At 52.5% G+C, this 67664-nt stretch overlaps 5 protein-coding genes across 5 annotated transcripts; all 5 read left to right on the plus strand.

Moving 5' to 3' along the window:
- The first annotated feature begins 3799 nt into the window (after positions 1-3799).
- LOC104338537 (keratin, type II cytoskeletal 4) lies at positions 3800-8246 on the plus strand. The gene is made up of 9 exons (XM_009944587.2): positions 3800-4321; positions 4938-5155; positions 6167-6227; positions 6440-6535; positions 6642-6806; positions 7034-7159; positions 7375-7595; positions 7821-7855; positions 7957-8246. The coding sequence occupies exons 1-9, from the start codon at positions 3800-3802 to the stop codon at positions 8244-8246; spliced, it is 1734 nt and encodes a 577-aa protein (XP_009942889.2).
- A 5604-nt stretch (positions 8247-13850) lies between these two features.
- LOC104338538 (keratin, type II cytoskeletal cochleal-like) lies at positions 13851-17353 on the plus strand. Its single transcript, XM_075445559.1, has 7 exons — positions 13851-14477; positions 15138-15352; positions 15569-15629; positions 15880-15975; positions 16151-16315; positions 16794-16925; positions 17135-17353. The coding sequence occupies exons 1-7, from the start codon at positions 13851-13853 to the stop codon at positions 17351-17353; spliced, it is 1515 nt and encodes a 504-aa protein (XP_075301674.1).
- A 5672-nt stretch (positions 17354-23025) lies between these two features.
- Positions 23026-26869, plus strand: LOC104338539 (keratin, type II cytoskeletal cochleal-like). The gene is made up of 9 exons (XM_075445558.1): positions 23026-23610; positions 24372-24586; positions 24762-24822; positions 24990-25085; positions 25220-25384; positions 25519-25644; positions 25854-26074; positions 26373-26407; positions 26508-26869. The coding sequence occupies exons 1-9, from the start codon at positions 23026-23028 to the stop codon at positions 26867-26869; spliced, it is 1866 nt and encodes a 621-aa protein (XP_075301673.1).
- Positions 26870-31490: 4621 nt separating this feature from the next.
- On the plus strand, positions 31491-35326 carry LOC104338540 (keratin, type II cytoskeletal 6C-like). The gene is made up of 9 exons (XM_075445562.1): positions 31491-32015; positions 32900-33114; positions 33290-33350; positions 33518-33613; positions 33749-33913; positions 34048-34173; positions 34403-34623; positions 34913-34947; positions 35055-35326. The coding sequence occupies exons 1-9, from the start codon at positions 31506-31508 to the stop codon at positions 35324-35326; spliced, it is 1701 nt and encodes a 566-aa protein (XP_075301677.1). The 5' UTR covers positions 31491-31505.
- Positions 35327-52463: 17137 nt separating this feature from the next.
- LOC104338542 (keratin, type II cytoskeletal 8) lies at positions 52464-57472 on the plus strand. Its single transcript, XM_009944591.2, has 7 exons — positions 52464-53207; positions 54563-54780; positions 55463-55523; positions 56131-56226; positions 56572-56736; positions 56825-56950; positions 57248-57472. The coding sequence occupies exons 1-7, from the start codon at positions 52464-52466 to the stop codon at positions 57470-57472; spliced, it is 1635 nt and encodes a 544-aa protein (XP_009942893.2).
- The last annotated feature ends 10192 nt before the right edge of the window (positions 57473-67664 follow it).

A 67664-nucleotide genomic window follows, 5' to 3' on the forward strand; every position in this document is an offset into this window, starting at 1 on the left:
ACGCGTGGCCGCCATGCTGCGCCCAGCGGGAGCGTCTGGCGTCTTTGCCGCGACGACGGGAGCTATGGCCGCCATCGCCGCCATCGCCAGCCGCGGTGGGCCGCGGGCGCCCGGGGAAGGGGCTGCCTGCGAGCGACGTGTCGGCCGCGGCGTCTGCTGCGCGGAGGCTGCGGAGCGAGCGCCCGGGGCCCGGCGCTGGCTGCGATCGCGGCTGCGATGGGCGTGGGGGTGCCGCCCGTCTTCTGCAACGCGCCGCTTTGATCTCCGCCGGGACCCGCCTCGGCGCTGCTGCTCCAACGCTTCCCCGCTCACGTCCCGGCCCCGTCCCTCGGCCGGGAGCCTCCTGCCCCGCCGCGGCGCGGAGAAGAGGGGCTTTCTCCGTTGAACGCGGCCCCGGTGCGGCTTTGGGGTGAAAGTGGGCGCGTTTGGGTGCTCTGGTTCGGTGCTGCTTCCCCAGGCTGTGGTGACGGGGCGGCGGCGGGGGGGCTGCCGGTGCCTGCACGGGATCACAGCAGGGTGGGGGTCGGAAGGGACCCCTGGGGATCCCCCACCCAACCGCCTGCCCAAGCAGGGTCACCCAGAGCAGGGGGCACAGCACCGCGTCCAGGCGGGGCTGGAATATCTCCAGAGAAGGAGACTCCACAGCCCCTCTGGGCAGCCTGGGCCAGGGCTCCGTCACCCTCAGAGGGAAGAAGTTCTTCCTCGGGTTCAGCTGGAGCTTCCTCTGCTCCAGTTTGTGCCCATTGCCCCTTGTCCTGTCGCTGGGCACCACTGAACAGAGTCTGGCCCCGTCCTCCTGACCCCCACCCTGCAGATATTTAGAGGCATTTATAAGGTCCCCTCGCAGCCTTCTCTTCTCCAGGCTGAACAAGCCCAGCTCCCTCAGCCTCTCCTCGCAGCAGAGATGCTCCAGTCCCCTCCTCATCCTCGCAGCCCTGCGCTGGACTCTCTCCAGTAGCTCCTCGTCTTTCTGGAACTGGGGAGCCCAGCACTGGACCCAGCACTGCAGATGGGGCCTCCCCAGGGCAGAGCAGAGGGAGAGGAGAACCTCCCTCGCCCTGCTGCCCACACTCCTCCTCATGCACCCCAGGATCCCATTGGCCTTCTGGGCACCCAGGGCACGCTGCTGGCGCCTGGAGCCCGCAGCAGCCGTCCCCTCTCCACGGGCGTGGGGATACCCATGGGTGCTGATATCCCGGGCACCCAGCCCTGGGCTCAGCACACGGGGATGTCCAGAGCCTTCCTCCCTGCCCCGAGGAGGACACAGCTCCTCTCCTCGCAAGCGGGGGGAAGCAAGCTTCGCCACCCGTCGATGGCTTTGGGGGGGTTCCCCAGCTCTGAGATGCTCCTGGCACGAGCCGGTGCCGCGGCCGAGGTTTAAACGAGAGATGCTGAGCGCTGCCAGCGGGATAACGCCCGGTCGCTGCCCGGCGCCGCATCCTGCCACGGCTCCCCTCCCGCCGCGGTGCCCACTCCCCACTGCCCCCGAGACCCCCCACGTCCCCGCACAGGGGTCCCGGCCCCATGGCTGCTGCCCCTCCGCCCATGGACGATGGGAGAGAAACCCCTCCAAGGGGGATGTGTGTGTAGGCATCGCTGGAGAGCAACGGGGACCGGCGGCCGCCAGCTCCTGGACGGGCGTCCAACCCCTCCGTGACGGAGCTTTACCCCCGGCAGAGACGCGGCGTCCGGATCGTATCCGGATTTCTGGAGTGGGGAAGGGCCCCGAGCTCTCCACCCACCCAGCGAGGTGCCGGCGATGAACGCGGGGCTGGGTCACCCCGTGGGCTCTGCCCCGCTCCCACCCCGCGGTGTCGGGATGCAGACCCCCTCCACGGCGCCCACCACCCCGGGATGCTCAGCCCAACACCCCGCTGTCCCGGTGCCGGGTGGGCGACGGCGGCCGACGCCGTGTCCCAGGAGCTTCGCTCCGGGCGCATCACCCAGCGCGGCCAGCACCGGAGCATCCGAGGTGCCTGGTGCTGGGCCACGGGGCGGTTCTGGGGGGACCCCCGCGGTTCTGGGGGGACCCCCACGGTCCCAGAGGGGTTTTCCCACCCCGGTGTGGTGGGTACGGCTCCGCGGGCGCAGCCAGGCAGCTCGACGCTCCCCGCCGGGCTCGGGCGGGTCTGTTGGGTTTCCCTGCTCGCCCCGGCCACGTCCTCACCGCCGGGGAGCTGGGCAGCCGGGGACACCCAGGGTGGGATGGGGGGGTCTGGGGGGGTCCAGGGGCTTGTTGCCAAAGGCGAGCGCGAGTGCAAATCCCTTTTTGGGCTGAAAATCCCATGGTCTGGCAGATGCCTGAGGTTCGGGAGGAGAAACCCTCCCTTCCCACGGCGACATGCCTGGACCCATATTTGTGTGTTCGCAGGGGAAAAAGCGAGGGGTGAGCAGGCTCGGAGCTGAACCTGGCTCCCCAAACCTCTCCCACGAGCGTCTCCGATAAAAGGGATAATTGCGGGGTTGGATGTTATTGTCGCGGCCTCGTCCGCAGCTTCTGGTTTGGGGGGAAGTTTTATGGCTTTTCTTTTTTTTTAATGGCGGGATGAGCAGAGCTTTGCACTTGGAAGGCAGCTTCAGACACCTCTGCTCGTTAAAATACAAATTAAAAGCGGTTAAGCAATTAGGTTGTGTTTCTTTCGCCCAGCACGAGCCCGCTAGCGGGAGCGGCTCTGTCGAGCGCCGGGTGCTGCGGGGGGTTCGCTGCTGGGACCCCGCGAGGAGGGTGAGGAAGGGTCCCAGCGTGGGGGTCTGGGGCGTGGGGCAGGGCTCCTGGGGTGGCAGCTTGGCCCCGCGAGGAGGATGAGGAAGGGTCCCAGCGCGGGGGTCTGGGGCGCGGGGCAGGGCTCCTGGGGCGGCAGCTCGGCCCCGCGAGGAGGATGAGGAAGGGTCCCAGCGCGGGGGTCTGGGGCGCGGGGCAGGGCTCCTGGGGCGGCAGCTCGGCCCCGCGAGGAGGATGAGGAAGGGTCCCAGCGTGGGGGTCTGGGGCGTGGGGCAGGGCTCCTGGGGTGGCAGCTCGGCCCCGCGAGGAGGATGAGGAAGGGTCCCAGCGCGGGGGTCTGGGGCGCGGGGCGTGCGGCAGGGAAGCACCGAGAGGTTTCGGCCTCGGCAGACCCCTCCGCGTCCCTCCGGGCTCAACGCGCCGGTTGGAGTGGCAGAAAACGGCTTCGAAACCTCCTCAAGAGCATTTCTAAATCCTCCTTATTGACACAAAGCTCCTCGTCCAACCCCGCCAAGGGCTGACGCTCGCTGGTTGTGAAACAGCCTCGGACAGGTCGAGTCCAACTTCCTCCGAGCCGAGGCTGAACCCGAGGGCGTGACGGGGAAGCCACGTTTTCGCTGGAGCTCGGCGAGCCCAGCGCCTGCCGTCAGGCTCGAGATGAGTGATCGATCCCCGCCGAGGGTCTCCCTCGAGGGCGCGATGCGTCAGGGAGCTCGCGGTGCTCCATCACCGCGGTGAGCGGCTCGGCCGTGACGGGTTGACGGGAGCAGCCGAGGGAGCCTGATCCGGAGCTCTGCCTCCAGCTCCAACAACGCCTTTGTTGTTCTTAGCTCTCGAGGGAGTGTTTCGAGGCAGGTCACGGTGGTGGCAAGGAGGGGAGGGCACCCTTTCAAACCCGAAAAGCACACAAAACAAAAAAGACAGACATCTCCACTCCCCTGACACCCGGCCAACTCCCTGAGCGCATAAAAAGGGGGACTCGGCCTCTGCGCCGGCAGGACTCGCCTCCTCTTGCCTCCGAAGCTCTGCGCCGCTTGCCTCGTCCCTCCTCGCGTTGACCGCTGCGGACCCGTCGCCATGTCTCGCCAGTCCTACGCTCTCGGCAAGGGGTTCAGCTCCAGCTCGGCTTGCCTGGGGAGCAGGGGCAAGGTCTCCTTCGGCTCTGTGTCCCACGGAGGGCACAGGGGACACGGTGGCTTCAGCAGCAGGAGCCTCTATAGCTTGGGTGGGGGCAGAAGTGCCTCTCAGGGAGGATTTGGCGGCGTCTGCAGAGGTTTTGGGGCTGGTGGCCACGCAGGCTTTGGCTACGGCTTCAATGCCGGGGCAGGATATGCCAGCGGCTATGGTGGTGGGGCCGGAGTCGGCTTCATTGGAGGCATCGGTGGTGGTTACGGTGGCTTCGGTGGAGGATTTGACAGCATGGTGGGAGGTCAAGGCTTCGCCTCTTGCCCGCTGGGTGGCATCAGGGAAGTGACTGTCAACCAGAACCTGCTGACCCCGCTCAAGCTGGAGATTGACCCCGAGATCCAGAAGGTGCGAACACAGGAGCGGGAGGAGATGAAGAAGCTCAACAACAAATTCGCCTCCTTCATCGACAAGGTGAGAGCGGCTTCGACCCGGGGCGGGGAGGCGGAGGTCGGAGCTCACCACAGCTTGTGCTGGTTGCAATTATTGTGAGGCGCCCATCTGGTAGAGCCCGGAGAGCCAGGGGTTGCCCACACCACCCCACAGAACCCCTGCAGACAGAGGGACGGTGGCTGGAGAAGTGACTCTCCCAAGCTTGTGGAGAAATCTGGGAAAAGGATCCTCGGTTCTTAAGACCGTGGAGCCGGTGCCAAGCTGTGGGACCATCTACCTGCGTGCAAGGTGTCCTCAGAGGGGTCTCTGCTGGTGGGCTCCGTCCATATCTGGGCTGAAGGACTCTGGGTGCTTCAACCTGTCTTTAAGGAGAAAATGATCAAGCTATGAGGTTCACTGTGTTTCTCCTGCTTTGAGATAGGGTGGGAAGCTGTTCCACCTTTGCCCACGCACCTTAGAGCTGTGGTCCCCTCCATCCAGTGAGACCCTGGGGTTCTCGCTCACTGGAGAGCACAGGCAGCAAGGTCGAACTCATTAAATGGGAAAAAGTTACGGAAAATGTGGGGAAAAAAATCAATAAAGAGATGCTCTTGGTAATAATCTGACTCCTTTTCTGCCCACCCCTGTGATCATTTAGGTTCGGTTCCTTGAGCAGCAGAATCAGGTCCTGGAGACCAAGTGGAAACTCCTCCAGGAGCAGGGTACCACAGGGACGTGGGGCAGAAGCCTCAACCCCCTCTTTGAAACCTACATTGCTGGACTGCGGAAGCAGCTGGACACCCTCTCCGGTGAGAAGCACCGTCTGGAGTCCGAGCTGAAAGGCTTCCAAGACATGCTGGAAGACTTCAAGACCAAGTACGTTGCTCTCGCTGTAGTCACGGCTGGGCTATCTGGTGATGAGAAGGTAGAGATAAAAACTTACTGTGAGCAGTCGGAAAGTTCAAGGAATCGTAAGGATTTCACTTGCTTCAGGGATTAGAAAGTGCAAAAGGTTTTGGGGAAGTTTTTGTCAGCGGACTTTTGGTAGGAGTTGGTGATTTTTCAAGGTGTTTCCCAACGTGTGTTGTTGCGTGAGTTGCACTTCTCACTGAGGCAGGATCCTCTGCTCTTTGCCTTCCTCACTTAAGAACCCCCGACATTATGATTTAATGAACTAATTAGATCAGTTGCTAAATCCTACTGTAATTTCCTGACGGATTTCCTCATGGGTTCCTTCCCATAATGTGCTTCATGGCTTGAAGCTTAGAGCTTTCTCTGGAAAGGTAGCGTGGGGCAAAAAAAAACGAAAAAAAAGAAAAAAGAGTGGATTCTTTTCCTGCTGCTATTTATCAGATTCATTTGTCCCGTCGGAAAAGCGAGAGCAAAGCCTGGAGAAACGATTCCACTGAAGGAGTTTCCAAAAATGGTGGGAAGGAAAGTCTGGGGCTCAGCAGGGTCCGCCAGACCCCTTGCTCTGCTGAGGCTGCAGGCTGCAGGCTGAAGGCTGGCTTGGTTTTGGAGGTCACCTCCACCACCTGCCGCTCTGCAGCCATTGCCTGCCCAAACGAGCAGTTGGAAACGGCCCTTGACAGGGACCAGAAGGTCCTCGCGTCTCGTAGGAGGAGCTGGAGTGGCCACAGCCCCCAGGACTCGGTTCAGGCAGAGCTAGGATTGCCCTTTGCAGGCTTCCTTCAGCGAGGCACTGGAGATGGCAGCAGCCTGGGCTCATCTAGACAGGCAAAGCGCTGCTGCTCGTCCATAAATCTCGCCCATGGCAGGTCTATTTCGGCTGCGCTCGTTAGTCTGAGGCCAACAACCTCTGGTTGCCAGCGGCAGCCAGAGCCAAAATAAGCAGCCAGACTCCATCTCCCTTGTTGCAATCAACAGGTACGAGGAGGAAATAAACAAACGGACATCCGTGGAGAATGATTTTGTGCTCCTGAAAAAGGTAAAGTCCTTTTATTTTTTTGAACATGGAGACACATCTTGGTTCGGAGGATCTCTTGCTCCCATCAGCACTGGTTCTTCATCACCGGACGTAAAATGGGAGCCCTAGATGGCTGTGCTGCAGGGAAAAGGAGCACCAGAGGGCTCGTGGTTGGATGCTGGGTGGGAAGCGGTGTGCCAGGCAGGAGGCTTCACTTCCTGTTTCTGCTGCAGGACGTGGATGGGGTCTACACCAACAAGGTGGAACTTCAGGCAAGACTCGATTCTCTGGCAGATGAGATTAACTTCCTGAAGTATCTTTACGAGGAGGTAAGTGGTCCAGCTGCTCTCTGGAGGGGGATGCTGCGTGGAGAAGGGTTGCGACATTGTGAGGAAGTGGTGGTGGGGCTAAAGCCAGATCTGGTGCGAATTGCAGGAGCTGTCTCAGATGCAGAAGACCGTTTCTGACACCTCTGTGGTCGTCACCATGGACAATAACCGAAACCTGGATCTGGACAGCATCATTGCGGAGGTCAAAGCCCAATACGAGGAGATCGCCAACCGGAGCCGAGTGGAGGCTGAGTCTTGGTACCAAAGCAAGGTGAGAGCTCCACATGCTGCCTGTGGTCTCTGGCGGTGGAGGAGGTGAACGAGTTCCTGGCGGTAGCTCAGAACATGCTGAGACCAGGCACGTTGCTGGCTCTGATCCGGCCAGACCGGAGCTAGCGTATGCAAGCTCGCGTTGGCTTGCACAGGGTGGTCTGGACAGCCAGTGAGGGGAGTCACTTGTGGTGGACCTGACGTGCTCCTCTCGCTTCTGCCCACCAGTATGAAGAGCTGCAGGTTACTGCAGGAAAACATGGCGACAGCCTGAAGGACACAAAGATGGAGATCTCCGAGCTCAATCACACAATCCAGAGGATACGTGCTGAGATGGAGAGCGTGAAGAAACAGGTAGGGGTTGCGTTTTTTGAGAAAGGGGTGTGAGCTCTCGGTGATGCCCTGCGGAACCTCCCTGAAAGCAAATAGTCTGGCAACAGGATTGTCAACGGGAGGGAACCTGCTGGGCTTGTGAACTTCTGAGCCCGAGCTATCTGCGATCGTGGCTTAGGAGCATCCCCAGCTGGCTGCCCCTGCCCCACTCATCGCACCCACGTCTTGCCCTCCAGTGTGAAACTCTGCGGACCTCCATCGCGGATGCTGAGGAACGCGGGGAGCTGGCCATCAAGGATGCCAGGACCAAACTGACTGACCTGGAGGCCGCCCTGCAGAAGGCGAAGCAAGAGATGGCCCGGCAGCTCCGCGAGTACCAGGAGCTCATGAACGTCAAGCTGGCCCTGGACATCGAGATTGCGACCTACAGGAAGCTGCTGGAGGGCGAGGAGTGCAGGTGGGTGGGGACAGAGCAAGAGCTTGGCTGCATTCTGCTAAATCGGTGATGGGAAGGACAGGGCACATCACATCTCCTCTATAAAAATATCGATGGTGTTGCCACTAGCTGTGGACTACGGCCCTATAGCTGCTGCTATCTGTGCCCGTGGTCTGGTGGACCAAGCCTGGCTTCATGGAGCAGATGCTCTGGCTGGAGCTGACACTCCACCTCTTCTCCTTGCAGGATGTCTGGAGAGTGCCAGAGCGCCGTCAGCATCTGTAAGTGGCGTTCCCACGGGCGCACGGCGGGCTGGGACCGATGCTCCCACACGTTACGGTGGCATCAGAGGTAACCTCGTGCCTTCTGTTCCTCTCTGCAGCTGTGGTGGGAGGCGGCAGCAGCTCTATGGGAGGTGGATACGGCAGCGGACTGCACCTCGGAGGAGGAGGAGGAATTGGATTCGGCGCTGGAAGCGGGAGAGGCAGCTGCAGTACGGGCGGTGCTGGCTTCAGCTACAACCTAGGAGGGGCTGGGTTTGGCTCTGGGGGAGGATTTGGTGCTGGGGTGGGGATCAGCGTCGGAGGGACAGGGTTCTCCCCTGTGGGCGGAGGGTCCAGCACCGTGGTGAAGAAGAGCAGCAGCTCCGTGACGGTCAGCCGGAAGGTCTAGGAAAGCGAGCTGTCCCACCCCTCCCCAGCACCCACAGGAGAAAGGAAGCCAACCTCGCGATGACCACCACCCCCCTCCACTGCCAAGGCGACAACCGCCGGTGTCATCTTAAACCATTTCAGAAACTGCATGTAAAAGCGAAACACCGCCATGTTCACCAGCTGCTGACCGAGGTTCTTGGCAGCACCTGGGGCTGGCTCGCTTCCCCAGCGCTCCCCTCGAGACCCTCCAAGCCACCGGTCCCTCGGGCGCTGGGGACTCCCTCGGAAGCGGGGTCTGCCCGTCGGACATGGCTGGGGTCAGGCCGCGAGGTCCGAGCGAGAGGCGTCCCACCAGCGACGGGCAGAGGGGACCGGTCCGTGTGCTGCTCTCGGGACGGCTGCGGGGACTCGTGGAGCCCAGCTTCTGCCAGGATCCTGTGCTGGATCCAGATGTGGTGCAATTTTAATCGCTGCTGCTCATCAGCCAGGGCTTGAACTCCAAAACAAGAATTTCGTCATGGTGACTGGTCCCAGCCGAGGACGCTCCTTGCCCTGCCGCGCTGTTTTTTTACCGGCAGTTTCACCTGTGTTCTTCAGAAGCTCTTGTAAAATGTTTGGTTTTGCTGAGGGTTTGCCTTTTCCTCGTGATCATGGGAACGTTCGCGTTTGTTTGCTTCAGCCTTTCTCCTCTGGCGTGTGGCATCCCCCAATAAACACCAGAGGCAGTACGCTTGTGTGGTTTTCTCTCTGACCAAAGAGTTTCATGTTGCGACAGGACTCCTCGTTTGCTGAGATCTGAAGGTGTTACCTGGCTTTCTCTTGCCCTTTGAAGTTCTGCATTTAAAGGAGCCAAAGCCAACATGCAGCCTGGTCTCCTGTCCTTCTCACCCCTCTCCCACCCCCAAACTCTTCGAAAATTTGGATCGTTTGTGAGCTTGGCAGGAGGGTGGAGGAGGTCTTGCCAGTGTGAGGTGGTTGGGTGGCAACAAGGCTGGGTCAGGCTCCGTGTGACCGTCTGATCCAGCCGGGGCTGTGAAACACACGGGCTTTTCTTGGACACCACCTGTGGGAACGAGCCCATTCCCAGCAGCGTGGCAGGAGAGAAAGAGGCACGTGGGTTGAACCTGGATGCCCTTCTCCTCTGTCCTACTGCTGGGGCTCCTGGGGTTACAGAAGCAGTCGGCCCCATTAGAGCGGAGCAGACTTTCGGGCTCAGCTGATGTTAGGAGACCATTCCCTTCCCCTTTCTCTTCCTAAGCCCTTTCCCTGCTCATGTTGGCCAGCCTGGGACATTCCCTAGCTAGTCCTCCGCTGACTGACTGCTGCTTCCAAGCACACCACTGCCCTCCACCCGTGCTTCCTGGTCCTCCGAGGTGGTCCCAATGCTGTGGTGTCCTCCAAGGTGGTCCCAGTGCTGTGGTGTCCTCCAAGGTGGTCCCAGTGCTGCGGTGTCCTCCAAGGTGGTCCCAGTGCTGTGGTGTCCTCTGAGGTTGTTCCAGTGCTGTGGTGTCTTCCAAGGTGGTCCCAGTGCTGTGGTGTCCTCCAAGGTGGTCCCAGTGCTGTGGTGCCCACAGCTGGTGCTGTCATGGCAGAGACATGCACAGCCCTAAGTGCTTTTGGAGCATCCTACAAGGGATGGCGTGGAAGAAGAAAGGGCGATCATCACCCCTCCAGCTAATTCAGAGCTAATTCCTCAGTATCCATGACGCTGGAGTCAGCCCTGCAGCCTTTACTGTTGTCTGGACTGGCCAGGGATCCACGGGTTGCTTTTAAGGTGTCTCCAAAAGCCAACTGAGACCATGGGAAGAGCAAGACCTCAACCCCTGTCAAGCCCTACCTCTCCACAAAAGCAGAGTATTTTTGATGACATGTAAATTTAGAGCCAAAAACTCCTGGTGTGGTTTGACCTCTTGCTCAGGAGACCTTGAATCACATCCCTGGTCAACCGCAGACTCGCTTTGCGATCCGGATGAGTCATTCCACTTCTCCCATGCTCCGTTCCCTGTTTGTAAATGCTGGAGACACAAATGCAGCAGCCGCTGAGGAATGTCACAGCGCTGCCAGCAAAGGCATGCAGCTGCCTGCACGGGGATATGGTTTGGGCAATGGTTAAATGTTCTAGCGAGCTGTGAAGGGACTTGAGATGGCGTTGAATGAAAAGACATCTACTTCCCTCAGAGTCACCCCAATCCAGCTGCCTCTGTGTAAACTTGCCTCCAGTGAGTGACTCCTGACACGAAGGCAGCGTGAGGAGGAGAAAAAGGCTGCTGGATGTCTGCAAACGCCATCGCTGAAACAAACAGACACCGAGAAGCCCTTGTCTTTTGTTCCTACGTTCACCCCAGCAATCAGGGGAAAATCCTCCTGGGCTGGACATAATTTCTGCCTTCTGCTGGAGGAGCAAAAACATTTTACGTGCCCTGAAATAAGTTTTGATTACTTTCATCATGATTCCCCCACCCCCTCCGTCTTAAAAGTCTCTTCTAAAGCGCAGTGAAAACACGGAGCTGAGAAGTGTTTGATGGAACGTATGGGAAGGAAATGCTTTGCTTTCCTGTGTCCCTGAAGTTCTCTCGTTCTGTGGCTGAAGACTTTTCCTAAGCTCAGCGCGTGTTGACTGACATTGCTGCCGAAATGAGCCTTTTCCTCACAGCATTCAAGGCTTCCCTGTATTCCTACCCACTTATTTTCACAGAATCATGGAAGGGTTTGGGTTGGAAGGGACAGTTAAAGGTCATTTTCCTTCATTAGGGCTTTGAGTACAACGATGTTGTTTGAGATCCCTGCAGTCCAAAGCTGCCTGTTGCGTTTGAGCCAGGTGACGATGTTGAGATCCAAATCCCGGTTTGATTTCCTAAACTTGGCTGGAGACACGTCTGTGACTCAACGAGCGCGTTATCTAAACACGGGTGCTCAGGACTTGAACGTTGTGCTGACTTCATGCATCTCCTCCCAGCGTGGCTGGGAACGTGAAAACACTCTGATCACGGCGTCCCGCCCACGGGGAAAAAAAACCAGACCAACAAAACCCCCCAGAGAAACGTAACCGTGTATTTGGTAACGCCGAGGGAGGCAAGGGAAGACGTTGTTCAATGTGTGCGCGTCTGTGCGTGCGCGTACACGCGATCGTATCTGTGGTAGCTGCAAACCCACGTCACCCTGCTGAGCCTTGCGCTGCAGCAGGCAGCGGGGGAACGTCTGTGACTGGTAAATCAGCAGCAGAGCGTGTTCGTAGCCCAGGTCTGCGGAGACGGTGCTGCCAGGTCTTCCTCGCCATTTGCCTCTGCTCTAGATGGGAAGGGCTGTTGGCAGATGGCTCTTGCCTTCCGGCCCAGAGAGGGGATCCGATGTCACCGAGACTTCTGGCCCGTGGTTGCAGGGATGTTTGAGGTGGTGCTTCAAAACCTCCCAGGCTGGGCAGGTGTTCATCCCCGTTGTGGCATTCAGGAGCCAAAGTCTTGACGAAGACCAACAAGCCGTAGGGGACCTCCTCAGCCCACATATTGTCTGTAAACCGTGCTCCACAACCACCAAACCCCCCGTCCTCCCCATCCCTCCAGTCTCATAGTGATTTGTTGCTATCATATACTTTTTTTAGCTGCATCTCTCTCCTGGTCTGCTTCCCCACGTGCTGATGGATCCAGGCTGGTGCTGGGGAGGGAGGTGGGGCGAGCGGGCTGTGGAGGGACAGCTGTGTTTTTCACTGGAAATGCCAGTTTAGCGGCATGTTGTGCCACAGCCCAGGTCCCTAGGCACTTTTGAAAATGGGTGTCTGGGCAATATTTTTAGAGGTATTTAAACATCTGAAGACGTCGAGAGTTGCTAGTGTGGATTTTCAAGAAGCACTTAATTGCCTGTGTCCTGTGGGAACTTCTGAGAACCTTGTTAGACAGCTACCAGCACAGTTAGACACCTTAATAGTCATAAAGGTTTTTGGATTTCAAAATTTCATAGAATCATGGAATGGTTTGAGTTGGAAGGGACCTTTGCAGGCCATCCAGTCCAACCCCCTGCAGTGAGCAGGGACATCTTCACCTGGATCATGTCGCTCAGAGCCCTGTCCAACCTGACCTGGAATGTTCACAGGGATGGGACATCAACCACCTCTCTGGACAACCCGTGCCAGGGTTTCACCACCCTCACCTTCTTAGGTGGCTTTAAAAATGCCACTCTGATTCTGCTGCTGTTGGGGATAATGGAAAACTAATAACAATAGAAAAAAATTCCCAGTAAAATTAAAAAAAAAAGCGACAGTAATTGTTATTTGATAAGCAAGCTTCCACCAGACAAAAACATGAATGCACGATGGGTCATAGACTGATTATTGCAGGTTTGACTCGTAAGCGAATGCTTTCGCAGTACGGCAGCAACACCAGGGTATTCCGATGAGCTTCTGCCTCTCTAAAATCTGGTGACTTCTTTCAAATCAGCTTCAGGACACCTGCCCCTGTCCGTGAAGGAGGCTCAACGCGGTGTGTCTGCCTCCAGAAATGTGTTTGCGTAGGAACACCGGAGTCAGCCAGGTAGCTGCAACACATGCCTTTCCCCAAGTGAAAGTCACTGTGCCCTCTGTCCTCCTCATCCCTCCGTGTCCCTACAAGCCAGCCGAGCTCGCTCGCATCCTCTGCCCAGCTAACTGCATTTAAACAGTTGCAGGGTTTATGATGTGGGCAGCAGGATTTTGCATGCCTCCTTCTCTCTGTCTGTTCTCAGAGTCATCCGTCCGTCTGTCCACACTGCCCACCTTAGCAACTGGGTTCCTGTTGTCTGCTCTGGCTCTTCTCATGGTCTTGAAGCCTTCAGAATCCTGAAAGGATTTCCCATGTGTGATCTTTGTGCCATTTCTCCACGGTTTCTGAGACTACTTCGGCACACAGACCCCAGAACTTGCTTTCAGCAAGTTTGGTCCAACAATAAACGAATTTCCAGTGCCAACCATTGCTCCGGTATCTCGATTCCTGTAAGGTTTTATTTATCGAAAAGACACAGAGCCTCATCAAAATGCAATTTGCTGAGTCCCGGCTCTAGATTGAGAAACAGCTTCTCAAAGCCAAGGGCAATTTTCCATGTAAAAAGGAGACTAAGGGTGTAACATAGGTGTGTTTTGGGAATTGTGAAAGCCGTGCTACAACTTGGCAGGAACCACAGCGCTTGCCTGCCATGGGGCTTTGGAGTGAAAGATGGAAATAAAGATAACCATAAGCAGGGAAACAACCACAATGGATGAAAGGTGAAAAAAAAGACAGGTATATCCTAGGGAGACTGTTACTGTACCACAAGAGCATAAGGCTCCTTAGTCACTGAGTGCTACCAGGTGGTAGACACGGTTGTATCTTTTTTAATTTTCTCCTGCGTTCTAGGGTGTGTTTCTGGGTAGGGTCAATGTTTGGCAAATTGAAGATGAAAATCTGTAAACCACACCACGCTGATGAAGACAGTAACTGTCTCCTCCTTCACGCCCATGCAAACCCAGCCCACCTCCAGGAACAGATAAAAGAGAGCAGGTGCTGCCCTCCAGCCAGAGGGACTCACTGCCCTTCTCTCTGCACTTGACTCCTTGCAGCCCAACTCCGTTCATCTTTCTTTTCTTCTCCAATTTTGACTCTGCTTGGAAGAAACAGCCATGTCTCGGCAGTCTGTCTGCAGGAGCTTTGGAGGCGGGAGTAGAAGGGGCTACAGCTCTTGCTCTGCCATCGGTGGTGGCTTTGGAGGAGGTGGCAGCAGAAGCAGGAGCAGCTACAGCTCGTTCTCTATGTCCAGGGGATTTGGAGGTGGTGGACGTTGTGGAGGCTTTAGCAGCAAGAGTCTCCATAACATAGGTAGTGGTGGCAGAATTTCCATGGGTGGATGCTATGGAGGTGGGGGATACGGAGGCAGAATGGGTGGTGGCTTTGTTGGAGGCTACGGAGGAGGGCTAGGCAGCTTTGGTGGAGGTATGGGTGGCTTTGGAGGAATGGGTGGTGGTGGAGGAATGGGTGGCTTTGGTGGAGGAATGGGTGGTTATGGTGGAGGAATGGGTGGTGGAGGAATGGGTGGTGGAGGAATGGGCGGCTTTGGTGGCCCAGGCTTTGGCATGCCAGGCTTTGGTGGCCCTGGTAGAGGTGGCCCTGGAATCCAGCCAGTGCAGGTTGACCCAACCCTCCTACAGCCAGTCCGTGTTGAGATTGATCCCCAGATCCAGCAAGTCAAAAACCAGGAGAAGGAACAGATCAAGACTCTGAACAATCAATTTGCCTCTTTCATTGACAAGGTGAGAATTTAGGACTATGTCTGATTAAGGATTAGATTTGGGAGGAACTTTCCAGTTCTGCAGAACTGTTGTCCTTCTTGAGCTGGATATCAGCAGGCTGAGAAACTCAAGCAGAGGCTTTTCATGAAGTACTGCTAGGGAAGGGATGAGAATCTCCCTTCCATACGAGATCAAAGCTCTGTCTTCAGGGCTTTAACCTAACCTGCTGCACCAGGCTCAACTAACAGGTTACTCTTGCAAGCGGGCTCAACGTCTCCAAACAGCTTCAGGTTTCAGGCACAAAATTTCCTTTCTGTGTCATTCTCTTTCCGTATGCCCTCTCCTTTGGGTATTCACTAATACGATTTTTTTCTCTTTGCTCTCAAAAATCCAGACTTTTCAGTCTAGACTAGAAATCTAAGATTTCGATACTACCTGCAATGGGAAGGTGCTTGGAGCTGTTGCTGCCTTTAAAGGCTCCTCTGACTTGAACACAACTTAGAAATTTCCTCCTCTTCCAAATCTCGCAGCCCAGCCAACAACAGAAATTGAAAAATAATGTTAACAGGTTCTCTCATCGTCATGCAAAGGAGCATCTGCTTCCATGATGGATGGGCACCTTGGCTGCTGCCGTTCATCCACACGTGAGTGTGGACGCTCACCCCGTGTGTCGGCTTTCAGGTCCGCTTCCTGGAGCAACAGAACAAGGTCCTCTCCACCAAGTGGGAGCTCCTCCAGCAGCAAGGGCCTTCGGGACCGAGGAAGAACCTTGATGTCATCTTTGAAAGTTACATCCAGAACCTGAGGAGGCAGCTGGACTCCATCCTGTCACAGAGGGGACAGCTGGAGTCAGAGCTGCAGAACATGCAGCAGTACGTTGAGGATTACAAAACCAAGTAAGTGCAGAGACAACCTGACCCAGAAAGCAATGCCAGCAGCTTGGGAGTTGTTTTTCTTCACACACACACACACTTTGTATGGCAACTGTGGAGACAGTATTTTCAGTCTAAATATTTTCTTCTGGTTTTTTTTTTTTTTTTCTTTTAGTTTGTTTGGTGTGGCCTTAGGCAGGAAAATTCAGGAAACTCAGCTTGTATTTTTACTCTCCATAGGTATGAGGAAGAGATCAACAGGCGCACAACTGCTGAGAACGAGTTTGTGGTGCTGAAGAAGGTGAGTTGCATGAGCTGCAAAATGATCGCTTGAATGTCAGGCTTTAGCTGTGCTTCGACAGGACTCCCTCTGGAGTGGGAATCTGGAGAGACTGTGGGATCTGTGGGCTGGCATTTGAAATCCTTTGTTTTTAATTTGCATAATTGCACAACCCCATTACCGCTGTTACCCTCAGCACAGACTGTAATTTCCATGGTCCTGAAGGGTTTCCAAGAGGAAATGAAAGTATTCTTTGTGATCTTTCCTTTAGGATGTGGACTTAGCCTACATGACTAAAGTAGAGTTGGAAGCCAAGGTGGGAGCTCTGACCGATGAAATCAACTTCCTGAGGAGCATCTACGAGGAGGTAAGAGCTCCCCCTTTCCCTGGACTGGCTGGAGTTGCAAGGACTCGTGGTGGCCAAAGACACGGAGGGTGGACGGGGTGGCCATCCGGTTTTGGGCTTGAGAGTCACTTGGGCTGCCTGAAGTTGCTGCTTTTTTCTCCTCAGATGGTCAGGCTAACTCATGTCTTGGTTGCAGGAGCTGTCTCAGATGCAGACAATCAGCCGGGACTTGTCTGTGGTGGTGTCCATGGACAACAACCGTCACCTGGATCTGGACAGCATCATTGAGGAGGTCAGGCGCCAGTACGAGCAGATTGCTCAGAGCAGCAGAGCGGAAGCTGAGGCCTGGTACCAGAGCCAGGTGAGTTGGGAAGCAATTAAGGAACCTGGGTGATGGCTAGAGATTGCAGATTATTTCTGACAAGGTGAGACATCTCTTTAAGCTAACGATGCTGGAGCCCGTGCAAGGAAGTCTCAAGAGGAATTGTGCTACTTTTGAGGAACCGGACTAATGGTTTTCAGGGTGTCTGGAATCTCACTTTGCTGCATGGTACAAGCCTCTCAGTAAAGATGGCCAAAAATGTACCTTAAGTAGAAACCTTAAATGTGCCTTAAGTAGCTTTTCAGAAGGGAAGGGATGCTTATTAGTGTCACGAAGGTCTATTTCAAAATTCAAAACCAGTAACTGAGCCTCGGCATCATCTTTTACATTGAGCTGGGCACTCGTGACCAACATGATAGGGGTTTGTAGCAATACATGCGTTATGAAACTGTTGATAGACCTTGTCGAGGCATCAGGAATGTTTCACTGAAGGTTTGCTTTCTCTTGGTGCTGTCAGTACGAACAGCTGCAGAGCACTGCTGGAAGGCATGGGGACAGCCTCCGCAACACCAAGATAGAGATCCAGGAGTTGACCAGGAACATCCAGAGGCTGCGGGCTGAGATTGAGAATGTGAAGAAGCAGGTACGGGTTGGCTAGTGTCTTATGGGATGCTGGAACCAGCTTGGATCAGGAACGACCATGCATGGGGCAGAAATGGTTTGATCAACCAATGCTTGTTCACTTTGTGTAAATGTTACCCTTTTTTTTCCCTTGAGTCCTCCATTGGGGCTTGAGGGCTGATCCTGAGTGACCAAATGAGATCTGAGAAAGTGCCTTTTTTTACCCCTCAGAACCAGCAGCTGCAGGCAGCTATTGCTGAGGCTGAGGAGCGGGGTGAGATGGCCCTGAAGGATGCCAGGATAAAGCTGGAAGAGCTGGAATGTGCCCTGAACAAAGACAAGGAGGAGCTGGCTCGCTTGCTGAAGGAGTACCAGGAGCTGCTGAACACCAAGATTGCCCTGGACGTGGAGATTGCCATGTACAGGAAGCTGCTGGAGGGAGAGGAGAACAGGTGAACACTTGAACTTTGGTTTGAGAGGGATGTCGTGATCTGGGCTGGACATGTGAACTTCTGACATTAACGGTCTAATCTCAAACCAGCTCTTTCGGTTAAAATGGGTTGAGATGGCCACTGGCACTCTGGGTGACATTTTGGGTGGTCAGGACTGGTAACCACCATACCCTGTTCACTACAGGTGGTGTAACTACCATTTCTTTTGTTTCGTGCAAATTATTCACTGAACCTGAACGCTAGAAGAATCTCATCATAAAGAAGAATTGTCAATGCCTTCCCTCCTTAAATGTTTTATTGATACAGAAATTGCGGATAGGGATGAAACAGGAGAGTGGTTTGATAATGCAAATGAAGTTCTCTGTTTTCAAGCTGTCTCTTTTGTTAGGTAATTAAAATGTACCAATTTCCCTCACAGGCTGTGCAATGATGGCATGTCCAACGTCAATGTCTGTAAGTATCAGTGTCCTTGTGAAGCGGTAGCAGACCACATCTTTTTGGAGCTACAGTCTGCCAGTGGACAACATGCACGTAACCTGTGCTTCTCTTCCAGCTGTGGTAGGCAGGACTACCATCACTGGAGGCAGAGGAGGCATGGGAGGAGGCTTCGGAGGCAGCAGCGGCATGGGAGGAGGCTTCGGAGGCGGCAGCGGCATGGGAGGAGGCTTCGGAGGCAGCAGCGGCATGGGAGGAGGAATGGGAGGAGGCGTATGTGGAGTAGGAGGAGGCTTCGGAGGTGGAAGCATGGGCGGCAGCTGTGGAATAGGAGGAGGAGTGTACGGCGGTGGCTTCTCTTCTGGAAGTGGGAGGATCTGCGGCTCTGGAGGTGGCGGCTACAGCTCTGGTGGGGGATCGTCCTCCATACGGAGATGTGTCACGACCACCTCCGTCAAATCTTCAGGAGTGAGGTTCTGAGCCCTGAAGCCAGGTTGGAAAAGGAAAGAAGCCTCTCCTCTCTTCTCCCAGCAGCAGCCCAGCCTCCTTGAATCCAGCTCCGGTGTCCTGCAATGAAACGAACTGTGTCCCTCACGGCCCACCACGTACCGGCTCCTCTGCCTGGCTCGGTCCTAGCAAGGCAGTCTCGTGGCAACGCCGCGTCCCGTTAGCAGCCTTGGCGAGCCGCTCGTTAGCCCCAAGCCCAGTGATGAAATAACCACCTGAACAAAGAAACGCCTCACCTGTGGAAGCCCAGCACGGAGAGCTGATTTACGGGAGGGAAACGCTCTGCCCTTCTTGCGTGTTGTACATTTCTGGCTGCCTCGTGGCAAACGTGTATAGAGCTCCTCTTTCCTCCTCTGTCCTCATGTCCCGTCCTCGATGGCCATATCCCTGGGGTGCTTCTGCATGCAGTACATCCTGCCGCTTCCATTCACTAGCCTTTGGGGTCAGGGTAGAGGTGGGGCAGGCGGGACTTGTCCCTTGGCAGAGCTGGGAGGGAGCATCTTCTCGGCTGGTGGCCAGAGGGATTCATTGCCCCGGGGTGCAGCACCTGGGCAGCTTTGCTCACCTGGTAGCCCCAGGTGTGCTGCAAGCAGGAGCTCTCTCTGGAGCACTGGCATCCACCTCCCCTTGTCCTTGCTCTCCATGATGCCTGGTAACACCTCAGGCACACGTGGATTTTGTCGAAGGAGAACAAAGCTTGCTCTTCAGCACCAGGTCCCCTGTGACATGGAACGAGATGTACTGTCCCCACCTCCCTTCCTCTTCTGTTTGTGGTATGTCCTCCTTCCTCGGGATGTTGCCATTCTCAATAAATTGCAGAGAACATTCATGACGTCTTTGTCTCGTTGCTTTGGAAGCCGCTTCCAGGCAAGGTGGTTTTAGCAGTTAGGGAAGCACCTTGGTGGGGAGGGGTGGGCTGGTCTCCTGCTCAGTGTGCCGTGACTGTGCTTTGAGGGAACTCAGTGGGTGTGTGGAGAGAGGCAGGCAAGCGTCCAAGCATGGGTGATGCCTCCTGACTCTTGTCAGCCATTGCAATGTCTGAAAGCACAAGCCCGTACCTAGCATGGGGTGGTTCTGGATGCTCCACTCAAGCAATGTGCAGCAATTTGGACGAGGCCGGAGCACCCTCGTAGCATTCGTGGCTTGGCCGTTGTACCAGCCAACGCAGCTGACAGCCCACTCACAACATTCCCTTCTGATCATCTCCAGGTGGAGCAGACTTTGATCTGTGTTAGGGGAAGAAGATGGCAGCGGTCTTGTGGACAGAGGTGCGAGGACAGCTTTACAGCTGCCTGTAAGCATGGATATGGACGCTGGCCAAGCACCTACCCACCGGTGTGCAGGCAGGCTGTGGCCAGGCAGGCTGCACAGCTCGGCACCCTACGAGCACCACGACTGCTTGAGGGCCACTGACTCCTCCTCCCCTTCACTGGCCAGCAGGAGGAACACAAAGGGCTGGGAAGGCAAGATTCACCCCAAAACCGTGGGCACACATCAGCTCCCTCAAAAGTTGATCAGTGGTCCCAGGGTCTCCTCTTCATTTTGAGAGCAAGAGGGAGAGGTTTGGTCCACCTCGAGGAGGGGGTATGGGAGAAGAATGCTCATGTGTTTGATCTGCACCATGCTTTGGTTCCTCCACCGCAAGCAGAGATCAAAGAGACAGAAACCGCTTTCAGTAGTGGTTTAGGAGTCCCACAACAACCTGCTGTGAGCCACCAGTGTCCCCGTAGCAGGTCAGGAAGCTGTGGACCTAGCAAAAGGCCCGGCAAGGCAGCAGGGAGTGGTTATGGAAGAGGGCCTTGCACTCCCTGTGAGGCTCAGCAGCAGTGTGCTAGAGCTGGGGAGCGCGGCTGGTTTTGGCCCAGAGAGAAGACGATGAGAAGGCAATGCCTCTGAGAAGCTGGGGCTGTGCCAAGAGCACTTTGGGCTTTGGCTTGGGGCAAGAGTCACCTGTTTTTGTTCACAGTTTTAAGACTCTGTTTCTTCTCAGCTTTAAAATCTGAAACGCGGCGTTGTAGGCATCGTTGTGAGGAGTCATTGCGACATCGTCCTCTAAGCTGCCAGAAGCTCTTTGCTGTCTGAGACCTGAAGCTGCAGCCTGGCTTGGTCTCCATCGACATTTTCTGCAGAGTTCACATTTTGCCCGGTGTTGATGATTTTGCTGTGCACAGCTCCTTGCGTAAGATATCTGAAGGAACGGCTGGAGCCCGGGCATGGTATTTAGTCTTACCTGGAGGAGGCTGCAGTGACTCCAGGTTTGGTATCATCTTCACATCTTGTCTGAAGACGTCAGAGTGACTCAATCTGGGCGTCTTATCTGCCTGTGCTGAATGTGGTCAGCATCCAGGCATTTGGCTGACTTGACAGATCTTCCCCCTCGTCATGGAGCCGCCGCGTGGGATGTTACAACCATTCCATGCTGCCTACCGAGAAAGGCAGCTACCGGGCGTTTGGCAATCTGGAAGGAGGCTGTGAGAGGAGACGACCTCTTTTCTTGGACGGGAAACCGAGCCACCCTCCACCTCCCTGCCACTGCTCATCCTGAGCGAGTGCACTGGACTGCAGAATGATCTGGAGAACTTAACTCTCTGCCCTGGGGATAACAACTGGGAAACAAGACCCTCTTCACTCAAGCTGCTTTTGAACGGGAAGGGGTCCCCTCCCTGCTGTAGGCATGGCTGCCCCCTCTCCAGCTGCTACTTGTTGCAGTGGGCAGGTCACCCACATCTGGGGAACTCATGGCCAACCATGACTTGATTCCCTCAAGAGTAGGATAGCCTTTGGCCAACTGTGTTCTTCAAGGATAGGACAGGCCTTGTCCAGCTTTGACTTGACTCCCTCAAGTGTAGGATAGCCCTTGGCCAACTGTGACTTGCGTCCTTCAAGGTTAAGATAGCCCTTGGCCAACTGTGACTTTTGTCCTTCAAGGGTAGGATAGCCCTTGAGCAACCGTGACTCAAGTCCCTCGAGGACAAAGTTCTCCACTCTCCTACACCCTGTTCTGTGAAGAGACTGTGGTGTCAAGCAGGCTCTGTCTCAGTGACAGTCACTGCTACTTCTGTTTCTGATTCCTCTGGGTTGGTTTTCAAACGCTTTGAATTATCTGTGTCTGCAGGGCACCTCGTCATACTTTCAAACTACATTTAGTTGCAGAAATCTTACAGGACATTCTGAAAATTCCTTATGAACATATGTGTTCATACCTCTATCTTTTGAACAGCCTTAAATTCATGTTCATTCTTATTTTAAATCTTGTGAAGGACTGTAATGTATATTTTCTCTGTCACTTTCTGATTACTTGTGCTGGCCATTATCTACAGAAAATGTAAAAAGTCATTCTATATTTCACTCATTAACTTAAATATGTATTTGATTGATAGCATCCAGACAGAGAATACTTTCAGAATGCCTTTTAAACAGCATTTACGGACCTCAGTTTCCTTTTATCCAGCTCCTATAATCTAGCTTCGTCAGAACACTGTACGTCAGCATCAGTGCATGTTTGCTATCATGGTCTGGAACCTTATGATTAGTTATTTAAAATTTTATTTACATGCCATCCAAAAATGTGCTTCTTTATTTCAGATACATCATACAAAAAACATTTCTAAAGTATGTTCCTTTCCCAACAGAATATTTGAAATTAGGAGGAGGATATACTGTGCCTTAGAAGTTGTAGTAGCTCCATCTCTGAACTTGTTTTTCCACTTCAGTTTTCTTCTCTTTTGAAAGAACCAGGCAAGCAAGAGGTCAGCAACATTCATCTGAGCAGTGGGACCCCCTCACCGCCTTGAATCGTTCATCTGTTCTTCTGCCTCTGTAGTGCTTGTCTACCTGTCCCCAGCCACCATCACCGACGCAGCTGCCCGACGTGTATCTCTGTTCCTCCACTGGTCGTCATTCCCCGTTGCCCTAAGCAGGGCAGGGAGCGTGATGGTTCAAGCTGTCTTGTTCTCTCCGCTCCAGCATCATCCAAGGTCCCAGTCAGTTGTGACAGATCTGGGCAGATACAGTTGGAGGGAATTTAACACACAGGGAGAAGACACTCCCATTCAAAGTGACACCGCATGCACTCCAAGGAGACGTAATTCCTTTCTAGCAGGAGAATATGCTGAGTCTCTTCAAACTTTGGTGTCATGAGCTCCCGTTCAAGATTGGGAAACTTCTTCTAAAACGCCAAAGGCAATTCTACATATAAAAAGGGGATTTAGGGTGTGTTTAAGGAATTGTGAAAGCTATATAATTGTTGGGTTTCATCAAAACTTCTGGTACAGTGGAGCTTTGATTGGAAAGATCTGTATCTGGAATTATTGGGAATAATTAACGAAGGCTGGAAATCCAATGCAGGGATGCACAAAAGTGCATTATCATGAAAGTTGACTTCCAAGATGTCGTAAAGATAGGAGAGTCCATTTAGTCATTGAGACCTGTTTCAATGTTCTTGTTCTTTTATTCATTTCTATATTGCAGGGTGTGTTTCCAGGCAGGCCCAAATATGGTAAAGCTCAACTGAGAATCTGTCAACAACACCATGCTGATGAAAATAATAAATTGGTTTCCACCTTCACACCCATGCTGTCCCAGCCCACCTCCAGAAGTGGATAAAAGGGAGTGCCTGAAGCTGTGGAGCCAGAGAAGACTGTGCAGACTTCTCTCTGCATTCATCCCTCAGCAGCACAGCTCCATTGGTCTTCCTGCTTTTCTTGACCTTGACTCTGCTTGGAAGAAACAGCCATGTCTCGGCAGTCTGCTTGCAGAAGCTTTGGAGGCGGGAGTAGGAAGGGCTACAGCTCTTGCTCTGCCATCGGTGGTGGCTTTGGAGGAGGTGGCAGCAGAAGCAGGATCAGTTACAGTTCGTACTCCTCATCCAGGGGAGGTGGAGGAGGTGGACATTGTGGAGGTTTTAGCAGCAGGAGCCTCCATAACCTGGGTGGCAGCAGAAGAATTACTATGGGTGGATGCTATGGAGGATATGGCGGCAGAATGGGTGGCTTTGGTGGAGGCTACGGAGGAGGAATGGGTGGCTTTGGCGGAGGAATGGGTGGTGGAGGAATGGGTGGCTTTGGTGGAGGAATGGGTGGTGGAGGAATGGGTGGTGGAGGAATGGGTGGCTTTGGTGGAGGAGCTGGTGGCTTTGGTGGAGGAGTGGTTGGCGCTGGTGGTCCTGGCTTCCCTGGAGGCATCCAACCGGTGCAGGTTGACCCAACCCTCCTGCGGCCGGTCCATGTTGAGATTGACCCCCAAATCCAGCAAGTCAAAAACCAGGAGAAGGAGCAGATTAAGACTCTTAACAATCAGTTTGCCTCTTTCATTGACAAGGTGAGAATTTAGGACTGTGTTTCTTTGGAGGTGGGCATTTTATGTGACTTTCCTGTGGTGTGGAAAGGGAATTCTTTTTTCTTAGCACTAAGTACTTGTTAAAGTTTGCAGGACTGATGCCTTAGTAGCAAGTTATTATTAAAGTCTCGTGAAGCAATACCGAAAAATAGACAAAGTTTTCATGCTAAGGGAAGATTAAAGAGAACATCTGCAGGACTTTCTGCAGATTCGCTTGCCGAGTGGTGTCTTCAGCCTAATTTGTAGTGATGCAGGGTGAAGTCAACATCTTATACTTGGCTGTCCTAAGAGTTCTCACTACTGTGCTTTTCTTTCTGATGAAACTTTCTGTTTAAGGGTGTTAAATATCTTTCCAATACATTTTCATTATTTTTATTTCAAATAGAAACCAAAGAAATGCGGAATCATTTGGAAGAAAATTTGTGTGCAGTTAGTAACATGCAAAAAAATTTCTTTTTCTTGACTTCACTGCTGCAAAGATTACAGCAACGTCCAAGACTGATGCTGTAGAAAATGGGGATGCTCTTTTCTATTGGAAACTTCTTTTTGTTCCAAAATAAGAAGCTCAGAATCACCCAGAGTATAATAATGTTTGTCATGCACTTTAGGAACTTGGGTGTCTGAACAAGCCATAGTTGGAGATTTGCGAAACGATTCCCTTGGCGTCCCAAATAAGCAGCAGGTTTGAGTAGTGTGATGTCTCCCCTGGTGAACATCTCACACACACCTCTGTGGGCTTTCAGGTCCGTTTCCTGGAGCAACAGAACAAGGTCCTCTCCACCAAGTGGGAGCTCCTCCAGCAGCAAGGGCCTTCAGGGCCGAGGAAGAACCTCGATGTCATCTTTGAAAATTACATCCAGAACCTGAGGAGGAAGCTGGAATCTCTCCTGTCACAGAGGGGACAGTTGGAGTCAGAGCTGCAGAACATGCGGCAGTACGTGGAGGAGTACAAAACCAAGTAAGTGCACCCTCAGCCAGGAGAGCTGAGCCAGCTGGGAGATGTCCACACTGTCTTCCCTGTGCTCTGGAGCCCGTTAGAAGTGGGACCGTGGTATCCACAGAGGCAAGGGGGGTTCCACCGCTTGGCTGAGGAACAGTCCAAGAGACTCGTCTCATCTTGTCCCCTTCAACAGGTACGAAGACGAAATCAACAGGCGCACCGCTGCTGAGAACGAGTTTGTGGTGCTCAAGAAGGTGAGTCACAGAGGCACCAGGAGAGAGGGGGTGGGGGGGGGACAGGCTGCAAAGACATAGGAAGAGGCAGCAGCAGGACAGGCAGCTTCCAACAGGAGGCATTGGCTGCCAACGGCTCTTGTGGGATGGGAGGAATCTGTTGTCCACCTGCGTGATCTTTCCTTTAGGATGTGGACTCTGCCTACATGACTAAAGTAGAGTTGGAAGCCAAGGTGGGAGCTCTGACCGACGAAATCAACTTCCTGAGGAACATCTACGAGGAGGTAAGAGCTCCCCCTTCCCCTGGGCTGGCTGGAGTTGCAAGGAGGTGTGTGGTGGCCAAAGACATGGAGGGTGGACGGGGTGGCCATCCGGGTTTGGGCTTGAGAATCACTTGGGCTGCCTGTCTTGGTTGTAGGAACTGTCTCAGATGCAGACAATCAGCCGGGACTTGTCCGTGGTGGTGTCTATGGACAACAACCGTCACCTGGATTTGGACAGCATCATCGAGGACGTCAGGCGCCAGTACGAGCAGATTGCGCAGAACAGCCGGGCTGAAGCTGAGGCCTGGTACCAGAGCCGGGTGAGTTGGGAAGCGGTCAGGGCTCCTGGGACAGTCTCTGCTGATGGCTGCCTTCCTTGCCGCAGAGCAGGGGAACCGCGCGAGTCCTGGGTCGGTTTTGTCGCTGACGGGTTGTCTTGTCTCCACGCTGTCAGTACGAAGAGCTGCAGAGCACTGCTGGAAGGCATGGGGACAGCCTCCGCAACACCAAGATAGAGATCCAGGAGTTGACCAGGAACATCCAGAGGCTGCGGGCTGAGATTGAGAATGTGAAGAAGCAGGTACGGGTTGGCTAATGTCTTATGGGATGCTGGAACCAGCTTGGATCAGGAACGACCATGCATGGGGCAGAAATGGTTTGATCAACCAATGCTTGTTCACTTCATGTAAATGTTACCCTTTTTTTCCCCTTGAGTCCTCCATTGGGGCTTGAGGGCTGATCCTGAGTGACCAAATGAGATCTGAGAAAGTGCCTTTTTTTACCCCTCAGAACCAGCAGCTGCAGGCAGCTATTGCTGAGGCTGAGGAGCGGGGTGAGATGGCCCTGAAGGATGCCAGGAGGAAACTGGAAGAGCTGGAATGTGCCCTGACCAAAGACAAGGAGGAGCTGGCTCGCTTGCTGAAGGAGTACCAGGAGCTGCTGAACACCAAGATTGCCCTGGACGTGGAGATCGCCATGTACAGGAAGCTGCTGGAGGGAGAGGAGAACAGGTACATTTCTTCGTATCTATTTGACTAAATTCTTCACAGATTTTACTACGTGTGGGCAAAATCTTTGCATGCACTCTAAAGATAAGTTTCATATCAACCACGCTGTAAATAATAGCCTCAAGTATTTTTTCCACATTTCTTATAAGAAAGTTAAGTTCAAGGTTGGTCATTTGTTTTAAAGAATAATTGGGAAATTCAGAAAGAATAGAGAATATATACCTTGTAAATGAAAGGGAAATTGTCAGGTGAAGAAATGTGCACTTCCCGTAGGATTAACTGGTCCTGTTTTCCCTCACAGGCTGTGCAATGATGGCATGTCCAACGTCAATGTCTGTAAGTATCAGTGTCCTTGTGAAGCGGTAGCAGACCACATCTTTTTGGAGCTACAGTCTGCCAGTGGACAACATGCACGTAACCTGTGCTTCTCTTCCAGCTGTGGTAGGCAGGACCACCATCACTGGAGGCAGAGGAGGCATGGGAGGAGGCTTCGGAGGCGGCAGCGGCATGGGAGGAGGCTTCGGAGGCGGCAGCGGCATGGGAGGAGGCTTCGGAGGCAGCAGCGGCATGGGAGGAGGAATGGGAGGAGGTGTATGTGGAGTAGGAGGAGGCTTCGGAGGTGGAAGCATGGGCGGCAGCTGTGGAATAGGAGGAGGAGTGCACGGCGGTGGCTTCTCTTCTGGAAGTGGGAGGATCTGCGGCTCTGGAGGTGGCGGCTACAGCTCTGGTGGGGGATCGTCCTCCGTACGGAGATGTGTCACGACCACCTCCGTCAAATCTTCAGGAGTGAGGTTCTGAGCCCTGAAGCCAGGTTGGAAAAGGAAAGAAGCCTCTCCTCTCTTCTCCCAGCAGCAGCCCAGCCTCCTTGAATCCAGCTCCGGTGTCCTGCAATGAAACGAACTGTGTCCCTCATGGCCCACCACGTACCGGCTCCTCTGCCTGGCTCGGTCCTAGCAAGGCAGTCTCGTGGCAACGCCGTGTCCCGTTAGCAGCCTTGGCGAGCCGCTCGTTAGCCCCAAGCCCAGTGATGAAATAACCACCTGAACAAAGAAACGCCTCACCTGTGGAAGCCCAGCACGGAGAGCTGATTTACGGGAGGGAAACGCTCTGCCCTTCTTGCGTGTTGTACATTTCTGGCTGCCTCGTGGCAAACGTGTATAGAGCTCCTCTTTCCTCCTCTGTCCTCGTGTCCCGTCCTCGATGGCCATATCCCTGGGGTGCTTCTGCATGCAGTACATCCTGCCGCTTCCATTCACTAGCCTTTGGGGTCAGGGTAGAGGTGGGGCAGGCGGGACTTGTCCCTTGGCAGAGCTGGGAGGGAGCATCTTCTCGGCTGGTGGCCAGAGGGATTCATTGCCCCGGGGTGCAGCACCTGGGCAGCTTTGCTCACCTGGTAGCCCCAGGTGTGCTGCAAGCAGGAGCTCTCTCTGGAGCACTGGCATCCACCTCCCCTTGTCCTTGCTCTCCATGATGCCTGGTAACACCTCAGGCACACGTGGATTTTGTCGAAGGAGAACAAAGCTTGCTCTTCAGCACCAGGTCCCCTGTGACATGGAACGAGATGTACTGTCCCCACCTCCCTTCCTCTTCTGTTTGTGGTATGTCCTCCTTCCTCGGGATGTTGCCATTCTCAATAAATTGCAGAGAACATTCATGATGTCTTTGTCTCGTTGCTTTGGAAGCCGCTTCCAGGCAAGGTGGTTTTAGCAGTTAGGGAAGCACCTTGGTGGGGAGGGGTGGGCTGGTCTCCTGCTCAGTGTGCCGTGACTGTGCTTTGAGGGAACTCAGTGGGTGTGTGGAGAGAGGCAGGCAAGCGTCCAAGCATGGGTGATGCCTCCTGACTCTTGTCAGCCATTGCAATGTCTGAAAGCACAAGCCCGTACCTAGCGTGGGGGGGTTCTGGATGCTCCACTCAAGCAATGTGCAGCAATTTGGACGAGGCCGGAGCACCCTCGTAGCATTCGTGGCTTGGCCGTTGTACCAGCCAACGCAGCTGACAGCCCACTCACAACATTCCCTTCTGATCATCTCCAGGTGGAGCAGACTTTGATCTGTGTTAGGGGAAGAAGATGGCAGCGGTCTTGTGGACAGAGGTGCGAGGACAGCTTTACAGCTGCCTGTAAGCATGGATATGGACGCTGGCCAAGCACCTACCCACCGGTGTGCAGGCAGGCTGTGGCCAGGCAGGCTGCACAGCTCGGCACCCTACGAGCACCACGACTGCTTGAGGGCCACTGACTCCTCCTCCCCTTCACTGGCCAGCAGGAGGAACACAAAGGGCTGGGAAGGCAAGATTCACCCCAAAACCGTGGGCACACATCAGCTCCCTCAAAAGTTGATCAGTGGTCCCAGGGTCTCCTCTTCATTTTGAGAGCAAGAGGGAGAGGTTTGGTCCACCTCGAGGAGGGGGTATGGGAGAAGAATGCTCATGTGTTTGATCTGCACCATGCTTTGGTTCCTCCACCGCAAGCAGAGATCAAAGAGACAGAAACCGCTTTCAGTAGTGGCTTAGGAGTCCCACAACAACCTGCTGTGAGCCACCAGTGTCCCCGTAGCAGGTCAGGAAGCTGTGGACCTAGCAAAAGGCCCGGCAAGGCAGCAGGGAGCGGTTATGGAAGAGGGCCTTGCACTCCCTGTGAGGCTCAGCAGCAGTGTGCTAGAGCTGGGGAGCGCGGCTGGGTTTGGCCCAGAGAGAAGACGATGAGAAGGCAATGCCTCTGAGAAGCTGGGGCTGTGCCAAGAGCACTTTGGGCTTTGGCTTGGGGCAAGAGTCACCTGTTTTTGTTCACAGTTTTAAGACTCTGTTTCTTCTCAGCTTTAAAATCTGAAACGCGGCGTTGTAGGCATCGTTGTGAGGAGTCATTGCAACATCGTCCTCTAAGCTGCCAGAAGCTCTTTGCTGTCTGAGACCTGAAGCTGCAGCCTGGCTTGGTCTCCATCGACGTTTTCTGCAGAGTTCACATTTTGCCCGGTGTTGATGATTTTGCTGTGCACAGCTCCTTGCGTAAGATATCTGAAGGAACGGCTGGAGCCCGGGCATGGTATTTAGTCTTACCTGGAGGAGGCTGCAGTGACTCCAGGTTTGGTATCATCTTCACATCTTGTCTGAAGACGTCAGAGTGACTCAATCTGGGCGTCTTATCTGCCTGTGCTGAATGTGGTCAGCATCCAGGCATTTGGCTGACTTGACAGATCTTCCCCCTCGTCATGGAGCCGCCGCGTGGGATGTTACAACCATTCCATGCTGCCTACCGAGAAAGGCAGCTACCGGGCGTTTGGCAATCTGGAAGGAGGCTGTGAGAGGAGACGACCTCTTTTCTTGGACGGGAAACCGAGCCACCCTCCACCTCCCTGCCACTGCTCATCCTGAGCGAGTGCACTGGACTGCAGAATGATCTGGAGAACTTAACTCTCTGCCCTGGGGATAACAACTGGAAACAAGACCCTCTTCACTCAAGCTGCTTTTGAACGGGAAGGGGTCCCCTCCCTGCTGTAGGCATGGCTGCCCCCTCTCCAGCTGCTGCTTGTTGCAGTGGACAGGTCACCCACATCTGGGGAACTCATGGCCAACCATGACTTGATTCCCTCAAGAGTAGGATAGCTTTTGGCCAACCGTGACTTGTCTCGCTCAAGGCTAGGATAGCCTTTGGCCAACTGTGACTTGTTTCCTTCAAGGGCAGTATAGCTCTTGGCCAACCATGACTTGAGTCCCTCAAGCACAATGTTCTCCACTCCTCTACACCCCGTTCCGTGAAGAGACTGTGGTGTCAAGCAGGCTCTGTCTCAGTGACAGGCACTGGCATTTATGTTTCTGACTCCTCTGGTGGCTTTTGAAAGTGATTCTCTGGGCTGGTTTTTCAAAAGCTTTGAATTGTCTGTGGCTGCAGGCCACATCGTCACACTTTCAAACTACATTTAGTTGCACAAGTCTTACGGATGATTGCAAAAATTCAAAGACCCATATATATTCCACTTCAGAAGCTTAAATATAGTTCAATATTGGTTTGCTCAAATGCTTAGAAGGCGTTAAAATAGATTTCTTTTGACATTCATTGATGATTTTCAGGCACTAAGTGCTAGGGAAATACTGGGTTTTTCTTAAATTTCACACAAGTAGGTAAAGCTTATATTTGATTAATGAGACCCAGACAACATCTGCAAGATGTCTTTCAGGTGAATTTCCTATTTCACAGCCAGATAACTTGTGCATGAAATTAAACATCATTGTTTTCTAGTGTGAAGCAGCAGCTGTTTTCTTAAAAATACATTTTTCTACAGTGAGTTTTGTCAGCACCCCTTCTCTGCCCCACCTCAGTTTTACTGTGGTCAAAGATGTGGCCGAAGATGTCCCACCTCTTACAGCACACTTCCTTTGCAGCAGTACTTTAAATGTTATTACTTAAGAAACCATCAGAGTTGCTTCTATCTTTTAGTTGCCACTTCAAAACAATTAAGTATGATGAACTCAACCCGATTATTTGCCTAGCAACTTCAGTAAAAAAGAAAACATTTTAGCAAGTCACTGCTATCGCTGCCTGCGTTTCTCTGCTATTTGTCTGTTTTCAGTCATCATTACCCCAGTCAGTGTCTGAGGCTCCGTTCAGCCCTCTGCAGGTCTGGCAGCCCCTGTGGCCATCTGAAAAGCACCAGGAAGGAGCTTGGCCATCCTTGTTCTCTTGCTCATTCTGCTCTGGTGCTCAGCGTCTCAGTACCTGGCTGTCTGAGACTCTGGGAGACACATTTTGCAGGAATGGCTGTCCCATCCCAACTGATGGTCCGAGGAGAGGAACCAGGCACCCACCTTTCTGGATTAAAAAAAAATACCAACTGCTGTTAAATGTTAACGCGTGGTATTCTTGCTCTACAATGGGAAACTGCCTCTTGGAAAGCCTTCAGTAATTTTCCACTTCAGAATGAGATTTGGGGTGTGCTTGGGGAACTGTGAAAGTCTCATTCTAGTTGGTTTTCACCAGAATGCTTGCCTGACGTTGAGCGTCAGTGCAAAAGATCCGGAACCAGACAAACTGCGGAATCATTAAGAAAGCACAGAAAGGTGGGAGGAGGGAAGAACATGACTACATCACTATAAAACATAGTTTTCCAGATGCCACAAAGATATGAGAGTCCACTTACTCATGGAGACCTGTTTCAATGCTCTTGCTCTTTTATTCTCTTCTGCATTGCAAAGCGTATTTCTGGGTGGAGTCAACAATTTGGCAAAAATCTGTTAACCGCACCAAGCTGATGAAGACAGTAAATTTGTTTCCTCTTCACGCCCTTGTAGACCCAGCCCACCTCCAGAAATAGATAAAAGAGAATGCCTGAAGCTGTGGAGCCAGAGAAGACTGTGCACACTTCTCTCTGCGTTCATCCCTCAGCAGCACAGCTCTGTTGGTCTTCCTGCTCTCCTCAACACCTCTTGGAAGAAACAGCCATGTCTCGGCAGTCGATCTGCAGAAGCTTTGGAGGCGGAAGCAAAAGGGGATACAGCTCTTGCTCTGCCATTGGTGGTGGCTTCGGAGGAAGCGGGGGCAGAAGCAGGATCAGCTATAGCTCGTTCTCCACGTCCAGGGGAATTGGAGGCGGTGGATATTGTGGAGGTTTTAGCAGCAGGAGCCTCCACAACCTGGGTGGCAGCGGAAGAATTTCCATGGGTGGCTCTTATGGCGGTGGATACGGATGTAGAATTGGTGGCTTTGGTGGAGGCTATGGAGGAGGATTTGGCAGCATTGGAGGAGGTATCATTGGTGGAGGAATAGGCAGCTTTGGTGGTCCTGTGAGAGGTGGTCCTGGGTTCCCTGCAGGCATCCAACCGGTGCAGGTTGACCCAACCCTCCTGCGGCCAGTCCATGTTGACATTGATCCTCAGATCCAACAAGTGAAGTGCCAGGAGAAGGAACAGATCAAGACCCTTAACAATCAGTTTGCCTCTTTCATTGACAAGGTGAGAGGCTGGAACTGTATTTTCTTGGGATGGGTACTCTGAGGAACTTTCCTGTGCTGTGGAGAGGGAAATTCTGTCCTTCTCAGCTCAGTGTTGGCAGGTCTGGAAGGCTGGCAGTGCTATCACTGAGTCTTCCTAAGAAAATGTAAAAATTTTACATCCACAGGGAAAAAAAAAGACTTTCTCTAGGTTTGGTTGGTCCAAATTCGTCTTAGCTTTTCTCTGTAGTGTTCTCTGTGCAGTCAGGCCAAAGTGATCATGATATACTTGGTTATAATAAGCAGTTCTATAAGTCTGCACTTTCTGAAGGATAGTTTCTTCTTGAGAAACTTAGAATGTAGGAATGAACTTTCAATTCATTCCTGACTGTTCCTTATCTAAGTTCAAGTACAGATGAGTATTCTTTAGACTGTCTGCACCGGCAGAACACTGATTATAAAAGTGCTTTGTCTTTTTTTAAATATTGGACATATATATAAATACTTACTGTATCTGATAAGAGGAACATTCTCTGCTACTGAAACATATGGGATTTCATTCATTGGAAGGTGAAAAATGAACTGATTCTTCTGCAGATTAATGTGGGTCAAAATTCCCAATTGGAAATGATAATAATCTGCAAACCTGGAATGTAATCAATCCAAAAGATAATCAAAAATGGAATCAGAAATGTAGGAGGAGAAAAGAGGACAAATGCAAGGATATATGAAAAACAACGACAAAGAATGGAGGAATCTTCCTCTTGGAAAACTGTCTTTGAACTAGCTATGGTCCTGTTGGGGATTCGGTAAATGATTCCCTTGCTGTCCCAAATAATTGGGAGGTATGACTAGTGTGATGTCTCCCCTGGTGAACATCTCACACGCACCTCTGTGGGCTTTCAGGTCCGTTTCCTGGAGCAACAGAACAAGGTCCTCTCCACCAAGTGGGAGCTCCTCCAGCAGCAAGGGCCTTCAGGGCCGAGGAAGAACCTCGATGTCATCTTTGAAAATTACATCCAGAACCTGAGGAGGAAGCTGGAATCTCTCCTGTCACAGAGGGGACAGTTGGAGTCAGAGCTGCAGAACATGCGGCAGTACGTGGAGGAGTACAAAACCAAGTAAGTGCACCCTCAGCCAGGAGAGCTGAGCCAGCTGGGAGATGTCCACACTGTCTTCCCTGTGCTCTGGAGCCCGTTAGAAGTGGGACCGTGGTATCCACAGAGGCAAGGGGGGTTCCACCGCTTGGCTGAGGAACAGTCCAAGAGACTCGTCTCATCTTGTCCCCTTCAACAGGTACGAAGACGAAATCAACAGGCGCACCGCTGCTGAGAACGAGTTTGTGGTGCTCAAGAAGGTGAGTCACAGAGGCACCAGGAGAGAGGGAGTGGGGGGGGGACAGGCTACAAAGACATAGGAAGAGGCAGCAGCAGGACAGGCAGCTTCCAACAGGAGGCATTGGCTGCCAACGGCTCTTGTGGGATGGGAGGAATCTGTTGTCCACCTGCGTGATCTTTCCTTTAGGATGTGGACTGTGCCTACATGACTAAAGTAGAGTTGGAAGCCAAGGTGGGAGCTCTGACCGACGAAATCAACTTCCTGAGGAACATCTACGAGGAGGTAAGAGCTCCCCCTTCCCCTGGGCTGGCTGGAGTTGCAAAGGAGGTGTGTGGTGGCCAAAGACATGGAGGGTGGACGGGGTGGCCATCCGGGTTTGGGCTTGAGAGTCACTTGGGCTGCCTGTCTTGGTTGTAGGAACTGTCTCAGATGCAGACAATCAGCCGGGACTTGTCCGTGGTGGTGTCTATGGACAACAACCGTCACCTGGATTTGGACAGCATCATCGAGGACGTCAGGCGCCAGTATGAGCAGATTGCGCAGAACAGCCGGGCTGAAGCTGAGGCCTGGTACCAGAGCCGGGTGAGTTGGGAAGCGGTCAGGGCTCCTGGGACAGTCTCTGCTGATGGCTGCCTTCCTTGCCGCAGAGCAGGGGAACCACGCGAGTCCTGGGTCTGTTGTGTCACTGACGGGTTGTCTTGTCTCCACGCTGTCAGTACGAAGAGCTGCAGAGCACTGCTGGAAGGCATGGGGACAGCCTCCGCAACACCAAGATAGAGATCCAGGAGTTGACCAGGAACATCCAGAGGCTGCGGGCTGAGATTGAGAACGTGAAGAAGCAGGTAGGGGTTCCTCAGCATCTCGCTGGGGAATGGCATGAGGCCGGGTCATGAAGGAGCTGGGTGGTGTGCTAAGGAGAGGGTGAGGGCAAGGCAGTCGCTGAAATTCAGGTCCTTTGCAGGAGATTGACAGTTCCTCCCTGTTTTGCGTCGAGTTCGTGCCCCGAGGGCTGCTCTGGCACAGGGTGTGCAGATGGGAACTGAGAAACTGCTTTTCTTTTTGCTTCCTCAGAACCAGCAGCTGCAGGCAGCTATTGCCGAGGCCGAGGAGCGGGGTGAGATGGCCCTGAAGGACGCCAGGAGGAAACTGGAAGAGCTGGAATGTGCCCTGAACAAAGACAAGGAGGAGCTGGCTCGCTTGCTGAAGGAGTACCAGGAGCTGCTGAACACCAAGATTGCCCTGGACGTGGAGATTGCCATGTACAGGAAGCTGCTGGAGGGAGAGGAGAACAGGTGAGACCCGCTGTCAGGTCGGCCTGGCATAGCTACTGTCTCTCCTTGGTACAGACTGAGGTTCAGTCACCTCTCAGAACCCAAGTAAAGCTGGAGTCTGATTTACCACCTTCTTTTCCCCAAGTGTTTAGACCTGAAACAGAAACAAGTTCCCCACAGGGAATATTTCTCTGTGTTCTTGATTGATTTAAATGGAACAGGAAATAAAAGGGGCACTTGGGAAATTGCACCGAGCTTAATTACTTTCTATTATAGTATAATTACAACTTGTGTTCGTTTCCCTACACAGGCTCTGTGGAGATAACCCATCCAATGTAAATGTCTGTAAGTATCTGTCCACCACCTTATCTGCAGAATGGCTTTTGCCCTGGGTTTCGTGAGGGTTCCCAGGCTGTCTCTTGATGCATGGTCAGCCTGTCCTTCTCTTGCAGCTGTGGTAGGCAGAACCACCATTGGTGGAGGCAGAGTTGGTGGCTTTGGAGCCGGCAGTGGCCTGGGAGGAGGAGTATGTGTGGTCGGAGGAGGAAACATCGTTGGAGGCAACTGCGGTGTGGGAGGAGGAATCCTCAGCGGTGGCTTCTCTTCTGGGAGTGGAAGAGTGTGCAGCTCCGGAGGTGGCAACTTCGTTGCAGGGGGTGGATCCTCTTCTGTGCGGAGATGTGTCACAACTACAACGGTCAAATCTTCAGGTGTAAAATACTGAGCCCTGACCTCAGTCCCTCCAAGGAAAGCAGCATCTCCCACCTCCAGCCAGCAGCACAGCCCCTTCCATCCAGCACCAGCATCCAGCAAGGAAATGAACTGTTTCCCACATCGCTCATAACTTCCCCCAATCACCCAGCCCAAGGGGAGATCTGCAGCGAAACACCGTCCTTTTCGCAGAGCCTGGCTCCTCTCTGAGTTCCACCAGTCTCCACAGGTGAAAGACCTCCCTTGTGGGCACCAGGGACTGCAGAGCTTTTCCAAGCATCTCATGCAGTGCTGCTCCGGCTGAGGAGGAGTGTGTATAAAGCTGCTCTCCTTTCACTTTTTAAGGTCTTTGTTTCAATGGCCGTGTTTTCCTCGCAACTTCTGTGTGTCCTGCATGTTGCCCACATGCTTGTTTCAGCTATATCGGGAATTCATGTAAGCAGAAGAAACGTGATAATGTCTCATAGTCAGATTTAGGAGTGAGAAATATCTCTCTAGAGATATCCACCTTCCCTTGGTGGAGTAATTTGGCAGCTTTAATATTTTGTAGGTTCCTTTCCCTCATCTCCTTCACACCTGATGTATGTAAGGCCTTATTGCAAACTTTCTGTTGCATGAACCCTACAGCATGGTTGCTTTCTACCAGCACCCCTTTCCTCTGAGTTCTTTCATTACCAATAAATTGCAGACAAATGAAAAGATGTCATTGTGTTGTCTTATCACTTCATGGCTCCCAAAGGAGGGAAAACATGCTTTGTTCTTCACTGCAAGGAACAGCAATGCCTGCGGTGCTCTGTCCTGCAGTGAAAATCATAGAGCGCCATGAACTGCCCAGCTGAGGTAAGGAGGAGGAAGATGGCCCTTCTCCCTCCTCTTAGGAGGTGCCATCTTGCTCCTCCACAGCAGACTCCCCATCTCTCTGTGGGGTGGGAGAGCCACGGCTGTGAGGATCATGGCATGGGAGGGGACATGTAATGACAGCCTGGTGGCCATGAGGTGGGGGGCTTGCACTCATCCCAGTGATGGCAGGATGAGATGTCCAGCCCTTGGTTGATGTACACCTCGGGAGCAAGGCAGGCAGGGCCACCAGTGGGAACACTGTGGTTGGGACATGGCAATGAATGGCAGCAGTTGGTACGTGGTGGTCTGAATCTGATGGGTTGAACACGGTGGTCTGAACAGGGCAGTTATGGCAGTTGGACTGGGGTAGTTTGACCACTGCTGTTGGGATGTGGTGGTTTGAATGTGGCCACTGGGATGTGGCAGTGAGCGCCAGTCCTCTGCACAGCTGTCACCCCAAGAGGACACGCAGCCAACCTGTCACTGTCACCGAACGGCTCAGCCCTGATGGTGCCTGGAGCTCCCGCCCAGGTGCCCCGGCGGCCTCAATGGGTGTGGACTCCAGCGGTGAGCAGTTGATGTGCTGATGCAGAGCGGTTGGTCTCCATGCTTGGCTGGCACAAGGGCAAGCAGCACCATCTGCCTGATGAGCAGGGCTCTCACACGGGCACCAGTGCCTCCTACGAGAGCGGTGTGAAGGCCTGAAGTCACTGTGTGGATGCAAATTACTCATGAAAAAAAGCAGCTTGAAAGTATGAGACACAGACTCAAACCTGCTATTCTACCTCCAGATTGCCCAGCCAGGGTAGTCATTAGCCGTCTCTAAATAACATCCCTTTGCAACCAAATTAATTTGATTAAGGCTTGGCTGGATTCGTCTCCAGCTCTGGGAGGAGCAAGAGCTGGACCAGCAGGTGAATCAGCCCTGACGGTCCTGCAGTGTGCGCATTGTCCTGGTGCAGGCTCAGCGTCTGTCCGATCAAAGTGTGGAAACAGAGAAGATCTGCATCGCAGAGTCCTTGTCATCTAAATGAGCAAAGCAAACGAGGAAGAAATGATAGTTCTTATCTGAGCTAGTGCGGCTGTTGTGTCTCTTTTCTTTTTTAAGCCCAAAATACTCTTTGAGCTGACATACCTGATGTTTTAATCTGATGTTCATACCAGGCTATAACACGTCTTAGTCTCTTGTTTCCATAAACAATTACTTTCCTGTTTCTAAAATTTATAGGTTGGGATGGGAGAGACCAAGATGTCATCTCGTACTTCCATGTCCCAGTGCGGAGTCCAAGGATGGGTACAGACCAAGATGGTGCAAAGCCCTAGAGCATTCCCGGGGATTTCCTTGGGAGGGTGGCAGAGAGGGTGAAGATCATCGGTGTGTTGAAACCAGGAAGCCAAGGATGCAGGCTTTGTCGTGCAGAAAACCACAGGCTCTTTAAAAGTTCCCTGAGTTTCTCCTGGAGACGGGCCAGGGGTTTATCTTTCCCATCTGCTGTGCTCATGAAAAAGGGAGTAATGCTAATTGCTCAAGTGCATCATGCTTGAATGAAAGATCGTAACAGCCCAGTGACTGGGCTCCCCTTCATCTGCTCCACGGGTCACTGTGCTGGCTGCTAGCTCCGGTGTGAGAGCAGATCAGTATTTGCAGCAAAGGGGCCTGTTTTTCTTAAAATGAGTGGATTTACTTGTGAAACAGCCTCAGCGTGACCAAGTAATGATACGTCTTCAATATCTTTTGGTAGAGCTGTTGCCATTTTGGACATAGAGGATGAAAAGTATAGAATAAATATATTTTTTTGTTGGTTTGTAAGTTCTGGTTTCCTACAGCGAAGGGCATGTGCTGTCTGTACTAGTATAAAACCTGTCCCCGAGAGTCTCCTGTGGGCTGTCCTTAGGTGCTCACAAGAACCTGCCTGCATTTTCAGATCATTTTTAGCTTGCAAAATGAGATAGCAAATGTCTTACTCAGTGTTTACCACAGAGCCTCCATCACTACATCTGAATAACGTAGGGTTGTGAGATACAGTCTGGGATTGCCAGCCTCTCCAGTCACCAGCTGGCTTAGTACAAGACCACTGGTGGGCAGATGCCCTGCAGCCCAGAGGACAGTTAGGTCCAAGCTGTGGGACTCAGGGTGCTCTTCCTTCCACCAGGCATTGCTGAAGTGGGACAGGAAGGAGACCTCACCCTCAACAAAGCCAAAAGCAAACTGGATGAAATCTGCAGAGCCTTCAGTGGAGCCAAAGAGGAGCTTGGCCATGTGCTGAAGAAATATCAGGACTTGAGTGTGAAGATAGCCCATAGACTGCCACGTGCAGGAAGCTGCTGGAAGGAGAGGAGAGCAGGCAGATGTCTATCACAGAACCTCGTTCAGTGTCGGAGTGAGTGGTGCAATATTCTTTGCATTAGAGCATGAAAAGAAATATAATAGCTGCAATATTTTATGAGCTGACTGGGGAATGAATCCAGGTGGCATTAAATTGGCTGTAATTAGAGCTGTAATGAGTTCTTAATTGTTACTAATCGTGTATATTATGGGAGGGCCTCAGAAGGTATCAAGATTGCTTCCCTCGGGTTGGTCACTGTGCAAATATGGAGAGGACTCACCCACTCTGTAGCTGTATCGGATATGAACAGCTGGTAAGCAGGAAACCTTTGCTTTTATGAGTGGCACTGCTTTGCTGAAAGGATAGGAACATCGTCTCCAGAGAGATAATCTGCCTTTGCACCCTTGATACTGTTATTTACGTGGCACTTATCTCCTGAGCAGCTGGAGTCCTTCACCTCCTGAAGGATGGGATGTTCAGGGCAATGGGACTGAGGTGCAGAGAGGTTATAGGAGGTTAAATGCAGAAACCGGCATCCCTTGCTATCTTATTTACACTTCAAACAGCAACAGCAACGCACCCGGCTCACTCCTCTCCGACTTGACTTGTCTAAGTTCAAAACTAGCTCAAATAATCACTGGAAAACCCATCGACCTTCTCGAAAGAGACTGAAGTCAGCATGTCATGAAAGCAGCAATAACCACCAAATATCTGGGCTTGGGAGGAGATTTAAAACCCAACGGTCACAGACCTGAAAGCTTCTGTGAGCAAACACATTGACAAACACACCTAAAAGTATGCAGCTATGAAAGAACCCTAGCTGAGGAGCAAAGTGGAGCTCTTCCGCTTGCTTTTGCAAGCTGTGCTCCTGTTCTTTTCTTCTAGGTGCAAAACCACCTCCCTCCATGCCTCTTGGGATCCTGGCTGCTCTTGTCTTGGGTTCCTTGTGAGGGAAACTGGTTCTGTTGTCAGTGTCCAGAGATGCCTTGTGCCAGTGGGGCGAATCTTGCTGACCGGCTTACTGGGATCCAAAGAAGTCACAGAATCACAGAATCACAGAATAGTAGGGGTTGGAAGGGACCTCTGTGGGTCATCTAGTCCAACCCTCCTGCTGAAGGAGGGTCACCTACAGCAGGCTGCACAGGACCTTGTCCAGGCGGGTCTTGAATATCTCCAGAGAAGGAGACTCCACAACCTCCCTGGGCAGCCTGTTCTAGTGCTCCGTCACCCTCAGAGGGAAGAAGTTCTTCCTCATGTTCAGACGGAAAGTCCACGTCCCAGAGCATTGACTAGGGCCTTGCAGGAGAATTTGGGCTCTTCACCTCAGTTAATATTCACCCGAACTTTGACTGTACAGATTGTGCCAACTGTCAAGCGCCTTTCACGCCAGCCCTTCTTCCTGTTTGATGTCAGCCCTGTTTCTCTGTGAGTGCTCAATGAACTGCAAGCAAATCCCACGCTGCTCCCGTGTTATGTGTCTCTGAACAAAACACCTGCTCCCACACAGCCAGGTGACCTGGAGAGGTATGCCAGTGGAAGTGGTGCACCTCCAGCTCCCTCCTGGCCCCATTTCATCCAGTGCTTTCTCAGCTAAAACTGGGACAGGTAGAGCAGGATATGCAGAACTTACGGCAACCATATCATCTGTGCCTGGTGCTGACAGTGACCCTTCCTCCTCTTCTTCCTCACCCCTGCTCTGGCTTGGATGTTGGTGCTTCTCTGCCCTTCATCTTCCTCCCACACTCACTGGCTCTGCCCTAAAAATGGGCTGATGTTCCTTTAGGTTTACACTCACAACCCCAAAAGTCCACATTTTCTGACTAGCTCTATTGCTGGTGCCCATCAGGCCTAGCTGAAAGTCTACATGGCACGACATGGCAAGACATGGCACGACATGGCATGACATGGCATGACATGGCATGGCATGGCATGGCATGACATGGCATGGCAGCATCCACTCTTAACTAGAAGCATGGGTTGGAGCAAGTCTGCATCTCCCATAGCCTGGGGACCAAGGCTTGCTCTGCAAACTGATGAAGATAGGGTAGACATGGCCACAAGATGCCACCTGAGGGCTTGCAGCCTGTGCAAGGGACACTGCCCTCTTCTCGCACACACCTGAACTTGCTCTTGTCCTTCAGGTCAGTGACAAATTGACTTTCCCATAAATTATGGGTCAGGCTGAGATGTAAATTTCAGGCTGTGTGGAAAACCACTACCTAAAGGAAGGACCAGCTGCATTCTTCGTGCAGTCATCGCTCACAAGTGACAGCCTGATGAGAGATGAAAGGACAAGTGGCGTGTTGCATTTGCCAATAACTGTGTTTGCGGCAGATCTGTTGGAGCTACAGGTTCTCTGCCTTGCCTGATCTTTAAAGGGTTTGCTATGGGGTCAGAATCAATGGAAACGGGAACCAGTCCTTGTCTCAGACTTGGATAGCCACTTCATACCGGTCCTGGAGGCCCCCAGAGCAGCCTCCCTTCCTCCTCTCCCACAAAACCACTCTCTGAATTCCCTAGAATAAGTTATCTGATTTTACTGTGCCTGTGCAGGTGTCTGAAGTCTGCTGGAGTAAAGGCTGGGCTGGCAGCCAAGGAACCAAGCCCTTCAGCTGGCTTGCATCCTTTGCTTTCCACCTCTCCGACCAAGCCCAGTTCCTTGCAGACACATAAAGAGGAAATACCCTGATACTCTGTTAGAAGGTCTGGTTTTGTGCCCCAGCCTTGTCCAGCTGAAGTAAAGCAGCTGAACAAGAGCAAGGGTGGCTCTGGTATGGTCAGACCTGCCAGCAGCACAGCTTGCTTGGGAGTTCTCAGGCTGAGAAAGAAAAGGCTTCTGTGGCTCTGTGGTAGAAATCTCGCCAGCAACGGTGGGAATAGAAGTGTTTCCAACAGGTTGGAAGTTCTCAGCTGGGAAGGTGCTTTTGTTTTGAGTGCTCCTAAGGTGGTGCAGCAAATCTATTTGGTGAAAATAGGCTATTTGTTGGAAAAAGATATGCTAGTTCCCCTCCATCATACCTGCTGGCATCCAGGGAGTCACCCTGAACCAAGACCTCCTGGCACTCCTCAGTCTAGGTGCTGGCCCCAAGGTCTCCAGAAATGCTGGAGAAAGTGCAAACCAAGATCCTCAAGAAAAACATTGCCTCCTTTGTTCTCAAGGCAGGAGTTGTTATTTTTTGGCTGTTACACTTGTAAAGACTTCTGTGGGATATGGCATTCAGGGGCAGGTAGCTAGGTCTCTTTTCTGGAACATTAGGTAGGAAAATTGGTCCTTGGACAGGGTAATTTATCTCAAGCTTAGATCTGACAGGCTGTGATGGCTGAGGTCACCCGCATCAGGCTACCAAAGCACCGGTAAATGCGCTGGGCTACGTCAGGCTCTGGGCGTCGCTGGGCCATGCTGAGGGCTCAGTGGTTATTTTAACACCGAGCTGTGCTCTGGGGGTTTTTTTATAGATTGTGCTGAGTACCACTAGAGGGCTCAGAAAAGATTTTAAACGCTTAAAAGGTAGATCTAAATTACTCTTTACTGCGAAGTGTTAGCAGTCTAGCTGCAGCAGGAGAGAGCCAGCACGCTGCCTGTGACTCCAGAGGGGTTTTGGTGGCAATGTGTGAATGGTTTTGTTTGTACAGCACCTAGCATGGACGATTGATGGCTCCAGCTGAGGTTTCCAGTCACAATAAATAACTATATTTAAAAGTTTTGTGTATTGTTGACTACTTCTGGCATGGGAAGGATTGAAATTAGCGTGATTTTTGGGCAAGAGTATGACTGTTTGAGTGACAGGGCTACTTCTTGCAGTCTGCAGCTTGCTTGGCTCCTCCCAGCAGCGGCATGCCTCCACCGGTCGCTCCAGTCTGCGACTCTGCTGCTGTTCCTGCGGACTGGCATTCTTCTGCCTTGGCGAGCAAAATGCAGCTGCAGGCCAGCGTGGAAATGGCTGATGGATGAGACAATCCCCAAGACACTCCAGTCCCAGCCATCTTGGGCCGTGTGGCAACACTGATAATTTCCTGCTGATGTGGCCAAGAGTTGCAGTGTGTCCCCTGACAGAGCTGAGCACTCTGCACGTTTTCATTCTTCTTCCCCAAACCAGAGGATGAACGTGGACCTGGGAGAATTTCCTTGCTGCAAGACAACTTTGATGAGTGGGCAGCTCATCACGGGTTCCTCTTCAGCTGTCAGGACTGCCTGTGTTCTTCATTTGAAATGCCTCACCCCTCCACCACGATTTGAGCCGCAGTGTCTGAAGGTTGTGAGTGATCAAACCAGCCTCAATGGATTTTATGATACTCTCCCACCTGAGACAAACCACACCAAATGTTGCCCTATGAAGCTTCCCCTAAATCCTACAGTCTTATATTTTCTGCAGAAATAGCAACACTGGTGTCGTGCGCTGGTGTGACAAGTACTGCTGCAGTGCAGCCTGCGCCTCTGAGCAAGCTACTTCCATCACCAGCTCTTCCCTGAGATCCATCACCAGCATGTCAACAGATCCCCTGGGCCAGGAGACGGGCAGCCAAACCCCAGACAGCTTTTCCAGCTTCGAAACGTGGTACCCTGAATCGCTGTCCCATGGCCAGTGCCATGCACTAGCAGGCATGCCATGTGCGTGGTCCTGCAGAGTGTGGGTGGGAGGCGATGGCCTCCTGCCCTCCCCAGGCCCATCGCTCCACTGGCTCTGAGGTGACCTCCGCAAGCTGTGCCCAACCGACCAGGCAAAACCTGCCGGCCCAGACCTGAGTGGAGCTCTGTGGCTGTGCTCCAAAAGCAATCAGACACTGTTCTGGCACGCAGCAAGAGTGAGGTGGCTGCTGGTCTCATCTTCTTTGGAAAAAGGTGAATTAAGGGCTCGGCTGGCAAACTACGTTGTGCAGTTGCTGTTGTGAACTGGAGCCTCTAACTAGGAGATGCTGTGAGATAGGAATGAAGTGATTCACTGGGACAGCACCAGGTCCTGAGTTTTGGACACTGTATGGCCTCGGTGTCTGGTTAAAGAAGTGTGCGCATGGGACGGGGACAAAGCTAGCATGATGCGATGGCGCTTCCAGTGACAGTACCATTTATGATGGTCTAAAGTGCTCCTTAAAGTAAGGTATCTCATGATGCCACAGGTCTGTTGAGAGGATGAATGCTGGGGAACCTTGTACCTACGTGTCAAACTCATTTGCTCGTTCTTGTCACTTCTGCCACCAGTCAGACCATTGCAGACCCAGGAGAGACTGGTGGAAAGTGGGTTGTCTGAAACTGCGGACACGCACAATATACCTGGCAGAAGCCCTCTAAAGGAAGAGTCCTCTCGGCTGAGAAATGCTGTTCTTTAAAATACATTATCTGTAAGGTCGTGCTAAAAGAGACTTTGTCCAACTTTGCTATGACATGGGGAAAGAAAGGTACCTTGAAGGATGGCTTCTCCAGAGAGGAAATCGCCTTCAGGAGGTGGTGGTCTCTCTTCACCAGCTCTGCAAAGAGCCCAAATGGCTAGAGGAGCCAAGATCCTTACCGTCAGAGTTGGGCATCACTTGACTTTCTTAAGACCCTTCGCTTGCTGGGCAGGAGGCCTAGTCTGAGAAGAACCAAAGTTCTGGTGGTTTCTGTGTGGCTTGACCTTTTCCCCACCTGTTTTGTTGTCCTGCGAATGCTGTTGTTGCTGCTGCAGACCTAATGATAGCAACTGAGGTTCCAATAAGTCAAAAGAGTGATTTACTCAATTGATCACAAAGTCTGACCTTGATTGGACCAATTATCAGCTCTAAGCCAATTGGGATGCCAGCCCAGGTGGTACGTAAGTGCGACTGGGTGTGGTGAACTTTCCAGATCTAATGACACTGCCCAGAGAAGGCAGCACTGGGATTCACTTCTTCTGTGGGCAGGTAATCATGTTGTTTACCGGATTCTGAACATCTGCCAGAATTATTTCCAGCTGTTTCAACTTCCTGTGGGAAGGACTGTAATTAAAATTGTTCTCATTTATAAACAGTGTCTTCTGATGCTTTTCACAGCCCTCTTAGCATGTTCTCTACCTTTACTCTTTGGCCAACTGAGCTATTGATTCCCTGTCTACCTAGGAAAGACTGATCCACCGAGCGTGAAAGGCTTTTCTTGTGTTTCCTGAAATTTTGTAAAAGTGGAAAGGACCGCTGGGATGTTTCATGCCTTTGAGTGCTAAAAGAAACCTTGCAAACTGGGGTACGTGGCTCTGCTGACTGGGTTGAACCTGGCGCAGGAAAGGCCAGCCTCTCCATCCCCCTCCATGGCCTCGGCAGCTCAGGTGTGGTGAGACCAAACCCGCCATTCACGGCTACCTGTTGCTGCTCGTGGCCGAACCGGACCGGGTCAAGCTGCTCATCCTGGGGTCCTCCTAGAAGCCGTACCCAAAGTCTCGAACTCTTAGACCATTCCTCTGAGCACTGATCACTGGTGTCAGCTACTGAAGTTTCAGCAACTCCCTTTGCTTAGTCCCGTTTAGCTCGTGACCATGAAGCTGCCCTAATGTTACTCCTCTATTTATATCTCAGCTGACATGTACATTGATTATTTTCTACGTGCAGCTGCTCCCCAGCAGAAAAAAAATCATGATTTCTCGTGACACCTGGAGCATTTAACTTACAGTTCAACCCAGTTTCCTCTTCATCCTCATTTTTCTTTTTTTTTTTCCTTCTGCATATCTACCCTCCTCCTGAAACCCTCTGGAGATTTCATCTCTGCCTTCCTCCAGCACCACACGCCCCAGCTCAAGGGCATCAGCTGCAGGTTTGCTATGTGTGGAGGAACCAGGACCTGCTCGCCTTGAAGAGATCTCAGGCATCAGAGAGCACAGTATTTTGCATTAGGTTAGCCAATAAAGTCAAAAAAGTAGTAAGCTTCTACTTCATCCACTCACTGTAGTTGTTAATAATAACAGCAATAGAAAAATTACCTCACTATTTTCACACATTATATTAAATTGATGCTTTACGTTCTTGTAGGGGAAATAAGAGATTAACAGATGTCATAATTCTGATTTTTATTTTCTGAATAGATAATTTAATATTATAGGTGGTTACAAGTAAATTATTGACTTGTTTACCTTCCTTTTAACCCAGAATAATTAGCCTTTTGTAAAAATATACATTAGTCATCTGTTAACGGGATTGCAAGGTAGAAGAATACCTGCTGCTCCAGATCTAAGACTAGAATCAAGCTTTAACACAGCCCACCCCTCTCCACACTCCAAGTGTCTCGAACAGGCAAGATCAAGATGGCAAGTGACCTACTCCTAGCAGAAGGGGACCTGCCCTGCACTGGGTAAAATTCATCGAATCATAGAATAGCTTGGGATGGAAGGGACCTTACAGATCATCTCATTCCAACCCCCGATGCCCAGGGCAGGAATGCCTTCCACCAGACCAGGGTGCTCAAAGCCCCATCCAGCCTGGCCTTGAGCCCTGCCAGGGAGGGGGCAGCCACAGCTGCTCTGGGCAACCTGGGCCAGGGTCTCACCACCCGCAGCGTAAAGATTTTATTTCTTATATCCCATCTAAACCTACCCTCTTTCAGTTTAAAGCCCTTACCCCTTGTCCTATCACTACATGCCCTACCAAACTCTGGCTTTCTCAAGTTCAAAGGTCCCATCTAAAGCCATCACGCAGGCTCCCTGCTCAGTCAAGGAGAGAGGTGGGCAGCTCCAGGGGCAGCTCTCCTTGCTCCTCACAGGCTTTCCACCACTTCCCACTCCATGTTTCCCTAGCTTGCCTCACTGTCACTGTACTTGTGAACTGAGCACTTGGTTCCAACCTCTTACAGGTTATCTGGGCTGCCCCTGACTTCTTGGTCTCCACTGCATTCTACCTGCTGACCTTCCTCCACCCAAAAAGAAATCACTCACATCCAGCCAGAGATGCAGTTTTGCATCTTACCATCCGAAATGCTGTGGTCCACTGGTCATTTCCTTACATCCCTATTATGGAGCAGCTCTTGACAGAGAAGCCAACGACAGGTACCGTGCCAAGTCCCTCCTTACCTGTCCATTGAGCTCACCCCCTCACTTGTGATCCACCCTGGTCCTTTGCAATCCAGCCACAGGATTTCCACAAAGTCCTTCTGTTTATTGAAGACAAGAGAACATTTGATCCCCCAAGAAGCATTCCCAACCAGCTGAACTCAGTACCCACTTACATCAGTCTACGCAGGACAAAGCCCTCCCATCTTAGGGGCTTCCCAGACCCCCGTCTAATTACAGTTTCCTCATCAGGAAGTTTCACTCTTTTATCATGAAGAGTTGACAACTCATATAATTCTGAACATGCCCTGATATGGGGCACTTTTTCTGTGGTCTAACAGCAATTTTCAGCCTCACTCAGGTGTAGATCTGGGTGAGAGAAACTCCGTCTGATCTCCACGTACCATAGATCACACATGTGGGATCATATTCCTGCTCCCACCTTGAAGTGTTTGTATAATTAGTACAATATATTCTTGCAGGCAGGGTGCTGTCCAGGCTGGAGAACCTAAAAATTAAAGTAGCATAAACCTTTCATAGAACACCAGCATTTCACCTTTTTCTGCCATTATAAGGTTTTTGACATTTCTCTTCCTCTTCTTCTAGCCCCAGAATCTCTCACTGCCTTCGTCAGCCACAGAAAAAGGTTGTCGTTAGTCCCTGTGAGGGGAGGTGGGAGAAAAAGAAAGTCTGTGGGACGAAAGGCATTCTTATCAGCGTGTCTGTGTGATCTCAGTTCCATTTTCTAAGTGACTTAGGGCCCTGCTTATGCAGGTATTTAGGCAACCAGTGATCCAGATCTACTATTGCAGTCCTATGTGTGCTTATCTATCTATCTGGAAAGCTATTAAATGTAAGTACTGTATTTTTTAATGTACTACTGTACTACCCTGCTGTGTGTCCACTGAACCCGTGCGCAGGAGTTATTTAACAGCAATAAGTACATTATCGTACTCATTTGTCTACCCTCTGCTCTGCCAGTGTGGCTTGTAAAGATCACTAATTTACGCTCGGCAGTGATGAAAAGCAGCCAGAGCTTTGTTCTGAGATGTCTGCAGGATTTTCACAGAACCCCAGCATGGCAGGGGTTGGAAGTGACCTCTGGGGATCCCCCAGCCCAACCCCCTGCCCAAACAGGGTCACCCAGAGCAGGCTGCACTGGACCGTGTCCAGGCGTGTCTGGAATATCTCCAGAGAAGGAGACTCCACAACCTCCCTGGGCAGCCTGGGCCAGGGCTCCGTCACCCTCAGAGGGAAGAAGTTCTTCCTCGTGTTCAGCTGGAACTTCTTCTGCTCCAGTTTGTGCCCGTTGCCCCTTGTCCTGTTGCTGGGCACCACTGGAAAGAGTCTGGCCCCGTCCTCCTGACCCCCACCCTGCAGATATTTATAAGCATTTATTAGGTCCCCTCTCAGCCTTCTCTTCTCCAGGCTGAACAAGTCCAGCTCCCTCAGCCTTCCTCGTAGGAGAGATGCTCCAGTCCCCTCCTCATCCTCGCAGCCCTCCGCTGGACTCTCTCCAGTAGCTCCTCATCTTTCTTGAACTGGGGAGCCCAGAACTGGACACAGTACTCCAGATGGTCCCTCAGCAGGGCAGAGCAGAGGGGGAGGAGAACCTCCCTGGACCTGCTGCCCACACTCCTCTGAATGCACCCCAGGGTCCCATTGGCCTTCTTGGCGACCAGGGCACACTGCTGGCTCATGGTCAACCTGTCGTCCACCTGGACACCCAAGTCCCTCTCCGCAGAGCTGCTCTCCAGCAGGTCAGCCCCAGCCTGTATTGGTGCCTGGGGTTGTTCCTCCCCAGGTGCAGGACCCTGTACTTGCCCTTGTTGAACTTCATCGGGTTCCTTTCTGCCCAACACTCCAGCCTGTTCAGATCCTTTAGTCACTCAGGCTTTCTATTTTGAGCTAACTGAAATGTTCCTGCAAGAATGTAGAGCCATTTCCTTGAGCATTAGCCTAAGTACTAGAATTTGTTATTCACATTTATTATCTGGGTTGACTCGAGGTGGACAGAGACAGATGTGGGTTGTGGAGGCTGGCAGGTTCCTGCATCAGTCGTGCTCAAAGAGTTAAGCTTGGGTCTGTTTGTGAATTGTCTTTATGGTCTGAAAATGATAATCCATGGCACAGTCTCGGCAACATGTGTCCGACGGTGGACAGCTCAGCTCACATTACTTTCACCACTCAAAAATCAGGAGCTGAGTGAGCTCTCCGGGTTCCCTTATGATCTATAGAGGGAAATGAGAACATTTGGAAAGGCATGCTCACGTCGCCTGTTTGGGAGGCTTCTCCAGATGGAAGGAACATCATCATCTGCTTCACAGACTGTTCTGGGTGGGAGGAATTACACATGGAGGTTCTGCTCTTGCTCCAACAGTTACAAAAGAAGGCCAAGCAGTCAATTTTAGGTGAATAATTTTGGAATGCAATTGAACTTTATCTTAAACCCAACGACAAAAAGCCAGGCTGACTGCTGTGGCTATTTGAACAGCCGATGAAGACTTCTGCTCCCTGGTAGGTTCTGTGATGACACATCTTTGTGGTAAGCATGTTTGTTGAACCCATGGTCCTTTGGTCTGTGCCTGTTGGGAACCATTTTGCTGGTTCTTTTAAAGGATCAGAGCAGAATCTACCTAGAGCAATGCCAGCTGATCGCAGCGAAGAGGAAGGCATTGCAGGAAGCTCCCCGTTCATCCGCAGGATGCACAAACATCTCTCTGGATGCATCGCTGTTTCTGGAGCCAGCTCAACAGGTTCAGGTGTGGCTTGGTCTGCTGTACCAAGGCTGAGTTGGTGCCAGCACTGATCACAACAGCAGCCCACGTGCTGTGCTCTGCGTTATGCAGTGCTTGTGGTAGGATGGTTGCTCTTCTCATGCAGGGTTTGCAGCAGGCCTTCTCAAGAAGGACATGGCTGCTTCAGATCAGTGCAATGGTTCTGTGTGAATTGCCACCTGGCTTGCTTCATGCAGTGAGCTGATGTATGTATTTAGGGCAGTGATTTTGGATACACATCTCTCCAACTGTTGTTCCACATGGAGCTGACTTGTTTGGTCTGTGGGTGTTCCCTAGGTCATAACACTTCCTTCCAAGATCCATGTGGATGATCTAAAGTGTTGCCTGATGCAGCGTGCATTGGAATGAGCCACTCTCAAAATGGAAAGAGCAGGGATGAAGATGGATTGCACCCAAAGTAGTCATTCACAAACTCAACAGATAGGTGGAAACCAGCAGCCCTTCCGTAACTCTCATGCATGGTGCTGAGGGATCATTAGTTAAGGCAAGCAAAGGGGATGTTTTAGCTCAGACCTCACAAGCAAAATCACGGGTCATGTCCACGAAGCCTCACCTCCTCCTGATGGGAAGTCATATATTGTCCACTTAATCTTTACCTGAGCCTAAGAATGGCTCCATGGTCACACAGGAGTTTCAGTCTCAGGATATTTCAGACACAGTTTGTCCTATGAAGAATTTTGCAGGGAGTAGATACAGCTCTGAAAGCACCTTTCATCTTGACTGAAATGTGGGAGTGAAGGAGAACAACTTACGTGGGTTTCTCTCAAGATGCACCAGCATCTAGAAACTACTGAGTCCAACTACACAAAAATATTTTCTGTTCTGTTTTAATACCCTAGTGCTTTGGCAAACCATACCCAGACGTGTTGAAATGGATCCATTTCCAGGTGTCCCCCCACCGACTTTAAAATCATGGTCATTACACATTTTCTGTGTTCACCACAATTATTCTTTCTAGTGGGACACAGAATTCTCACTCCAAGTCAGATTTTTATTTAAGTATATAAAAAGGGGAAATTCAGTGGGAAATTTGGTTGAAATTCTCAGTGAAATGTAGGTAACTAGTAGAGATTAATTACAAAAAAGTAGCCCAAATGGAAGATCTGGGCTACCAGTTGGCCATTCCTGGTGTAAGGCTATAAGAGACCAAGTATGATAGGAAGTAGTACTTTTCATCTGGTTGCCTGGAAAACACTGTGTCTACTTCTGGTAAAAGCCCTTCTTCTGGTCACTGAGCATCCAAAAATCTTGTCCATTTCTAGATATATCAGCTGGTCTAATAACAGCTCTTATGTCTCCCTACAAAGCATTAATTTAGGGCATTTACGAGGCACTTTCCAAATGGAGCCAGAGCAAGGATTACAAAGCCCTGACCACGTAAACTCTACATAGCTGATGGGTTCATAGTGTGGCTTTATCCAGCACCTTTGGAAGCAAGGAATAGTGTGACCAGCTGGAGTCAGGCAGGGATCGTCCCCCTGTACTTGGCACTGCTGAGGCCGCACCTCGAATCCTGTGTTTGGTTTTGGGCCCCTCACTACAAGAAGGACGTTGAGGTGCTGGAGCGTGTCCAGAGAAGAGCAATGAGGCTGGTGAAGGGTCTGGAGCACAAGTCTTATGAGGAGCGGCTGAGGGAACTGAGGTTGTTTAGTCTGGAGAAGAGGAGGCTAAGAGGAGACTTTCTCGCTCTCTACAGCTACCTGAAAGGAGGGTGTAGTGAGGCGGGTGTTGGTCTCTTCTCCCAAGAAACAAGCAGTAGGACTTGAGGAGATGGCCTCAAGTTGCATCAGGGGAGGCTTAGATTGGATATGAGGAAAAATTTCTGTACTGAAAGAGTGGTCAAGCCTTGGACCAGGCTGCCCAAGGGCAATGGCGGAGTCCCCATCCCTGGAGGGGTTCATAAGATGTGTGGATGTAGCACTGCAGGACATGGCTTAGCAGGCATGGTGGTGTTGGGTTGACGGTTGGCCTTGATGATCTTAGAGGTCTTTGCCAACATTAATGACTCTATGACTCTATCCCCTTCAGGTGAAGCCCAGCTCCTCCTGATGCTGTGTAGTGGAGAAAGAGAGAGGTGCTCGCCATGCGGAAATTGCTCCACCAGTGCTTTTGGGGACAGTGTGCCAGATCTCAGTTGTCATCTTGAGATATTAGTGAAGGCTGAAGACTCTCAGTGGAATTGTCAGCAGAAAGACTTGGCTCCCAAATGCCTTTTAAAGAGTCCATGGTTGGTGAGTCTTGCACTGGAGCGTGCTCTGACTGGAAAGGTGAAGTCCTGCATGGAGATGAGGAGAGGAAGAAGGGATGGATCAGGCAGATGCTCAGTGAGAAAATCTGGGTACAAAAGCTTGGAGCTCAGCTCTGTGTTTCATTTCCCAGCTACCCAGGGCCTTTGAAAAACAACAATCCACAAACAGGCGGTTTTGGTTCATGGTCTAACTGCTCCACATGGAAGAGCAGTCACAGCAGAAGGGGCAAGAGTCCTCGTATATGGAAGTGATGGGTCGTCTGTTCCCAAAGGTGGCCTCTTCTTCATCTTTAACAGTTAAATGTTGAGTTTAATTGAAGTTTATCTCGGAAATGTCTCTTTTCCATTTAAAACTCTGTATCCATCTGCCTAAAGCTGAAATTGATACAGACAGATTCCATTTTTTCTGTTTTCTAGACACTATTTCAGCTTTGTGAACCAAAGGCAGATTTTTTTTTACATGCCATTAGCAAGAAGACCGGATTGCAACCCCTGGCCTCTCCCTGCAGAAGCAATACTTACTCTTGGGTGGATGTACTGTTAACCAGAGAAAAGAGAGAATAGGAAGCTAAGGGAGCTGTAGTCTTTGTTTTCTGTAGTAGGTGCTCCTGGTGATGCGGTGAAGCAAGGTGAGCCACCCCCAAGCCAATATGAGGACAACATCAAGGCCTCGTGATGAAATGAAATGCCAAAAGAGGTGGGGAAGTTTGAGAGGCAACAAACCGTTGCAACGTGCGTGGATAACTGTGCGAATTGTAATTAATGATGGAGGGCAGGCTAATGAGATAAGCAAATCTTATCTGAGCAAAGCCCATGAGTCAAGCAGGGTTTGGGGAATTTCACAATTCCTTCATTGGTGTGTGGTGTTTACTGACCTCTCTTCAGGCAGCCATTAATTGCTGCCTGATGAACCAAACCCAATAACAACATTAACAGACCTGCTAATTACCACGGAATGGAGACTAACTCCTCCAGAACATATAAAGGAGAAATTCCGTCACTCCCACCCGAGGAGCTGAGGATCCTTCACTCGCATTTCTCCTACTGTTTTACAACCTTCCCCACCTGCTCTCTCGTCTTCTCTCAACGCTCCGAAAGTGACGCTATGAGCCAACATTTCTCCAGATTTGGGGATGGGAATTTCAGTTCTTCTTCCGCTCACTGTGGCACACTGAGGGGTGGGAGAAGTTCATCAACCCTAAGTCACTGCGAAGACAACAGAAGAGAAGAAATATACAGTGGTTATGGGTATGGTTATGGTTATGGCAGCAGAAGTCTCCACAACCTTGGTGGGTTTAGGAATATTTCTGCTGGTGGAGGCTACGGAGGAGAAGGAAGCGGATACGGAAGGTGCCTGGGATTTGGTGGTAGGAGACATCTTGACAGGGGCTTTGGCAGAAAAGGATATTTTGTGGGAGCTTTTCAAGGTGGTGAAGCAGGGCTTGGTAGCATGTATGGAGGAAGTTCAGGCAGGGAGGTACTTGGAGAAGATCTTGGTAGAAGTGCCTTTGGTGAACAAGCGGCTGGACAGGGTGTTGGGCAGGCTGGTGTCAGCAGAGGCATCGAGGAGGTCCATGTCAATACCAACCTGCTGAGGCCAATACAAGTTCAAGTTGACCCCGAGTTCCAGAGAGTGCGGTCTGATGAGAAAGAGCAGATTAAGGCTCTCAACAACAAATTTGCATCATTCATCGATAAGGTGAGTCCCTGTTCTGTTTTCACTTGTTATCTAGTAAGGGGGAAGTCTAAGGGGTGCTGCTCTGCCTGTGTGAGACATGGGGACACCTTTACATTGCACCTTCTCCCCCTAAGAATCACAGTGTTGGCTAGATTCCCTCCTGCTGGTGTGAAAATCTTAACAGCTTGCTATAAATGCTGCTGCATGAATCACTTTTAGCCCTGGGATAAGTATCTCTGAGTCGCCTTTTGTGGCAGGACAATAACAAACTACAGGGATGTCACCAACGCTTTAACTCACTTCTCTTTTGAGGAAAAGTGCTTCTGCATGGCTAGTAATATTCTGGGCCCAGAGAATTCTTGGTACTAGCAGGATAAATGGGTGACGGACTGGACATCCTCGATGTGTTTTGCTCCTTTTTCTCAAGCAACAGAGAATGTTGCATTCCTCTGAATTACAAAACAACAAGCGACTTCTTTGCTGGGAGGTCCTAGCGTCTTGCAAGTGGCCAGTAGCCCCCACATCTTTCTTCTTTACCTCTTTCCTTGGTTTGCACTGCAATACCTCTCTGTTTGCAGCCTTACCTTCTCATTCGTTTCTACTCACAGGCACAGGAACAGAACAGCCACAGAACCACTTCCACCCACGCAGCCCTGACATGCCTCTGTCTGGGTCGTGACACATGTCTCTGCATAGGGTGGAAGTTTGTATTATTTGTTACATGTGAAGACTTAAGGGCTTCTTGTACTAGCCCACAGAAAAGATGTGGGTTACACCCAGAAGTTTTAAGCACACTTAGTCCTGGAAAATAGGAGTGCCTTTGATTTTTTTTTGTTTTAAACCTTCTGGAATCAGCTGCCAGGTTACAACCTGCTCAGTGTCCCAGCTGGAGAGATGCTATCTGTCTGGCGTTCCAAATGTACCAGCTCTGCATGCTATAGGTCTTGCAGACCCTCTTCTCCAGAAGAGAGCAGTCCTCTGTGCTCTTCTGAGAGAGGGCTAACGCATGTGTTTGGGTGTCTAAGCTGCATCAGAAGCAGCTGAAGTCTTACTCCACCCCACTCACACCGTTAAATATTGTAGATTTGAGAGATGAAAAGCCAGCAAAGATTTGAGTATCAGCTTTGAGAAGCAGCAGTAAAAGCACACCCTTCTTGTGCAACATATTGGGGAAAAAAGAGGTGTCTCCCATTACTCTCAGCTGTCTCGTGTGTTGGTACCAGTGTTACTCCACTTGGTCCCACCTGACAAAACCTATACATGTTACTGCACTGGAAGTGTTAATTAGGATTTGTTTTGCTATAGGTGATAGTTGATGTTGGTGTTTCTCCCCGTGCTTTCCAGTGGCTGAGATGCTCTTCTACTTTGCCTTTCAGGTTCAATGTCTTGAGCGGCAGAACCAGGCTCTGCTGGCCAAATGGGAACTTCTGCAGCAGCAAAGTACCCGACCAGAAGAGAGCAGAAACATTGCCTCTTTCTTCCAATCTTACATCAGCAACTTGCAGAGGCAGCTGGAAACGCTCCAGAACCAGAAGGAGCAGCTGGATCCGGAAGCATATAATATGCTTCAGCTTGTTGATGATTACAAAAAGAGGTGAATAATCACAAGTCTAGGAAAAGGCAGACTGGGAATTCCCAAGGCAATGACAGTCCTACCCTGGGATGGCATAGCTCAGCTTCTTGCCTGAGTGTTGTAGGCATTATAGCACGAATCTGCAGCAGGTTCTTTACAGGACTTGACTTTGAAGCTGGAAGACAAAAGCAGATGTGGTGAGGGTAGAAGCCAGAACAGTAAGAGGGAAATCAGAGGCTCTGTGGATCTATCCCACTCTTTTCTCCTCCCCTCCTCCTTCACACCCTTCTTCCCCCAGGCAATGAGTAAACCAGAACTCCTTACTTCTGCTGGTAGTTGTGAAGGTATGGTCGGCCTGTGCAGTGGGGAGGGACAGACCAGAACAGCGGCGTGAAGCTGAGAAGGGTCACTTCTGGCTTAGATGCACCCAAAAGAGAATTTACATCCACAGCTCTGCAGTACGGAAGGTTTAGTTCAGAGTTACAAGGATGTCAGCACTGATCTGTATCTACCATGTTTTGCTGGCTGATTTAGCATACGCTTTGCGGAGGGTTTGCAATTGCCTTTGCAGTTGCCAGAAATTGCAGTTAAACGAAAACTTGACACTTTCCCTTTTTGGATGATTCCCTTTGGTTTCTGATCCACTTGACTGAAAAAGTAAGATAGGTAATGAGCTACAGATTTTTTTTCTGTGCTGCAACAGATTCGAGGATGAGATCAACAAGCGCACGTCGAAAGAAGAGGAGTTTGTGGAGCTTAAAAAGGTGAAGTAATGCAAGACACTGAGCTAAATCAAAGCCTCAGAATCAAAGCAATACCTGGATGGTTGCAGGGTATTTACTTAACTTCATTTAACTCCCCTCTAACTGAAGCCATCAAAAACCTAAGCTCTTTACTGCAAGGCTGGAGAGAAATAGTTTCCGCTAGAGACCAGTTTGGTCCTTTGTAAGGTGGTTATCTAAAAGGTGATGGTCTTTCTCTGTTCACTCAGTCACAACCTAGATGAGACATCGTTATTATGGGTTAAATAATGTGTATAGGTGGCTTAGACAGGAGAACAGAAAACTTAGTCAACTTTTTATTAGAAGAATTAATGAAATATGTGTTTCTGTATTTTGCACTTTCTCAAGGAACTTTCTCTCTCTATTGCCACAGCTATTTTGCTTATTTCCAAGCCATTCTTTTCTTCTAAGAGTTAAACACTTTCTCTTTGTTCCAACTGCTTTTCAAATGAAAGCTGAGGTTCACAGGCCATTATTTGACTCCAGGAATGAAGGCTTTAAAGAAATGTACCAAGTCTTGCAAGAATTGCACTTCAGTGGCGAGTTTGCCATCAGAGAAATATAAATATGCCTATGGTTTTTTTTACAGGAACTGGACAGTGCCTACATGGGAAAAATGGAGTTTGATGTTCGGGTCGAAATACTGAGGCAGGAGCTTGAGTTCCTCAGATGCTTACATGAAGCTGTGAGTATGCTTCTCAGATTAAAAACTTGCCCTCAGGTCTTGAAGGGCAGGTATCTTGTGGACGTTCCCAGAAATTTCGCCTGAACAGGACTTTGTAGAGTGGTGTGGAGAGTGGATCATCCTTGGCCTTTGATCTTGTTAAAGTCCTTTTTTGTTTGTGAGTGAAAAGGGGGTCTGGTGTGTCACAAAGTTAAATTAAAATTGGAATTAAAACTGGTGGTGGAACAATAGGACCTGAGGGATGCAGGTAGGGAAGTTCCAGCGGGTAACCGGCCAGAGGGTCCCATTTCTTTCCTCATAATACAACCTGGCCTGTTAAACTCCAAAATCTTGGTTTCCTTGCAGGAGCTGTCCCAGCTGCAAACAGTAATTGGCAACACCAATGTGGTTCTGTCCATGGACAACCACAGAGAACTGAACATGGATGGCATCATTGAAGAAGTCAGGCAGGAGTATGAGACAGTTGCTCAGAGAAGCAAAGCTGAAGTAGATGCCAAGTACCAGGGCAGGGTGAGTAGACATCAACAAGACAGGAGCCAAATCTGTCTGCTTAGTGGAAAAGAAACCAAAAATATCTGTTCTCTTCTCTGCACATCAGTACCAGGACCTTCAGAACATGTGGGTAAATCAACGTGAGCAACTGAGGAACAGTTACCAGGAAATTCAGGAACTTACCAGGCAGATCCAAAGACTCCAACCAGAAATTGAAATTGCAAGGAAAAAGGTAAAGCTGATACTTTCCAACATGACGAAACTATTTAAGTCACCTTTCCATGGGGACTCAGTGCAGTATAAGGTAGCCTGTCCTTTGGAGGCAAACCTAGAGATGATGTTTTCTCTTCAAAATAAACAGATTTAGATTTTGGCTGTCTGCACTGGGATTTAATTTGGGTTAATTTACCCTGTCTAATGTATCTGCTGAGTTCTGTCACTGAGACAGGTCCAAGGACTGCCCAGAAGGGTTTGAAAATCCCAGACCCATAGAAGGGAAATGGACACATTCTGTTTGTACCCTCTGCAGCACACCAGCCTCCAAGGAACCATTAAAGATGCTGAGCAGCGTGGGAGCTCTGCCATCAAAGACGGCCAGCAAAAGCTTCAGGAGTTGGAAAATGCCCTGCAGCAGGCCAAAGCTGATCTCACTCGCCTTCTTCATGATTATCAGGAGCTCCTGAATGTGAAATTGGCCCTGGATATTGAAATTGCCATGTATAGATCACTGCTTGAGGAGGAGGAGATCAGGTAGGTACAAACTATTCATCCTGGATAGAAGAACCTGTACAAAGCAGGGTGTCCCATCCTTTGACCTGTCGCTTAGATCTCCAGGACAAATTGCTGCCTGGTAGCAGTGAGCTCTTTCACTGGCTTACTGATAGAGCTGGGCCTAATGTTTACTTTTGGCGGACGCGTTATCTCAATGTCACTTTTCCTTCGCAGGATACAGGAAGGCTCACCAGCCACAATCTGTAAGTATCTCCAGGCTTTGCTTGGCCATTTATGCGAGCACTGCTATCATTTTATTGTCTGTGGTAATTAACACCTACCATCAGAACAACCCATCTTAGTTCCTGTCTTAGTTTACGAGGGAAACGCAGCAAATGGTAGTCTCTCGTGAGGGTGTGTGTGTGAATACACATGTATCCACATGAATATGTCAAGAACGAGCTACTGAATTGAGAATTTATTGGCTAGTTTTACCCAAATTTGTAGGAAGTGGGAAACACTTCACTTACTCTATAGGTGTATGCAGTGCATGTCAGAACTGAAGGCAGAAACCACCCCTAGACCTAAAGGAGAGAGAAACCTGTACTCCTGGCCTTCTTAAAGGGAGGGCTGTACTCAGTGTGTGGTATGGAGTGAGATCTAAGTGAAGCTAAAGATGAACTGGTAAAGCCAGAACTACATGAAAAAACACTTCATAGGTAGATCTAGTAATGAAGAACCTTGTTGCTTGTTTCCAAAGACATCACGATGAACTCAAGCCGAGGTACAATGATGGCCACACATAAGTACTTATATCAGATGTGCTAATAATATTTCAGAGTAAAAAGGAAAATGTAGAAATAATTTTCATTTCTTGCAGGTGTCATTGATCACAATGTGAGTGCCACTGAAGTCCTTGGAGTTGGATCTGGAGGCTTCAAAAGTGGGAAGGGTAGTGTGAGCTCTGGGGGGACAATCAAGAACAGAAGAAAAGGGTCAATATCTGGAGGAGGAAAAGGCAGAATCTATGGAGGAAGGGAATCAAGCTCTAGCAGTGGTGTGTCCATTTGTGGAGGAGGAGGAGGAAGCGGTGACCCAGGGTACGGAAGAGGAGGAGGAAGCTCAGGTCATGGAGGCTCCATCTCTGGTGGTGGCCAGTCCATTTGTGGAGGAGGAGGAGGAGGCTCAGGGTATGGAGGAGGAAGCTCAGGCAGTGGAGGCTCCATCTCTGCTGGTGGCCGGCCCATTTGTGGAGGAGGCTCTGGGTATGGAGGAGGAGGAGGAAGCACCGGCAGGAGAGGCTCGATCTCAGGCAGTGGAGGAGGAGGAAGCTCAGGTAGTGGAGGGTCCATCTGTGGTGGTGGTGGGTCCATTTGTGGAGGAGGAGGAGGCTCAGGGTATGGAGGAGGAAGCTCTGGCAGGAGAGGCTCGATCTCAGGAGGTGGAGGAGGAGGAAGCTCAGGTCATGAAGGGTCCATCTCTGGTGGTAGTGGGTCCATTTGTGGAGGAGGCTCAGGGTATGGAGGAGGAAGCTCTGGCAGGAGAGGGTCGATCTCAGGAGGTGGAGGAGGAGGAAGCTCAGGTCATGGAGGGTCCATCTCTGGTGGTGGTGGGTCCATTTGTGGAGGAGGCTCAGGGTATGGAGGAGGAGGAGGAAGCTCTGGCAGAAGAGGCTCGATCTCAGGAGGTGGAGGAGGAGGAAGCTCAGGTCATGGAGGCTCCATCTCTGGTGGTGGTGGGTCCATATGTGGAGGAGGAGGTGGAGGAGGAGGTGGCTCAAGCTATGGAGGAGGAGGAAGCACTGGCAGGAGAGGCTCAATCTCAGGTGGTGGAGGAGGAGGAAGCTCAGGTCATGGAGGCTCCATCTCTGGTGGTGGTGGGTCCATTTGTGGAGGAGGAGGAGGTTCAGGGTATGGAGGAGGAAGCTCAGGCAGTGGAGGTTCCATCTCTGGAAGTGGCCATAGCTCTGGAGGATGGGGATCCAGCTCTGGCAGTGGCAGGTGCAGCCCCCACGGTGGAGGGATCAGCTGTGGCGGTGGCAGCAGCTCTGGCAGGAGAGGCTCGATCTCAGGCGGTGGAGGGGGAGGAAGCTCAGGTCATGAAGGGTCCATCTCTGGTGGTAGTGAGTCCATTTGTGGAGGAGGCTCAGGGTATGGAGGAGGAGGAGGAAGCTCTGGCAGAAGAGGGTCGATCTCAGGAGGTGGAGGAGGAGGAAGCTTAGGTCATGGAGGCTCCATCTCTGGTGGTGGTGGGTCCATATGTGGAGGAGGAGGAGGAGGAGGAGGTGGCTCAAGCTATGGAGGAGGAGGAAGCACTGGCAGGAGAGGCTCGATCTCAGGCGGTGGAGGAGGAGGAAGCTCAGGTCATGGAGGCTCCATCTCTGGTGGTGGCCAGTCCATTTGTGGAGGAGGAGGAGGCTCAGGGTATGGAGGAGGAAGCTCAGGCAGTGGAGGTTCCATCTCTGGAAGTGGCCATAGCTCTGGAGGATGGGGATCCAGCTCTGGCAGTGGCAGATGCAGCCCCCACGGTGGAGGGATCAGCTCTGGCGGTGGCAGCAGCTCTGGCAGGAGAGGCTCGATCTCAGGCGGTGGAGGAGGAGGAAGCTCAGGTCATGGAGGTTCCATCTCTGGTGGTGGTGGGTCCATTTGTGGAGGAGGAGGAGGCTCAGGGTATGGAGGAGGAGGAGGAAGCTCTGGCAGGAGAGGGTCAATCTCAGGAGGTGGAGGAGGAGGAAGCTCAGGTCATGGAGGCTCCATCTCTGGTGGTGGTGGGTCCATATGTAAAGGAGAAGGTGGAGGAGGAGGTGGCTCAAGCTATGGAGGAGGAGGAAGCACTGGCAGGAGAGGCTCGATCTCAGGCGGTGGAGGAGGAGGAAGCTCAGGTCATGGAGGCTCCATCTCTGGTGGTGGCCAGTCCATTTGTGGAGGAGGAGGAGGCTCAGGGTATGGAGGAGGAAGCTCAGGCAGTGGAGGTTCCATCTCTGGAAGTGGCCATAGCTCTGGAGGATGGGGATCCAGCTCTGGCAGTGGCAGATGCAGCCCCCACGGTGGAGGGATCAGCTCTGGCGGTGGCAGCAGCTCTGGCAGGAGAGGCTCGATCTCAGGCGGTGGAGGAGGAGGAAGCTCAGGTCATGGAGGTTCCATCTCTGGTGGTGGTGGGTCCATTTGTGGAGGAAGAGGAGGCTCAGGGTATGGAGGAGGAGGAGGAAGCTCTGGCAGAAGAGGCTCGATCTCAGGAGGTGGAGGAGGAGGAAGCTTAGGTCATGGAGGCTCCATCTCTGGTGGTGGTGGGTCCATATGTGGAGGAGGAGGAGGAGGAGGAGGTGGCTCAAGCTATGGAGGAGGAGGAAGCACTGGCAGGAGAGGCTCGATCTCAGGCGTTGGAGGAGGAGGAAGCTCAGGTCATGGAGGTTCCATCTCTGGTGGTGGTGGGTCCATTTGTGGAGGAGGAGGAGGCTCAGGGTATGGAGGAGGAGGAGGAAGCTCTGGCAGGAGAGGGTCAATCTCAGGAGGTGGAGGAGGAGGAAGCTCAGGTCATGGAGGCTCCATCTCTGGTGGTGGTGGGTCCATATGTGGAGGAGGAGGAGGAGGAGGAGGTGGCTCAAGCTATGGAGGAGGAGGAAGCACTGGCAGGAGAGGCTCGATCTCAGGCGGTGGAGGGGGAGGAAGCTCAGGTCATGGAGGCTCCATCTCTGGTGGTGGCCAGTCCATTTGTGGAGGAGGAGGAGGCTCAGGGTATAGAGGAGGAAGCTCAGGCAGTGGAGGTTCCATCTCTGGAAGTGGCCATAGCTCTGGAGGATGGGGATCCAGCTCTGGCAGTGGCAGATGCAGCCCCCACGGTGGAGGGATCAGCTGTGGCGGTGGCAGCAGCTCTGGCAGGAGAGGTTCGATATCAGGCGGTGGAGGAGGAGGAAGCTCAGGTCATGAAGGGTCCATCTCTGGTGGTAGTGGGTCCATTTGTGGAGGAGGCTCAGGGTATGGAGGAGGAAGCTCTGGCAGGAGAGGGTCGATCTCAGGAGGTGGAGGAGGAGGAAGCTCAGGTCATGGAGGCTCCATCTCTGGTGGTAGTGGGTCCATATGTGGAGGAGGAGGAGGAGGTGGCTCAAGCTATGGAGGAGGAGGAAGCACTGGCAGGAGAGGCTCGATCTCAGGCGTTGGAGGAGGAGGAAGCTCAGGTCATGGAGGTTCCATCTCTGGTGATGGTGGGTCCAGTTGTGGAGGAGGAGGAGGCTCAGGGTATGGAGGAGGAGGAGGAAGCAGTGGCAGGAGAGGGTCAATCTCAGGAGGTGGAGGGGGAGGAAGCTCAGGTCATGGAGGCTCCATCTCTGGTGGTGGCCAGTCCATTTGTGGAGGAGGAGGAGGCTCAGGGTATGGAGGAGGAAGCTCAGGCAGTGGAGGTTCCATATCTGGAAGTGGCCATAGCTCTGGAGGATGGGGATCCAGCTCTGGCAGTGGCAGATGCAGCCCCCACGGTGGAGGGATCAGCTGTGGCGGTGGCAGCAGCTCTGGCAGGAGAGGCTCGATATCAGGCGGTGGAGGAGGAGGAAGCTCAGGTCATGAAGGGTCCATCTCTGGTGGTAGTGGGTCCATTTGTGGCGGAGGCTCAGGGTATGGAGGAGGAAGCTCTGGCAGGAGAGGGTCGATCTCAGGAGGTGGAGGAGGAGGAAGCTCAGGTCATGGAGGCTCCATCTCTGGTGGTGGTGGGTCCATATGTGGAGGAGGAGGAGGAGGAGGAGGTGGCTCAAGCTATGGAGGAGGAGGAAGCACTGGCAGGAGAGTCTCGATCTCAGGAGGTGGAGGGGGAGGAAGCTCAGGTCATGGAGGCTCCATCTCTGGTGGTGGCCAGTCCATTTGTGGAGGAGGAGGAGGCTCAGGGTATGGAGGAGGAAGCTCAGGCAGTGGAGGTTCCATCTCTGGAAGTGGCCATAGCTCTGGAGGATGGGGATCCAGCTCTGGCAGTGGCAGATGCAGCCCCCACGGCGGAGGGATCAGCTCTGGCGGTGGCAGCAGCTCTGGCAGGAGAGGCTCGATCTCAGGCGGTGGAGGAGGAGGAAGCTCAGGTCATGAAGGGTCCATCTCTGGTGGTAGTGGGTCCATTTGTGGAGGAGGCTCAGGGTATGGAGGAGGAAGCTCTGGCAGGAGAGGGTCGATCTCAGGAGGTGGAGGAGGAGGAAGCTCAGGTCATGGAGGGTCCATCTCTGGTGGTGGTGGGTCCATATGTGGAGGAGGAGGTGGAGGAGGAGGTGGCTCAAGCTATGGAGGAGGAGGAAGCACTGGCAGGAGAAGCTCGATCTCAGGCGTTGGAGGAGGTGGAAGCTCAGGTCATGGAGGCTCCATCTCTGGTGGTGGTGGGTCCATTTGTGGAGGAGGAGGAGGCTCAGGGTATGGAGGAGGAGGAGGAAGCTCTGGCAGGAGAGGGTCAATCTCAGGAGGTGGAGGAGGAGGAAGCTCAGGTCATGGAGGCTCCATCTCTGGTGGTGGTGGGTCCATATGTGGAGGAGGAGGAGGAGGAGGAGGTGGCTCAAGCTATGGAGGAGGAGGAAGCACTGGCAGGAGAGGCTCGATCTCAGGAGGTGGAGGGGGAGGAAGCTCAGGTCATGGAGGCTCCATCTCTGGTGGTGGCCAGTCCATTTGTGGAGGAGGAGGAGGCTCAGGGTATGGAGGAGGAAGCTCAGGCAGTGGAGGTTCCATCTCTGGAAGTGGCCATAACTCTGGAGGATGGGGATCCAGCTCTGGCAGTGGCAGATGCAGCCCCCACGGTGGAGGGATCAGCTGTGGCGGTGGCAGCAGCTCTGGCAGGAGAGGCTCGATCTCAGGCGGTGGAGGAGGAGGAAGCTCAGGTCATGGAGGTTCCATCTCTGGTGGTGGTGGGTCCATAATTGGAGGAGGAGGAGGAGGAGGAGGTGGCTCAAGCTATGGAGGAGGAGGAAGCACTGGCAGGAGAGGCTCGATCTCAGGAGGTGGAGGGGGAGGAAGCTCAGGTCATGGAGGCTCCATCTCTGGTGGTGGCCAGTCCATTTGTGGAGGAGGAGGAGGCTCAGGGTATGGAGGAGGAAGCTCAGGCAGTGGAGGTTCCATCTCTGGAAGTGGCCATAGCTCTGGAGGATGGGGATCCAGCTCTGGCAGTGGCAGATGCAGCCCCCACGGTGGAGGGATCAGCTGTGGCGGTGGCAGCAGCTCTGGCAGGAGAGGTTCGATATCAGGCGGTGGAGGAGGAGGAAGCTCAGGTCATGAAGGGTCCATCTCTGGTGGTAGTGGGTCCATTTGTGGAGGAGGCTCAGGGTATGGAGGAGGAAGCTCTGGCAGGAGAGGGTCGATATCAGGCGGTGGAGGAGGAGGAAGCTCAGGTCATGAAGGCTCCATCTCTGGTGGTAGTGGGTCCATTTGTGGAGGAGGCTCAGGGTATGGAGGAGGAAGCTCTGGCAGGAGAGGGTCGATCTCAGGAGGTGGAGGAGGAGGAAGCTCAGGTCATGGAGGGTCCATCTCTGGTGGTGGTGGGTCCATATGTGGAGGAGGAGGTGGAGGAGGAGGTGGCTCAAGCTATGGAGGAGGAGGAAGCACTGGCAGGAGAGGCTCGATCTCAGGCGTTGGAGGAGGAGGAAGCTCAGGTCATGGAGGTTCCATCTCTGGTGGTGGTGGGTCCATTTGTGGAGGAGGAGGAGGCTCAGGGTATGGAGGAGGAGGAGGAAGCTCTGGCAGGAGAGGGTCAATCTCAGGAGGTGGAGGAGGAGGATGCTCAGGTCATGGAGGGTCCATCTCTGGTGGTGGTGGGTCCATATGTGGAGGAGGAGGAGGAGGAGGAGGTGGCTCAAGCTATGGAGGAGGAGGAAGCACTGGCAGGAGAGGCTCGATCTCAGGAGGTGGAGGGGGAGGAAGCTCAGGTCATGGAGGCTCCATCTCTGGTGGTGGCCAGTCCATTTGTGGAGGAGGAGGAGGCTCAGGGTATGGAGGAGGAAGCTCAGGCAGTGGAGGTTCCATCTCTGGAAGTGGGCATAACTCTGGAGGATGGGGATCCAGCTCTGGCAGTGGCAGATGCAGCCCCCACGGTGGAGGGATCAGCTGTGGCGGTGGCAGCAGCTCTGGCAGGAGAGGCTCGATCTCAGGCGGTGGAGGAGGAGGAAGCTCAGGTCATGGAGGTTCCATCTCTGGTGGTGGTGGGTCCATTTGTGGAGGAGGAGGAGGCTCAGGGTATGGAGGAGGAGGAGGAAGCTCTGGCAGGAGAGGGTCAATCTCAGGAGGTGGAGGAGGAGGAAGCTCAGGTCATGGAGGCTCCATCTCTGGTGGTGGTGGGTCCATATGTGGAGGAGGAGGAGGAGGAGGAGGAGGAGGTGGCTCAAGCTATGGAGGAGGAGGAAGCACTGGCAGGAGAGGCTCGATCTCAGGAGGTGGAGGAGGAGGAAGCTCAGGTCATGGAGGCTCCATCTCTGGTGGTGGCCAGTCCATTTGTGGAGGAGGAGGAGGCTCAGGGTATGGAGGAGGAAGCTCAGGCAGTGGAGGTTCCATCTCTGGAAGTGGCCATAGCTCTGGAGGATGGGGATCCAGCTCTGGCAGTGGCAGATGCAGCCCCCACGGTGGAGGGATCAGCTCTGGCGGTGGCAGCAGCTCTGGCAGGAGAGGCTCGATCTCAGGCGGTGGAGGAGGAGGAAGCTCAGGTCATGGAGGTTCCATCTCTGGTGGTGGTGGGTCCATTTGTGGAGGAGGAGGAGGCTCAGGGTATGGAGGAGGAGGAGGAAGCTCTGGCAGGAGAGGGTCAATCTCAGGAGGTGGAGGAGGAGGAAGCTCAGGTCATGGAGGCTCCATCTCTGGTGGTGGTGGGTCCATATGTGGAGGAGGAGGAGGAGGAGGAGGAGGAGGTGGCTCAAGCTATGGAGGAGGAGGAAGCACTGGCAGGAGAGGCTCGATCTCAGGAGGTGGAGGGGGAGGAAGCTCAGGTCATGGAGGCTCCATCTCTGGTGGTGGCCAGTCCATTTGTGGAGGAGGAGGAGGCTCAGGGTATGGAGGAGGAAGCTCAGGCAGTGGAGGTTCCATCTCTGGAAGTGGCCATAGCTCTGGAGGATGGGGATCCAGCTCTGGCAGTGGCAGATGCAGCCCCCACGGTGGAGGGATCAGCTCTGGCGGTGGCAGCAGCTCTGGCAGGAGAGGCTCGATCTCAGGCGGTGGAGGAGGAGGAAGCTCAGGTCATGGAGGTTCCATCTCTGGTGATGGTGGGTCCATTTGTGGAGGAGGAGGAGGCTCAGGGTATGGAGGAGGAGGAGGAAGCTCTGGCAGGAGAGGGTCGATCTCAGGAGGTGGAGGAGGAGGAAGCTCACGTCATGGAGGGTCCATCTCTGGTGGTGGTGGGTCCATAAGTGGAGGAGGAGGAGGAGGAGGAGGTGGCTCAAGCTATGGAGGAGGAGGAAGCACTGGCAGGAGAGGCTCGATCTCAGGAGGTGGAGGGGGAGGAAGCTCAGGTCATGGAGGCTCCATCTCTGGTGGTGGCCAGTCCATTTGTGGAGGAGGAGGAGGCTCAGGGTATGGAGGAGGAAGCTCAGGCAGTGGAGGTTCCATCTCTGGAAGTGGCCATAGCTCTGGAGGATGGGGATCCAGCTCTGGCAGTGGCAGATGCAGCCCCCACGGTGGAGGGATCAGCTCTGGCGGTGGCAGCAGCTCTGGCAGGAGAGGCTCGATCTCAGGCGGTGGAGGAGGAGGAAGCTCAGGTCATGGAGGTTCCATCTCTGGTGATGGTGGGTCCATTTGTGGAGGAGGAGGAGGCTCAGGGTATGGAGGAGGAGGAGGAAGCTCTGGCAGGAGAGGGTCGATCTCAGGAGGTGGAGGAGGAGGAAGCTCACGTCATGGAGGCTCCATCTCTGGTGGTGGTGGGTCCATAAGTGGAGGAGGAGGAGGAGGAGGAGGTGGCTCAAGCTATGGAGGAGGAGGAAGCACTGGCAGGAGAGGCTCGATCTCAGGAGGTGGAGGGGGAGGAAGCTCAGGTCATGGAGGCTCCATCTCTGGTGGTGGCCAGTCCATTTGTGGAGGAGGAGGAGGCTCAGGGTATGGAGGAGGAAGCTCAGGCAGTGGAGGTTCCATCTCTGGAAGTGGCCATAGCTCTGGAGGATGGGGATCCAGCTCTGGCAGTGGCAGATGCAGCCCCCACGGTGGAGGGATCAGCTCTGGCGGTGGCAGCAGCTCTGGCAGGAGAGGCTCAATCTCAGGCGGTGGAGGAGGAGGAAGCTCAGGTCATGAAGGGTCCATCTCTGGTGGTAGTGGGTCCATTTGTGGAGGAGGCTCAGGGTATGGAGGAGGAAGCTCTGGCAGGAGAGGGTCGATCTCAGGAGGTGGAGGAGGAGGAAGCTCAGGTCATGGAGGGTCCATCTCTGGTGGTGGTGGGTCCATATGTGGAGGAGGAGGTGGAGGAGGAGGTGGCTCAAGCTATGGAGGAGGAGGAAGCACTGGCAGGAGAGGCTCGATCTCAGGCGGTGGAGGAGGAGGAAGCTCAGGTCATGGAGGTTCCATCTCTGGTGGTGGTGGGTCCAGTTGTGGAGGAGGAGGAGGCTCAGGGTATGGAGGAGGAGGAGGAAGCTCTGGCAGGAGAGGGTCAATCTCAGGAGGTGGAGGAGGAGGAAGCTCAGGTCATGGAGGCTCCATCTCTGGTGGTGGTGGGTCCATATGTGGAGGAGGAGGAGGAGGAGGAGGTGGCTCAAGCTATGGAGGAGGAGGAAGCACTGGCAGGAGAGGCTCGATCTCAGGCGGTGGAGGGGGAGGAAGCTCAGGTCATGGAGGCTCCATCTCTGGTGGTGGCCAGTCCATTTGTGGAGGAGGAGGAGGCTCAGGGTATGGAGGAGGAAGCTCAGGCAGTGGAGGTTCCATCTCTGGAAGTGGCCATAGCTCTGGAGGATGGGGATCCAGCTCTGGCAGTGGCAGATGCAGCCCCCACGGTGGAGGGATCAGCTCTGGCGGTGGCAGCAGCTCTGGCAGGAGAGGCTCGATCTCAGGCGGTGGAGGGGGAGGAAGCTCAGGTCATGAACGGTCCATCTCTGGTGGTAGTGGGTCCATTTGTGGAGGAGGCTCAGGGTATGGAGGAGGAAGCTCTGGCAGGAGTGGGTCGATCTTAGGAGGTGGAGGAGGAGGAAGCTCAGGTCATGGAGGCTCCATCTCTGGTGGTGGTGGGTCCATAAGTAGAGGAGGAGGTGGAGGAGGAGGTGGCTCATGCTATGGAGGAGGAGGAAGCACTGGCAGGAGAGGCTCGATCTCAGGAGG

This window comes from Opisthocomus hoazin, chromosome 32 (genome assembly GCF_030867145.1).
Source record: "Opisthocomus hoazin isolate bOpiHoa1 chromosome 32, bOpiHoa1.hap1, whole genome shotgun sequence".
Classification (NCBI taxonomy): domain Eukaryota; kingdom Metazoa; phylum Chordata; class Aves; order Opisthocomiformes; family Opisthocomidae; genus Opisthocomus; species Opisthocomus hoazin.

Coding starts and splice junctions, on each gene's coding strand:
- LOC104338539 (XM_075445558.1), top strand. CDS start 23,026: ATGTCTCGGCAGTCTGCTTGCAGAAGCTTTGGAGGCGGGAGTAGGAAG. Junction 25,645..25,853: donor TTGAGAATGTGAAGAAGCAG/GTACGGGTTGGC, acceptor TTTACCCCTCAG/AACCAGCAGCTGCAGGCAGC. Junction 26,408..26,507: donor CATGTCCAACGTCAATGTCT/GTAAGTATCAGT, acceptor CTTCTCTTCCAG/CTGTGGTAGGCAGGACCACC.
- LOC104338540 (XM_075445562.1), top strand. CDS start 31,506: ATGTCTCGGCAGTCGATCTGCAGAAGCTTTGGAGGCGGAAGCAAAAGG. Junction 32,016..32,899: donor TTGCCTCTTTCATTGACAAG/GTGAGAGGCTGG, acceptor GTGGGCTTTCAG/GTCCGTTTCCTGGAGCAACA. Junction 33,914..34,047: donor AGGCCTGGTACCAGAGCCGG/GTGAGTTGGGAA, acceptor CCACGCTGTCAG/TACGAAGAGCTGCAGAGCAC.
- LOC104338538 (XM_075445559.1), top strand. CDS start 13,851: ATGTCTCGGCAGTCTGTCTGCAGGAGCTTTGGAGGCGGGAGTAGAAGG. Junction 14,478..15,137: donor TTGCCTCTTTCATTGACAAG/GTGAGAATTTAG, acceptor GTCGGCTTTCAG/GTCCGCTTCCTGGAGCAACA. Junction 16,316..16,793: donor AGGCCTGGTACCAGAGCCAG/GTGAGTTGGGAA, acceptor TGGTGCTGTCAG/TACGAACAGCTGCAGAGCAC.
- LOC104338542 (XM_009944591.2), top strand. CDS start 52,464: ATGGAGACTAACTCCTCCAGAACATATAAAGGAGAAATTCCGTCACTC. Junction 56,227..56,571: donor TCAGATGCTTACATGAAGCT/GTGAGTATGCTT, acceptor GTTTCCTTGCAG/GAGCTGTCCCAGCTGCAAAC. Junction 56,951..57,247: donor TTGAAATTGCAAGGAAAAAG/GTAAAGCTGATA, acceptor TACCCTCTGCAG/CACACCAGCCTCCAAGGAAC.
- LOC104338537 (XM_009944587.2), top strand. CDS start 3,800: ATGTCTCGCCAGTCCTACGCTCTCGGCAAGGGGTTCAGCTCCAGCTCG. Junction 4,322..4,937: donor TCGCCTCCTTCATCGACAAG/GTGAGAGCGGCT, acceptor GTGATCATTTAG/GTTCGGTTCCTTGAGCAGCA. Junction 6,228..6,439: donor ATTTTGTGCTCCTGAAAAAG/GTAAAGTCCTTT, acceptor TTTCTGCTGCAG/GACGTGGATGGGGTCTACAC.